General features: G+C 39.8%; 2 protein-coding genes across 3 annotated transcripts; both read left to right on the forward strand.

The window, feature by feature from the left end:
• Nucleotides 1-2,044: 2,044 nt before the first annotated feature.
• On the forward strand, nucleotides 2,045-7,233 carry LOC308144356 (phospholipid scramblase 2). The gene is made up of 6 exons (XM_080515457.1): nucleotides 2,045-2,122; nucleotides 5,247-5,289; nucleotides 5,383-5,603; nucleotides 5,791-5,952; nucleotides 6,474-6,635; nucleotides 7,135-7,233. The coding sequence occupies exons 1-6, from the start codon at nucleotides 2,054-2,056 to the stop codon at nucleotides 7,162-7,164; spliced, it is 687 nt and encodes a 228-aa protein (XP_080371583.1). The 5' UTR covers nucleotides 2,045-2,053; the 3' UTR covers nucleotides 7,165-7,233.
• An 11,110-nt stretch (nucleotides 7,234-18,343) lies between these two features.
• plod2 (procollagen-lysine, 2-oxoglutarate 5-dioxygenase 2) lies at nucleotides 18,344-51,936 on the forward strand. 2 transcript variants are annotated; one of them, XM_080514986.1, is made up of 20 exons: nucleotides 18,344-18,800; nucleotides 29,954-30,045; nucleotides 31,121-31,257; nucleotides 34,480-34,643; nucleotides 38,593-38,705; nucleotides 38,787-38,850; nucleotides 39,113-39,210; nucleotides 40,237-40,338; nucleotides 42,173-42,298; nucleotides 42,392-42,513; nucleotides 43,229-43,333; nucleotides 44,237-44,362; nucleotides 44,775-44,916; nucleotides 45,683-45,745; nucleotides 46,891-47,004; nucleotides 47,336-47,401; nucleotides 47,572-47,676; nucleotides 49,267-49,413; nucleotides 49,635-49,760; nucleotides 50,687-51,936. In XM_080514986.1, the coding sequence occupies exons 1-20, from the start codon at nucleotides 18,698-18,700 to the stop codon at nucleotides 50,840-50,842; spliced, it is 2,271 nt and encodes a 756-aa protein (XP_080371112.1). In that variant the 5' UTR covers nucleotides 18,344-18,697; the 3' UTR covers nucleotides 50,843-51,936. The 2 variants fall into 2 exon arrangements, with proteins under 2 accessions (XP_080371112.1, XP_080371113.1); XM_080514987.1 differs by lacking the exon at nucleotides 45,683-45,745.
• The last annotated feature ends 20,153 nt before the right edge of the window (nucleotides 51,937-72,089 follow it).

Below are 72,089 nucleotides of genomic sequence, written 5' to 3' on the forward strand. Positions count from 1 at the left end.
GAGGCTTAGAGAACCATCTGGTTGGGCAGGGGCAAAATAATCAGACATTTGTAGTGAATGAAATTAGCCAAGCCAATTACTTAAGTAGAATAACCTTGCTTAGTAAGTGTTTTCCAGGCTTGTATTTTTCCAGGTTGAAGTGTGTCTGCTGTAAGGTGAAGTCAATGAAAAGTATTTTGTATCTAAAACTTGATTTCTTTAGATTAGATAACACCACGATATTAAGATCTATGAAGACACAAGTGAACTTCTTGTAGCTTGAAAACTTAACTGCTACAATATAAAGAACTGTTCTTGTGTAAAATGTAGACTAAACAATGACAAGCAGGCATGGGCTACATTGATCACATCCACAATTCTCTCCAGCAGGTGAACACATTGTGACTGAGCACTACTAAGACAAGGACATATGCCAATATTACAACTATAATGAATTAAAGAAACTAACTAGATCCGAACATATCCAGTTTATCATGACCACACGTCATCTGACGTGTGATGATGTGCCGGGCTTTATCAGGTGACAGATCTGTCAGATTCTCTAACAAATATCTGTGAAAATATCAAACTAAAGAGTACAGGGTTCAAGAGCAACACCTTCCAATTCAAGTGTGGACCTCCCTGTTCTCCCTGTGGATATATGAGTTTTCTTAAGTACTCCACCATCACCACCACCACCACCACCACCACCATCCAAGCACAATGGTGACTTTAAATTGCCCAAGGGTGTGTTGTTACATCAGATTTGATTTTTAGGATGAATAATGATGTGCATGGCCAGTGAATGTTTTTCAACTCGGGGTCACAGGTGAGATAATACTAATTGGAGTTTAAAAAATGGATTGCTCTTAGATAGTACAATAGAGAGGAGCTATTACTACTAAAAGGAGACTGTTGTACTTTTTAAGTATATCTTCACCAATTGATTTAATCAAGATAAATCACAAGAATACATAGCCACGACATAACCATGTCTTTAAATATCACAATATAATAAAGATGCTCAGGGAAGGTCTATGGTCTGTGTAGAGTTTGCATGTTCTCCTAATGTATGCACGAGTTTTCTCCCAGTACAAAATCAAGGATTTGTGGTTAATTAGTAGTTTATTAACTAAGGTGTGACTGGGTGTGTGGTTGTATATCCCTCTGTTGTTGTTATGTATTGGATAGGGTTCCCTGCCTTCACCCTTTGTTAGATGGATGGATAAACTTTGAATGTAATATTTGGGAACTTCTATACTTGTTACGATCTATTATACTCAGCTCTATAGTCATTCGCTTCCGTTGTGCTCCAGCCAGCCGTGGTCTGATTGGCTCACGGAGGTGGTACGTGTAATACCGTCGACCAATCGGCGCAGGGGTTTATTCCCTGGGTTTGGTTCCGGAGTGGCCTGTTATTATTTTAAGTGGCAGGTTGAAAATCGGTGAGTATTTCTGATTCTGCTGTATCGTCTGTGTGTCGCGCGGTTCGTAGATGATATGAGGAGAGAAAGATTGCCGCGTCGCTCGTCGCTTCTTTTGTTTTCGCCCACCCCCACCCCCCTCTCCCTTCTCTCCCCCTGGATGTAAAAGTAGGCAGATCAAACCTCGGCGTGCTGAGGAAACATCCACAGGCAGCAAACACACTAAGCGTGATCAGACCCAGCTCTGCACCGATCTGACCTAGTTTCCGTGTCTCCAGTGTGCGGCTGCGGGCCTCGTTGTTTATGTTACAAACAAAGGTGGTAAGAGGATTTCTTCCCCTCGTCGGAGGGTCGTCACTTCCAGAGACCACCAAGAGTATCTATGTCGCCCACCATGAAGATCTGCAGCTCGGCTGTGGAGTACAAACAACATGTCTACTTCACACTTTATAAGCCGATCCAGTCTAATGAAGACACAATGGCGCCCCGTGCTCGTCTATCATCTGTACAGCCAGACTAAATACAACGACCGCTTTCCATCTGCTGCCGTCTGTAACCATTTGTTTATGACAGTGCCATAAAGAACCTGCAGATGGAGCCATTTCACCGTTTAACGCCCTTCTGTTATCAACAGGTCTGTCCATTCAAACATGAACATGTACACTGTGCCCAGCCCGGGAATACCAGGCTGTCCACCGGGATTAGAATACCTCACACAGGTAAACACATTTCATTGTAACACAGTAACTTACTGCATTCATAAAGTATGGATTTGTTACGCAAATGTAAAAAAAAAAAAAAAAAAAAAAAAAGCTTTCTCTCTGATGAGCACAATAATTCAATCACTTGTTATGACTGAATGACTGAAAATAACATAAATTGTGAATTTATTGCATATGTACTGTTATGTATCAAAATATATTAATATAATCTACTTATTGATTATTCCTTAGAAACACAATACAATGATATATATTTGTAAAATGATTTGTGCATAATATGAATTCACTATTGTAGTTTTTCCACATTAATGTTGCATCAAATTAGATTTGTTTTTTCTCCCAAATAAATATTTCAAATATCTTAACAATAAGGGTCGCATAGTGGTGTACCGAAAGCCCATCTGTGCAGACTTTTCCACCCTGTTGGTGCAAGAGGTCTCGCTCACAGTCCTGTGATGAATCATCCCATAATGCTCATAATGAGCTGACAGTAGCGCCAGTCCATTTGATTTTAAGATCAATAAAGTGGTATAGAAGATTGATGGATGGATCTGAGCAATCACATGATGATGATGGAGGTTTCAATTCATTCAAACTAGTGCTAACGCTTTGGGCACATTTTGGCATTAATGCAATTTGTCAAAGTCAAAGGTTTTAGTCAAAGGTTTTAACATTTTTCCAATGAGTTGATCCTCTGTGGGAATGTTTTTACTATGTTTCAATAGTTTGAGTCATCCATAGATCTGTCTTTTATAACTGCTTTATTCAGTGTCGGGTTACAGATAGTTGGGTGTAGATACTAGTTGAGCTTGGGTGAAGAGATATTTGGTACAGGTCATCACAGGACTGGAATTGAACTGGGTGTTTCCCCCATTTCCTACCGTGTGGCTATGCTGTAGATAGTTTGAACTATACAGTTATGGAAATATGTTACAGATATGTATATATGCCATAGATATTAACTACATAATGGCAAAATCGAGATGTCTGAGAAATCAGTTCTGGGGCAATAGAGGCAGAACAGGAGGTTTCTTTCAAGCTGTTTTGTGCATCTACTGGCCGTGGTGGTCCCAATAGAGGAGAAACTGTGTGTGTGTGTGTGTGTGTGTGTGTGTGTGTGTGTGTGTGTGTGTGTGTGTGTGTGTGTGTGTGTGTGTGTGTGTGTGTGTGTGTGTGTGTGTGTGTGTGTGTAAAACGCCAGCATAGAGAAGGGAATCTCCTTACAGTGCTGCTGCCGAGTCTCTGTGTGAAAGCTGCTTTGCTGCTTAAGCATTGAAGATCAAAGGTGAAGTTACTGTTTACTCTGCATGTATCACTTAGCGACTGAAATAGGTTTACTCGACACAGAAATTGTCCTTCTTTTGTGTCTATTGTGTGTGTAAACCTTTACTGCTGACCTGCAAATCAAAATGGTCAAGTCCAATACAGAACACCATTCAACATTTGAATGGTGTTATGTATCTGGAAGATGACAGTGATCTTTCAAACCTTTCCAGGATTAGCTGTTATGATTAAAAAGCAACTTATTGACTGAGACGGACTGAATGCCTGGCCTTCTGGACCCTAGATTGGGAAAAAAGCAATATAGAGGATGGAAAGCTGAGTATTCTAAAGCATCATAGTTCTGACTATAACAAACATTTTGTTTGTTTGTTTGTTTTGTGAGGACTGGTCAAAACACTGACAAACATTTGGTTTTGTCATAATTAACTCAATTTGTGTTTATCATCACCTTTTGCTTGTCCCAATGTTTTATTGGTTTTAATGCCATTAACCAAGTGATGAGAGAACAAGCTGTAAGAAATGTTAGCTCTACCCAAGTCATTCTGAAAATATACCGAACCAATTATGCCAACACTGCCTCTTAATTCCCAGAAGAAAATCTGCTCTATAAATAACTGTACCTTAATTAAAATTATGCCACAATGTATTTAACATCTCATGGTGCATGCACTGTAGTTCACAAACAAGTTGGATATGACAGTAACACATAAATAATGACCAATGAAATATTATTGTTTCTATAATGCAGTCACTTTATATATATATATAGTTATAGTTATAGTTATAGTTATATATATATAGAGTTATATATATATATATAAACTGTCAATATCTGCCAATGCCTCAATATTACACTGTACTTCTACTGTGCATGTTCTAAATGGTGACACTCTAATGAATCTTGCCTGTGATTAGATCATAAAAGTTCTAGGAATGGAGTGAGTCATTGATTCTTCTGAGAGGGCCACATGGAATCCAAGGAGTACTGTGATGAGCCAAGGCATTTTACTGTATTCTAGCCAATGTGAATACACTCCTCATTATGTTGCATGGTTTTGATTAGCTCCTATTTGTACTCTTTAATAGTCAAATTCCCGTATTTCTGTTTTGATCGATGAAGGAAAGTCAAACTATGACCTACCAGTTCAGCGAAACGAACAATAATAATCATAAACGCAGCTGAATAAACCTGTCCTTCATGCATTATGTTGATTAATATATTCCTGGTGTCCGGTTGGCTAATCAGGGACATGCAAAGGACCAAACTTTTGACCCTTAACCTGGTAGATTTTTTTTTATCTTTATCAACTTTAATGCAGTTTGTCAACTGTTATGTAGTTGCTTGCTAAAGTAAAGCATTCATATTTGTCCAATGCACTGGTCTTAAAACACGAAGTACTCTGACATGTCACTGTGGGAAAGGTGTAAAGAAATGAATGAGAGCTTCCTGGATTCCATTTGGTTCACATTGCCACAGAGATATACTTTACCACGGCTCGTGCATCCGATGCTGTGAGAAGTCAAAATGTCTCCTGTGAATAAGACCTAATAAGAACAGCTCAATAGCTGCTGCTCTCGCACGCTTTCATCACAGCTGCATCTTGCACACATTTAGTCTTTCAATTGTGCCTTAATAACTGATAAGGCTTAAAATGTACGCGCATATGCGAACAATATGTTGCTCAACTCACGAAGAAGTAATACTTTGTGCTGAATTCCCTCTTTGGATCACACTGAAGTGTGGTTTTTATAAGCCGAGTGCAAAATATGTGCAGGCTTACGTCAATATTTGCTGACAAAGCATAAATCTGACATAAATCTCTTTGTGGTTTTCTAGGTGGATCAGCTGCTCATCAAACAGAAAGTAGAGCTGGTTGAAGGTATGTAAACTCGCTTTCTGGTAGTTTGTTCACTTGCAAGCACAAACAGTAGCATTTCAGCATGTGCTTTCTCTTCTGTGTGCAATCATGCAGCTCTTGTTGGATTTGAAAGTAACAACAAGTATGAAGTTCGTAACAGCGTGGGTCAGAATGTGTTCTACGCCGTGGAGGAGAACGACTGTCTAAGTCGACAGTGCTGCGGTCCTCTGCGCCCCTTCACCATCCACGTCCTCGACAATTTCGGACAAGAGGTCATCACAGTCACCAGACCGCTGAAATGCATGTCGTGCTTCTTCCCCTGTTGTTTACAAGAGGTGAGCTGAAGAGCTTTCAGATGAGCCATCAGATGAGCCATCTATGTGTGTATGAAATTACAGTGTTCAGGGTCCTTTTTGTTATTGCTTACACTTTGTCTCCTCCAGCTGTACATGCATCTTTAAAAAGAACGAGGTACAGTATGTCTACAAATCACACTCTGTTCTTCTGCAATGCTTGGCCCAGCTGGAGGTGCAGGCTCCCCCTGGGAACACGGTGGGATACGTGACGCAGCAGTGGCACCCATTCTCCCCAAAATTTATTGTTGCAAATGAAAACAACGAGCCTGTGCTGAAGATCCACGGGCCCTTCTGTGGATGGAGCTGCCTTCCAGATGTTGACTTTGAGGTGAGTTTATTTAAACACGGGAATCCACTAAAATTGTGAAAACACAACATTACACGGTCGCATTCTCCCCCTCCGGACATGAGGCTTTCTTCTTGTTTTTTTTTTGTCTTGTGAGGGGATCCTTCTCGCGCTCTGAAGTGAGAAATATGTTTCCAATCAGAGCGGGGCTGCAGTTGGCCGAAGCCGCTGCACAGGCCACGCTCTTGTGTGGTACAGTGTGCCCATTGTTCCATGGCTCAGCTAGTTTTATTAAATTGAGCTGTGAAGGGGATTTGGGTCAGTGGTGCAGACCTTTAACCAGACCCATAGGAGGGGGAAGTGAAGCATGATATTACCATCCCTTGCTTTGAACGGGATACAGAACTCAGATTACTGTCGCAACGGAGGAAGAAAAAAAAAAAAATGGAATCTTGAACTGTTCCATGAACTCCCTTCAGTAAATCTAGACACGTCTGGGAACTGATCTCTATTCTCACGCAGCATATGTCAGCAATTTGTCGTCTCTGTAACTTCATCCACAGATTGTCACGATGGATGAAGTCAGTAAGATTGGCAAAATCAGCAAGCAATGGACGGGGCTTCTTCGGGAAGCTTTCACGGACTCGGACAACTTTGGTATCCAATTTCCAATGGATTTGGATGTGAGAATGAAGGCCGTAATGATCGGTGCCTGTTTCCTCATTGTAAGTGTAACATCAACCATCTGTTTTATACTGATAGATGGTAATCAAAATGCCAAAATAAAGTGTAATATGATATACTCTAGGCTCAATATACTGCATCGGATGTAGTTGAGGGTTTTTCACATTGTAATTTAAAAGTAACTGTCAAGCACAATGTGGCCACTACAGACACTGTGGCCTCATATGACCCAGCTTTCAAGAGGAACTGTATGTTTCTTGTCACTGCGATTCGGAAATTTCATGTACCCACTACTTAATGTAGCACTTGGTTTACATTTTGTGGGAAATGTGACCTTAAACCACCCTAATCATACCAAACGGTTTGGCAGAGGGACTTTCTCGCTCAGCACAGTGCATTCGCAGAAATGTCAAGCTCAGGGCATATTCTCACTGTTCACTTTGACTTACTGATACATTTTGCTCAGAATTAGGCCTTACATCAATGCTCATTTGTGCTTTTTGTCCGACTAACACTTCTTTCTTGCCTTTTTCTATGCAGGACTTCATGTTCTTTGAGACGACAAACTAGGACCCAAACAGGATATAACATGTAACATTCCCGGAAGAACAAGGCCATGATGATCAGTCCCAATCGCCCTCACATAGAACAGCCTTCACAAAGATAGTTTAAAGAAAGTAAAACATTATAATTTTGCATGAACAATGTAAAATAGAGGGTATGTTTTAGTCTTAGCTACTCAGGTTGGCTGTAAAGTCGTGTCGCTGGGTTGTGAGTGCACGATGCAGTGTTTTTAGACAATATTTGTAAGGATTTATTTATTCATTTTTGTATTTGTGTTTACAATATGGTCACCGATCATATCTGGGCTCACAGTCTGGACATAAAGCTATAAACATTTATTTAAAATAATTTTTAAAAAGTACTGCCGTTATTAGGGTTTGCCCGAGAAGTGGGTTAACCTTTATAATTTGTAATCGGGTCATACTATTAGTGGAGATGTGAATTGACCTCATTTACTCTGCTTGCAGCTGTACTATGTGAGAACTTGAGGACCCATGCAATTGTTGTTCTAATAGTTATTGAGTTGTATTTTGTTTTCTGTTTCAACACTTTGTCAACCGAGAACAACATGCGTGAGCCATGCTTTGTTTGAGCGTTTGCTGTGTGTGTGTGTGTGTGTGTGTGTGTGTGTGTGTGTGTGTGTGTGTGTGTGTGTGTGTGTGTGTGTGTGTGTGTGTGTGTGTGTGTGTGTGTGTGTGTGCTTTGACTGCAATGTAAATGATTATACAATAGGATACAAAGTATTTTTATTTTCAGAGCTACAATATTTATGCATTGTTAACATGGAGGAGCTTGTTCTTTGGGGATAAATGATGGGTTATAGCTTAATGTAATGTTGTGATCTGGCCCACAAGAGGGCGCTAGACATCCATCGGAGCTCAACCCAACACATAGTCCAAGAAGACATTCTCAATACCTGCTTATGCTATAGAATTTATTCAAACGTAAGTGTCTGAAGACATTGTATGTTTTTTGGAGAAACTCAGGTTGAAATGCATGCTACTGTATTATAGTGTTAGTGACTGCTCCCTCTCAGAACTACAGACCCGCACCTCATACTATGAACATAAAAATTGTTTTGTACATTAAATCCCTCTCATGTTCATAATTTGCATACATTTGTTGTAATCACCTAGAACATATATCATTTTGCACGTAGCATAGGTGACATTTCACTCAGACAGAAAACCTCAAAAATAAACCTGCACTTATAATGTTGATTGTTATAATATCAAGCTTACATCATCTAGGTGTTTATATCACTGCACCATGTGTAGATATTTTATAAAAATTGTGGGATATACAATATCATAGCAAATGTGTGTGTGTTTGAATCTCAACTTTAAGGCCAGAAATGGTTTTGGGTTTTTTTCCAAACGCAATTTTGCAAGCTTGAAAAAGAAATGCCAGAAGCAATTCTTATTACATACAGTCTTTAAAGTCCAAAGGCTTTTTATTTTGGTCATTTCTAATGTACACTGACAGCCAGAGTCAACTCAAATTCTCTTTGCTCAACTTTCTTTGTTTTTTCTGCCTTCAGTGTCTTTACACTTGTTACCATAAGTGAATGTATGCCATTATTCATGAGCAGCGTTACATTAATATCACTCTTTTAAAATTAGACAACAAGTTTAACTACTTAAGATGCATGATGGTTATCATTTCCAAGATTTCCCATAATTTCAGTTTTAATGGTAATTGAATACAAGTTACTGAGAAATAATGTATGTTGAATACATTCATCTAATGATTTTCCAGGATTAGCCAGGTTAGTTGGCATTTTTTTGTTTGTTGTGAATACAGTGATAGTACAAGATGCTGGTGATACATCCTGTGAAGGCCCTTCGATTGTGTTCAAATGCCAAAAATTGTATTCAGAATGTGGTACAAAGGGATTTAGCTTTTCCCAAATAGTCACACAACGATGAACAACTAATGTCCTTAATCTTCTACTTCTGCACTAATACTGTGAACTACCAAAATGCTTAGTCATGCAATGAATTAAACTGAGCTAAGATTAATTTGTGCAAATAGCCCATGAAAACACTTCAATAAAAAAAAAAAAAGAAGAAGAAGCTTGATGTGTGTAGTTCTTGTTCAGATACTTGATTCATAAGAAAATCAATGAAGCAGCACAGAAATGTTTCATTACATGCTATTAGGGACCTTTTTGGCTTGAGTCTCCTCAAAACATACTCAAACTAAATACTTACAATGATCAGACCTTGTATGGGATTATGTTAGACTACTAAACTGTGCTTGGTAGTTAGTTGAATTCAGCAACCACCATGACAAATACCTTCACCTTTACCTCTCAGATTTTTTGATGTCTTTATTAAATCTGGGGGAAATGTTTGTTTAATTTGCAAGAATGAACTTCTTGGCCAATCGATAATAAAGATTATATCAACCATTCAAATATAGATATCACAAGGAGAGAAGGATTTCATTGTGTTCCTCTTCAAATACTGTGGGCAATTAACCAGAAACTGCTAACCTTCAGGTCTACCTGAAAAATATGCTTTGTTTAAAGCATCCTTTTTATCTTTTTAATTTCAAAAATCATGCACAAGTTAAAAGAGATGGGAGACTGAGATTAGAAGGTTATACTTCTACTGCTTTTGGTTGTGCAGAACAGGTCTAAGATCCAGATAGTGTCTCTGTTTGGGGAGCCAAGGCATCTTTTCATCAGGACGTTTAATTGAATTCACCGTCATACAAAAAAATAAATATCTTATAATTTCACTGAGATTGTATGTGCACTCACACTGACATTATTAATCATGCTCCCTGTCCATCTTATATACCTTTTCTATCCACATTAAGTGGGTGATCAGTCTTTTCGTACACATTTCTCAAGCTTGTTATAGACTGCACTGTCCCTGACTTCGTCTGTGAGTCACTGCAAATATGACTCGTGATTAGCATCATGCGACAGTGATGCTTTTAACATAACTAGTTAACATAACTTAACATAACTACTTGGGAAGGCTCCGTGGAATATATATTGTGGTGGGTCTTTGAGTGCAATAGTTAATTAAGCTGCTGTCGGAAAACTGTGGAAGTCGGAGGAAATGAGGGAGGATGATATTTTAGCTGATTTGCTTGTGATCAAGAGGGGATTTTTTGCTTCATATACCATGCTAATGGCATGGCTCTGGGGATGGCTGTGCTGATGCTTGTGGTAATCAGGCTGATGGCTGCTCAGTCCGCTGCTTTGATCCAGAATTAAAGAGGCCGATGGCAAATTGGCGGCGTTGTGCACATTTTAATACTCCACTACCTACAAACACTGCAGAGCTTCCATTTAGCCACTATTGTTCAATTTAACGCCCTTTGTGCTTCCACAAAGTGCTACTACTATTTCGGTGCTCTGTCACAACCAAATGTTAAACGCCCACCTTCGAACTTTGCCTGACCCCACATTTCAATTAGCTTCACTAACTTCCCCCCCAAAACTGAAATCCGGGGCAGAAACAGCTGCGGCTAGCGGACATTGCTTTTTTCCAAATTCTCCTACGCTTCAGAGCCTTCTCAGAAAACAACCTTCTCCTGGGGTGCACTGCAAGACAGAGCACATTTTCTGGATTTGCTGGAACTGCGCGGTAATATGATGCGTTAGCGAGAAAAGCTCAACATTTGGTAGGAATTAAATACCCAGACCACACAGAGGTGATGTCACAGACATCGGCACAGCAGCGATTTGCTGGCTGACATGCCCCAGACTGGGATAAACACTGATTACTTTTCCAGCTCTTACAGTATGTGGGATAGTGTCATTGTGCAATGCATCATTAAATAGACTTCCCTTCTAGTTAAACAAACATCAGATTTTTGCATCCAATAAAGTGTGAGATCTGCTTGTGATGTGTGCATTTGTAAGCTGCAGTAGTAGCCACAGAGTCAGGCTGTACCAGGCCATGTAGGCACATGTCAACACCGGTTATTATAATTACTCTCACTGGCAAAACCCAAATTCTGGTTTAGGTCTGGGGAGATGTAAACAAAAAACAATACAAATAACTTTAACATACTTTTGCATCCTGACTGGATCTGCCAAGTATGATATTAAATTTCTCTGCAGACAGATTCACGAGCTGTGAACTGATGTTGTCCTCTTGGAAAATGAACTGCTTGAACTCAAGTATTGCACATATACTGGATGATGTTCCAGAAAAAAGATTCCAGAATGAATTCTGACTGAATTGGACTGAGTCCCTTTGTATAAACTGTTTTTGTCTGAAGTGAGGGAGGAAATATACGCTTTAACATTTGGAGCTCAGGTAGCACTGAGACACAACAGGAATACAGCCAAATCTTTTGGGGGATAACAGCTGGATCCCAACAGCATACAGTAACTGGAATTTCAGGTATTTGTGTTTCGAGCTCACTGTGATAAACAACTCGCTGAAGCAACATCTGTCCAAATGGAGAAACACTGTTTACTCACACAGTGTGTGGAAGGGGGCGCATGTCTCGAGTAAATCGGAGCGGGGTAAATTCACTTTTTCATTTGTATTCATAAAACAAAATCTCAGACCTTTCTTGGTCGTGGAGAACTGCTTTAATAATTTTTGCATACTTTGTTGGTTCTATGACATTACATAGTTGATGTATTTTCAGTCAACCCACTGTAAGGACAGCACATTTCATTTCAAGTGTTTTGCTTATTTTCACTTCAATGCGAGTTCATTGCAAACTCAATCATGAATGATTGATGTTTTCATGGGTATGTTAAGGCGTCCATGGAAACAGTTTTTTTCATCACAGTTAAGTTATAAACTATTGAAAAAACACATTTAACTCAGGCCCAATACTTTTCTTGATTTTGAATGATTTTTGTGAAGGTTTCCACAACTTCTGCACAATTTGTGTGGAAAAAAAGATTTAAAAAAGAAATGATTGTGACTCTTTGCCAGTCTTTACCACTATAAGACTCTTTCCTCCCACTTTTGTTGCTGACCTGTTTGTCAATGAACCTACCGCGTGGTAAAATGCTCACCAGCTGTTTAATTTATAAACATTGACTTGCAAGTTGTTTTTTTTACAGTTTGGTAAACCTATGTGCACATTAACTTCTTACAGATTCTGCCACTCTTAAATGTTCTTTTCATACCCGGTTATGTTACTGACTCATCCATCTTTTATACTGCTTTATTCAACTTCGAGGCACAAAGGCAATGGAGCTGACCTCAGAGGATTCTGGGTCCACCAATTCACCGCAAATGCATGTCTTTGGACCTTGGGAGGAAATCAGATTTCCCCACACACCCATACATCACATATAAGTACATTCTGATGAATACCCACATACAATAAATCGTGAGGAAATGGTCAAAACAATAGAGGATACTTGAAAGAATTCTAAGACAAAATAGTAAAGGTTTAAGCTGCCTTTTTAAAACACCTGATAAACATTGATCGCTAAAGAAGTTTTTGTGTTTTATGTTTCATCACAGAATACAACCAAACAGCAATGCTCATATTAGTAATATCAAAATTAAAAATATAATTTTTCATGAAAATAAAATTTCTTACGCACAACCTTACAGTAGATATGTTGTTTGAACTCTGTTGTGAGTATGTGTAAAATATAACACGGTTAATTCCTTTATAGAATCTAGAGTATGGTGTATTTAATGAGAATGTGACAAAACCCAATTTTTTTTTGGGAGTCTTTAAGTTTATGGTCTCGACAACACATGTGGCATACAACACACAAATCATAGTTCACACTGTCGAAGTTGTGAAATTTTTGTGTCTTGCCACACACTTAACATCACGACCGCAGGGACGTATAAAGATGTCACATGTCAGATAAACTGGAATAATTGTTGTTTGTGAAATGAGTCTAGGCAACACTTTAGGTTTTCTTCAAGCTGAATTTGGAAAGGCAAATTAGTGGTGTATTTTAAAACTGTGAGGTGGCAGCAGGAGGACCGTTTTAACCGGAGGTTGCCCTGTCTTTTCCTAAACCTACTTCTGGAAGGTTTTGTGAGGCTCTGTGGTTTTTCATGGCCACCTAATGATGACATTGAAATGAAAGGTCGGCAAAAAGGCTCATTATGTGTAATTTTCAAAAGAATGTGGCTGAAAAGAACTATCTCGTAGAAATGCAAATTTACTGGAAGTCAGTCCGATTTGCAAATTCCTTACATTTTCCACTCGGCACTTAAATTAATTTGCTCCTGAGTCTTCACACTTTTCTGAGACAACAGAAAATAAAATAAAAAATAAAGACCGCCCATGATCAAAGCAAATTAAGCCATATCTAACCTCTCTCCTCTTGTGTGGCCCTCCTTGGTGGCAACATTAAAAATATACATGCTGTGCTTGTTTATGTGCTTTTAGATTAAACACAGTGTTAATGAAACCTCTTTGTGCGCCCTCGCTGAGCAACCCCTGGGCCACACCCCAAACCAGTGGATGCCCCGACGTGGCCACAAGTAAACCAGGGCTGACGTAAGGCCACTGCGGAAGATGTACTGAGTCAAGAAGATGAATGTTCCTCTTTTCATTGATCTGGACTAGTAATTAAACTTTCAGTCAGTGATGAAAGCTTTCCAGCTAAAAATAAAAACCATTCTTTGACAATCATGGTGCAATTGTGGGATTTTCAAGAAAGGTTCAAGGGATCTTTTTCTGGGTATGTGATTCACCAGTGCAATTGCAAAACCATCCAATCTCACCAATTGGAAGACAAGTCACTCCAAAATAGAATGGAAAGTAGAATAAAATTCAAGGTGCATCTCTAAAACTGACACATGTATGGTTTTGGATTATGTATTGCCTAATGGAGTGCACTGTCAATAGAAAAGAATCAAGAAGTACAGTTTATTTTTTTTTAAGCTAGCAATTATGGACAGCATCCACAGAAAAAGGCAAAACTCAGTAAATAGATCGAGGAAACATTTCAGCTTTACTTTTCCATGTGGGACTTTCCTCATTGACTTCTTTCTCCTCCAAGTGTTTTTATGTTCAATATTAAGCATCTCTTTAGAGTCTTCCTCCGTAATGAATCGTCTGGCTCTTCTTTGCAGCTTGATTAAATTTAAACGGCGCTTGTAAACCCACCGTCTCCAAAACACTCCCCAAAAATAGAGGACGCTCGGCTGTCGTCAGGAAGCTGCAAACACTGTTTAGTCTTCTGCTCCTGCAAGGACACCGGAGGTTTGAGGTTTGCGTGTTATATTTGGCAGCAAATTGGGCTAAAATGAAAAAGCAGACATCGGAACATGCCACCTGTGCATTAGGACGGTTTCCAACCGTCTCCACTCCCCTTTAAGGTTGATAAACAGCTGTATATCTAGGTCCAATGGCATCCGGCGCCTGCCAGCCTACACTGATACCCGGGCAGATAAAGTGTGGGGATAATTGTGTGCAGGTGTGCCGCGTTGTCCCGATGAGCGCCTGGCTTTCTCCGTGGTCCTTCGCTGAAGCCGTCTGCCACCTTCTGCACTCCGTTTCTGCCAATTTGTGTGTAATTAAATGCAATTTTCTAACCCACACCACATGCATCACGAGTTCAAACTTGTCATTGGTGTCTCAGTTATCACCGTCAGCTCCTTCGACGGAGTATTCCTGCTCGCACTGATATACAAAGTCAAAAGTCATCCGATGGCCCTGTGATTCTTACAAGCCCTGCAGTCTCTTGTATCTTTCGGTTGCAGGTTCAATTCCAATCTCTGCCTGCTTACATACCGAAGTGTCCTTGGGCAAGACACTGAACCCCAAACTGCTCCCATTGGAGTGACAGCACCTGGCATGGGTGCTTTGGGGGTGCTCACAGAGCTATAAAGCGCTATATAAGTGAAATCCATTTAGTACAGAGCTCTGATGGGATATTAAACCACTCATAGAATGTGTAAATGTTCTTTTGGGGTGTAATCAAATCCAGGGAATATTTCACTGACTTTTGCAAATATTTTGTGGGTGTTCTGATTTGAGCCACTGAACTGAGGCAAGACAGTACGCATTATCTGTGTAACACTGCCAAGATACAACGCCGGGTTCTGTTCCACAAACACTCTTCATTTTCCAGCTGGAAGAACTCCCTCCCAACCCCACAGAGCTAAAAATCCCTGCTAGATATTTGTCACCGAGCTGTAAAATCTTTCATTATTCAAAGCTCCTTTTGAATGCAGATGAAACAGGATTTATGATGTAAATTTACAAAGAAAAACAAACAAAAAAAAAACCACACTTGAGCCAAAGGTCAGTAAGCTTTTAAAGTTGATCAGAGTTTTAGAAGATTACCTTTTTTGGCTGCAAGTCTTCCTAGATGAGAGACAGACAACAGCGCTCTCAGAGTGGCAATTTTCTCATGACTCACTAATTTCCATACAGTCGCCTGCCCAATGCTCACTTGAACATTGGATTACAGTAAAAGTGAAAAGCTGAAGTCCAACTTGAAAATTCTGTAATAAGATTTTTGGCAATGCTCTACATGTCTGCTGCGGTTTATCAGGGCCTTACTGGAGCAAATCATTTAATGTATGTAAAAAGTTTGACTTATCCTAACATCACATTGAATAGACTCAACGCAGTGATGTCATTAAGCAAAACAATCTGCTGGCAGTCGTCATAACTGCCGTGTAAAGTGTTTGCCAGGAAGGGTTTAGGCCGTAGGGCTCGTCTGCTACTCTTTATAAGGAATACGAGACACAAATGAAACAAAGCATCGGTTTCAAGGCCAGCAGAGACGAGAGGAAGACACTGATATATGGTGACGGTATAAAGGCTGAATTTGATGTTGTGGGCCTCTGCTTTTCTCTTCAGTGCTTGTCATGTGTGCACATGGCTGTACAAATGAAGCAGCATGAGGCTCCAACATCTGTAACTTCAGAAAAGCCGTCTTCCAGTGAATTCAGGAAAGTTTTCTGGCCATTTTAAGAGAACCATATTCCATGTTTCAGACTGTTCTGAGAACTGATCCTGGTCATGTTTTCCACTCATAAATCTTCAAGGCAGAAGACTTCAATATGACAAAGCCAACACAAGTTGTTGGATTGTTTTGTGCGTCATTAAAAATCGAAGACTGTACGGGAGTATTCACACTCTTCATTTATTAATTCACTGAAGCTATTTTGGCAGCAATGTCAGCCTCAAGTCTCCTTGGAAATGATCCAACAAGCTTGGCACGTCTATCGTTTGGAGGCAGCTTCCATTTTGCTGGCAGAACTGTTCGACATCAGTCAGATTGGAAGGAGATGACTGATGCATGGCCATTTTCAGATTCCCGATGTCAGGTAAATCTCCTGAGAGTGGCTGAGCCACACTCGGACTGCCACAACATCTTCTCAAAGCCAACCTTGAGATTTGTCAGTAGTTATTACCTTTTTTGAAATGTGACATCATAAACATTTTCATGAGAGAGCATTCAGAATTTTCCAAATCAAGCTCATTTTGTAGTTTTGTGGACATGCCAAGACCAACTGGAAAAAAGCAAATCAGCCTCTCTTCAAAGCTTGTCAGCAGATACGAGCACAAAGTATCTCCTGGTGATTGCTGTGTTGACTTTGGACTTAATAGAACACTAGTAGACTACACAGCGCCACAAATCATTAAAGACTATGAACACTTCACACATTACCTCACGCAACTTCACTTTTCAACCAGATATGGAACTTTGATTTCCAAATAAAATACATACTTTTATTTCATATTATGAAAAAAACTAAAAACTTTTAACCATTGAGCATTCAAACAATTGTTCTTTCGGTAACATATTGAAGCTGCTTTTAATGTTGACTCAGGCTGACTGAAAAGTCTGCCAGGTCGTTGTGTTTATAGTTTTGGAATATCGACTCCAGCATCAATACTCTCCTTCCTATATACATCCAAGTTTCTGCCTTGCTTGGCAATCCTTCCACGGCTCTAATCGTCTTTTTGCAGATATTTTTACCACAGTTTCCCCTGACAGTCAACATTCAACTAAATATGCATTGATAAAGCCCTAGAAAAATCTTCCATCGATTTTCTACTGTGGTAAAGTCCATTCGTCAACAGTATCTTCTGACAATGTTTAATCAGCATTCCTCTTTGTGATTCCACAAGTTTGTTTTAAAATGATCAAGAGATTTATCCAACACGTGTAACATCAATTGTCATTTACTCAAACTTGAGTGCCAAAGCTGGAGGCTGTAAATACTAATCAAAGTGAATATATTACTGAAACATGTTGGTGTACATGTAAAGAGCAGGGGTGTCAAACTAATTTTCATTGAGACGGCACATACAGACTCACTTGATCTCAATTGGACCAGCCCTGTATGATAACACCCATAAAACCTACACATACCACATGCACGTTTGACTTTATTTTAAGTGTTTTGCTCATTAAAAATATGTGCAATTTGCCTTTACCATGCACCTTTTTACAAAGTCACCCTCATGGTATGACAATGCTGCAAATACTATTCCACTGCTACAGCATTGAGGTTTAAGTAGTTTGCTTTTACTGCTCCATTACTGAGCAATGTTGGAAATTGGTGTTCAGTTCTGGGTCTCAGTGTTGAATTCATACCTCTACTCTTAATGCAACAGTTTGATTTCCAACGGACAAAGTAGGTCTTTCAGTGTCAACCCTGGGGGTTGGTTTGGACACCTTTTATGTGCTGGTTTTGGCTCTAGTTGTTTAACTATAGTCTTAATTTTACACAGGATATACTTTCTGAAATCTCTCTCCCTCTCCTTTGCACAGACACACCACACATAACACATTTTTTCCATGTTATTCTCGTGAATAAATCTACAATAATTCAGTCTCCAAGTGCACACAAATATAAACAAACAACATACAGCATGAAAAGGGTCATTCTGCTGGCAGTTTCATTTGCACAAACTTGTTTATCATTTCAATGTGTTTCAAGAGAGTATTTCACTCTATGACAGGGAGACATTTGAACACTTTATAATCCCATTTAGTGCACTTTTAACAGGGACACGTGATAGCAAGTTTGTATGGACTGGAGAGGAAAAGAAAAATACAAAATAAAACGGAACCTAAGAAGAAAAAAACTTTGAAAACAGACCCATACTGTACTTTTAGGTAAAAGTAGGGTGCATAGGAAAGGAGGGAGGCAGCCAGGCGCAGGGTGTCCAGGGGGAGGGGACGAGAGGAGGGCTTCACAAAGGGTGTGGGGGGGTTCAAATACAGCTGTGCCTGCTCACACTTTCGCGCAGGACGTCCCTGTGTCAGGGGTGAATAAATACCGTTATCCTCCCTCCTCCGCCGCCTCTCTCCACGGGATTAACGCACAAAACACCCCGGCTGCAATTAAGGAACCCCGCCTGATGATTTTTAATTTCACCCAATCACCCTTACTTATGCAGCTCCAATCTGAGGTAACGGGAGTTTTTCGGCACGACTTGATCATTGAACAGTGACGCTATTTCTCCCGGTTATTATTTTATTATCGCGAGAGCCCACAGGCCCACATCTCCGGGGCTGATTCTGACCAACACCGTGGGGCTGGGAGTTATTAAACCCCGTCGGTCACTCAGATCTTAAAACCCAGGAACACGTTGTATACCAGCGATGGAGTACTTCAAGTTTTGTTTGGTGTTTTCATGCTGGATAAAGTTTGCAAACTCCGTCTACTCTGCTGATGCCCCTCAAGCTCCTGCGCCCATTCCCACAGGTAAGTAAGCGAAACTTTTTTTTTTTTTCTCTCCCTCTCCTCTTATTGTCTTCGGACAAACTCACACACCCACGCGAATATCGTTATTATACAACCCGAAGCCACGTCCCATTTCTTTTATTGTGACTACATGTGTGATCGAGCTGCCGAGACGCGCAACCACAAGCTGTCAAGCCGGTTGCGCCAATGATGAATGACGCGTTTTTATTTTTTTTTGGGAGCAGTAATTTGCGCGTAGTGTTTACTGCGAGTGAGGAGCGCAGGTTGCGCGCCCGTGGCTTCCTGCGTCGAGCGCGACAAATGTCGACGCGTGAAATGACAGCATTGCTGACTGGCACTAGAATAACTGTCTGCGGTTTCTCACAATCCTGCTTTTCTTTTTTATTTGATGTTGTTTGGCTGCGCACAGCACCAGCAGATGTCAGGCTGTAAACATTTTCAAGAGCGAGAAGTAGCTCACCAAGTGGAGGCGGGTGACGCTTTCACTTACTTTCCCTTGGTGTGCAATGCTGGGGGGGTGATCAGGGTGGGGTGGCCCGCTCCATTGTGTATTTGTACGCTGCAAGGCTATTTGGAAGTGTCTTTGTGTGTGATCTAATATTACCATGATACTTTGTTGATCCTCTGGAAAAGTTAAGTCCTCTGCATTCATCCCATTCCGTCATTTGATAATCAAAAGTAAACTATACATACAGTGGTGGTCTGCAGGAGTTAATAAGCCTTACTCTATTCTCTTACAACTTTTACACCCACAAACATTGTTATTTATTGATATAGAACCTTTGTTCTAGTCACGTTTTGCCAGAACCAAATAGTTGATATACAACAATAACAAATTTGAATAGGAAGGACCCTAAATTGTGGGCCTGTTGTACAGGTTGGTAGTTTGAGCCCGCATCTCGCCCTCTTCATATATCATTGTGTCTTTGGGCAAGGCACAGAAGCCAGTATTGTCCCCAACCGAGGTTAAGCTTCTATAGTAGCCATCACCATTGGTGTGTACGTGTAGATAAAAGAGTGGATGTGGTGAGCAGGAGAGAATTGCTGAAATATGCATTGATATTCAACAGTTAAAGGACCAAAGACATGACATTGATAAGCAAACCTTAAAAAGAGCAAAAGAGATCTATTTGATTTAAAAGCACACAATTATGTGATTGAGAGACACAGAGAAGCACTTGTAAAGTTGTCATAATTGAAGGTTCCCAAATTTCAGCTGAGCACACCCTGCTTAGTGGTTGAGACAATATAAAACCCGCTAAACGTGCATAGGTTTACGCTCCCGAAAGCAAACCCTACGTGCTACAATTTTATAGACTTGTTTGAGAATGCTTCTCCTATTAACATGTTGCTGACGTTAAATTGCTCCAAATTACCCTAAAATCATCTCACAACTCTTTCCACAGGCACAGGGTACCTTGTAAAACGTGTCGGCAACAGGATAAGTAGACACATGTGTTTAGTTGCATTTTTTTCTCAATGCTACTGCTGATGTCATGAAAACAGAGTCTTTCCTTTTAAATACAACTCTAAAAAGCACAGTTTTTTGATGGTCGGCAGTGCTGGGAGCGTTCATGGCAGCCGTCTTCACTCTCTACAGACTTTGTTTTGTCATTAGGTTCAAGTGGATGTCGTCCACACAGTTGCCACATTTCATTTTACAAGGTTTCAAAGTGTTTGCTTGTGAAGACCTTTCAGCACCTTGGAATTAACACCAGGTCACTAAGACATAACTTGCATTGATATTGTTTAAAATGTAACCCAGATAGAAATCGCCATAACTTTGTATTTTACTCAGGCTTTGTTGAGTGTTTTGTTTATTCGAGCTGGCCTTATTTTACCTCAGGATGTAATGAGGTTTTATACAGTGAAATTGGGATGATACACTTTTATAAGGTGCCACACTGTGGGTATATGAAATGTCTCTGTAAAATGTTCCTCTCACTAAATATGTTTTGATTCCATAAATAAGAAATCAGTCATTGTCTCTGCTCCATGAGGAGTTGATCAAAATACGCTTTACTACTTTTTTGAAGCACAGGCCAACTAGACAAACCCCAAATATCCCTCTTATGCCACAAAGCAATTAAACACAACAGGCCAAAGTTATTAGTGCACTGCAGAAGGTCTTCTGCTTTTATTGTAACTCTAATCGAGTTATACGCACTATTTATTTTCAGTAAACAAATATTAAGAATGAAACATTCCTATCCTGCAGCTCAGAGGCAATTCTGAGTCTGGCATTGTAATAGCAGACCTTCACAATCACACGTTTCATGAAAGTTGATAATAGTGATAGAAAGAAGCTTGATGAGTGGGTTTTTCTGCAATGCCTTCTTAGTGACACAGTACTCATCATCATTTCCAGAGAAAGTAGGAGGGATACTTATTCAAGAGAACATAGAGATCGTTAGGACTGTCTTGGGGGATTTGCTGGCTGGACAATATCCCAGATATGTTTCTTTGGAACGGGATCAAATAAAATCATCCTGCAGGTCAAATGGAGCAAAAAGAACAGGCTTTGAGAAATATTCCGATGATCGGACATAGTCAAAGTGATTTTGTTGGGAGTGAAACAGTATCAGATTGAGGAAAGTCGAATAAAACTTTCAAATCATGTATTTTTTACTATTCAAAGTTCTGATTACATTTCCTAAGAACAAGTTAAACAGTCATCAACCTCTTGGTCAAAAAGAACAAAGTGTTAATGCTTTTAGAGTGTATACATGTGAAGGAGAAGAGCCAAATGAACGGCGGTGGGTTTTTCAGCGGCTCAGACTTCCTTTATATTCTGACACTTCTCCCCCAACTCGTCTCTGAAAGCACAATTGCACTGGTTGTAGCCGAGATGCGAGCAGCGTGATTCAGCTGTGAAAAGGGCCAGAGGCAGGAATGCAGTCCTCTCCCTGTTCCTCACCAGAGTGCACCTGGCTGGTCACTGTGAACAAGGCGGCTGTTGGCCTGTCAAGTTTGGAAAGTTACAAAAATTGGGCTGCGTAGACCCCCACTGTCCAGACGTCTGAAAGGAGCTCTTTCACTTATTCCTGACCGGCTTTGTGAACTCCTCACAGAGTTTTTGGCTTTAACATGCAGGTCTTGTGTTGTGAGTCGAAGAGAGTGCATGCATCTCTTTATTTCATCCAACTCAAGGAGGAAGTGTTTTCTGAAGCGCATAAAAAGCTGCCTTTGGAGGTAATTTACGTGATTATTTTCAGTTGGCAGTATGAACCCATCTCAGAAAATCAGTCAGTGATTAAAGTCAGTCATGCATTTTATCGAAAACAGTTTTGCCCCCACAGTGTCCTTAACCCAACTTCTGGGTGAGATATGGTGCATCTACATGAAGAAGCCATTAGAAATTATAAAACTGTGTGCGATTTAACATGGATCCACCTTTTCTTTTATATATAAGCAACATTTTACAGAGTGATGCTGAAGGGATTTACATCAAAATAACTTTGATTTACAGTTACACAAACATATTTTGTCTGTTAATGTTTGTGCAATGCCGCAATGAATGTCATCATTTAGGCTCTGGAGGGCCGATTCACTTCCCCGTGCATGGGCGTTTCTAGATTAGACTGTTCCCAGACATCATTGACGTGTCAACAAACAGAGTTTTATAGAGAAGAAAAGGAAACCCCACCTAAGGTTAACCCATGACCATGCTGCATAATAGTGCTTTCCACTGCCTGTAATTTCAGTCCAACAAACTAACAAACCTTCTTGGCAGGCTAAAGTGGCAATCATGTCTTAGAGCATTGTCACTATATCACCACAAGGTGGTTCATTGCTTCTTTTCCAGCAAATATGTGTTGTGTTGTGTTGTGTTCTTTCCTAATTATGAAGCAGGGTATTGAGATCCTATGATGTGATGGCCTCTTGACAGAAGCAGACGACATTTCAGTAATGCTAACAGGACATTCTTTTTAGGGACAAGTTTTCCATTATGTCACCTAATGAGTTAAAATGCTGTCTGTCTGAACAAGGGATTTGAGCCGCTGTTAATCTGTTCCGGAATCTATTTTGGCGGGATGTTGTGTTGATACAGCTGAACAGATTGTACTTTTCAAAAAGCATCACATTTAGAAATCTGCCTTTAATCAGTAATTGGCATATGTACACATATTGAAGATGTTACGCCTGGGAAAGGGGAACACCTAGAGGAAGGAAGATCGTCACACTTAAAAGTTAACAACGGACACTTTTTAACTTTGTAGCTGATCAGAAAAGCAATTAAGATAGCACAAATTCAGAAATACAGCTTTTGTTCTGTTTCTATTGAGCACAGCATGCAGATGCCTCTGGGAGAAGCTCAAAGCTTCACGTTGCAGGTAGAAGAACACAAATTGCTTCATGTTTAACAGCATGTGGTCGTTTACTGTGAGGCCAGGCTTTTTTTCCCAGTTGTAGAAAGCATTGCCAAAAATGTAATAGTTAATATTGTAAAGTTGTGTTCTGCTACGCCCTTGCAGTAATTCAATGTGAAAATAGATAGGAGGAGAAGTCCGTTCACTTTATAGATATAAATGATTAACCCTTCTGTAAATTATGTGTAATTGAACTGCATGTTTCTCTCAGCAATGAAAGATTTAAAGCTCCAAAATGAAACCAGACTGTGGGGAAATGACTGTCCTGATAGTAAGAGCTGCACGACAAGAGCTAAATGAGAGATTATTGCTTTCTATATTCTAGCTGCTCTCAGTAGGCTGAAATAAATGAGCTATATTCTTCATTCACAATGACGTGTGACGAGAGTAAGGATTCGTTTCCCGTCTGGTGACATCACGCCACATCCTAAGGCTGGAGTGCCTGTGGTTTGACATGTGTAATTGAAAACACAGTCGTTCTGTGTGGGTGCCGTACATGGCTGTATTATGGAAGCGGTGTGTTTTATCAATTAAGGTGTCGCTGAAACATCGCAAGCTTATTTTAACTGCAGCAAAGGTCTGCGTCTGTGAGTTTTCTCAGTCCCTTGTGCAATCGCCCCTTAAATACATTTTCTGAGGCTAATCACTAACAAACGGTTTTGTCACCGAGGTAGCTCCAACGGTATTTGGTACTTTAGGTTAGAAGGAACGTCTGTATGTCTCGGGGCTTCAAATTTTCAGATTTCACTGAAAGTTGTGGTTATATTAGTATTCAAATGCTTTCTAAAGCTGGGAAACCTTCAGAAAGTGACTGCAGGTTAGGTAGTGTGCTTCTATGTTTAGTTGAAAGCTGAGAGATGAAGGGATGGCAGCAATGCATAAATGGTGAAAGAGATATATTTTCTAAAAACAGAAAATTAATCACTTTACATGCACATTTATTCTCATGCTGTATAAATTGAATAAAGACAGTCTAATGATATGTTGATAAAATGTTTTGTCCCATTTTGGAGTTCAATATCTGTATCTTTGGTGCCATAATGATCTCTGGAATATTTGACTCAGCACACAGCATCGGCAACCCCTTCCCCCAACAACAACTTTCCAAGAGAAAATTTGGTGAAGCAACTCTTTGGAATCATTTTTTTTAACCTTAAAAGCTCAGCAATCCCCACTTTATTACCCAGCAGTCAAGAAATGAGAAAATAAGCGAGGACTGAGTTCTCATTTAATGTCCTTGTCTTGTTTCCACATGTTGAACTCAACCAAATACATTGAGAGCTCCTTCCATGAGAGAATGTGTACCATAATCCCTATATTTTAATAATGTGGAAGGATTAAGTGACCACATGTTATTTCTGATGGTGAATTAATCATTTTCCTCTTCCCATTTTTAACCACATATCCTAATAGCAGTACTGCTCGAACGTAATTATTACCATTTATAGAGGAAACAGTAAATTCAAGTATTGAAGTATTAAAGTGTAAGATGCCAGGTCTAGCAACTTCCTCAGCACAAAGGAGCAACCCGCCCTCTTACTTTTCCCCTCCAAAAACATCGACCTGACTGACACTGAGGAATGTCATGCAGGTGATAGGAGTCAGAGATAAGCTCCTGAGTGTGGTGCCAGGCTATCGTTTCCAGCGTGTCTTGTTAGCACCACAGAAACATGGCAGAAAACCTGTTTCATCCACCCCTGCATTGCCCAGCAAAACAATGTGGGATTTTCATGCACATTTCTTTTGCTGTAAATAGGCTCTGACTCTTTCTGCATTATTACAGTTTAAAGGAAACTCCCAGCAAGATTAGATTTTTTTTGTGTGAGTTTTAGTAAGCAAGGAAGAATAGTAGCTGTCAAATGACTGTTTTGGTACACTCATCTCATTCATGAAAAATAAAAGCCTAGTGTCAGTTAAACTCAACCTCTAACCTATATTTACCCCCAAATTATTGTTTCCTTTCATTATTTCTGATGGCAGGAAAGAACCCAAAACATTTCAGCTTTTTTTCAGTTGGTTGGTGTGTCAATCATCTGACTCATAGGAATGGTGCTTTTGCTTTAAGTTTGAAATAAAGGACTTTAATTTGAAGTTGTCGCAGGCTGCATTGGATAATTTCGATATTCGTCCAAGGTTATTACTGTTACTGTTAAGCTTAAATGGCCAAAAGAGTTGCAATTTGTAGTCATTAAATGAATTAACATGAGAACTAATGAGGACAGAAGAAAGTCCTTTTCATCTTTCAGTCCTTTATCCCTTGCTGAAAGTGCAGTCAAGCTGAGTCAAAGTATTTTAGATTATTAACTAAATGACCTGCACTTTTCTTAACCTACAATTTTGGAGTGCCTTCAGGCAAACAGTCTTTATTTACCCAGATGACCAGAATAGAATCGGGGTTTTATGCACTGGCCAGGATTGTCTCGTTGGAGAGTATTGTGTTATCCTTATGCTCAAGGCCGGGGCATTTTCCCATGATACTTCTTTCCTTTCTGCAAGAAATGCTTACTTAAGCTTAGGCCCTGCCTATGAGTCAGAACATTCGCTCACTGAAGTGTGAAAGTTTACCTAGACGGCCGAGGCCCATGTGGCACACTGGAAGAGTGTGAAGGAAGAACACTTGGCGTCAATGCCTTTCTTGGAGGCATTTCAGCGGCGCTGTACGGATAACATTCCTCTCTGCCTGTGGGCTGTTCATACAGCAATGACAAGGGAAGCTGCTGTGTTTACCCTCACCAGACACTCATCCTCGAAAATCACAGCTGTATAAAACCTCTCTCTTTTGAGTACTGCCATATTTCCCTCAGCTATGCTTCATTATCAATATGTTCATAACGTTCAATAAAACCAGTTATCTCGCACTTCCATTAAAGGTTTGTAGTAAACTATGTCCTTAGAAAGTTTTGTGTTTCTTTTCTAATAATGAGCAAAAGTCCTCTTTTACTACCTTATTTCACACAAAGGAGATTACTTTCACCAAGACCTTATAACTGCAGAATGCACGATCTGAGTGTTGCGCACACAAGAAATGATGATGGATGTTTGATTGGCTGCAAGTAATTGGAACGGAATTGACAATAGCCTCTTAAAGATTACATAAATCACTGACTTATTCACTTAAGCTATAGAAATGGTTGCGTTTTCATGAGGAATGGTATTTTATTCATTTTGATTGAAGGTGAGCCTGTATGCCAAAGGCACTGTATCTTCTAAGAGGAGCCTACACTTCATTATCTATGACTTCACAGAGATACATATGCTTGTAGGGAATATTTATATATATATATACTGATGTGTGGAAGGAATACCGACATGCCAAGTGTGTACCAAATCCTTGACGTGATATCATTTTTAAATACACATTTGGCCATCCATTGATTTTCTCTACTAACACTATCCAGCTAAAGGAGATTAGGGAAGAGGCCAATGGTGGTCTGGAGAGGTAGACATCACACACACCTACACACTCACTTCTACAGTCAATTTATGGTGCATTTAAGAAAGCTTTTTGATTGTAAGAGAGAGTACTTGGACAAGACTCACTTTGGGAGAATGTGCAAATTCATTCAGCGATTGAGTTGTAGGTTTGAACCAGCAACCTCAGACCTGCGAGGAAAGAAAGTAATCACTTCCAATCATTCTTCTTCCATCGTGTGGCCTGTCTCTACCTGTTAGCTGATCTTTACGTTGCTGTGCCTTGCAGGCGGCTTTCCACTTAAATTGAACTCGGAAGACTGTGTGGGACACGAGTGTCGAACAAAAGAGTAGGACTCACATGACTGCCTTGCAATTATTTTTGCCTGTCTCAGAACCAGAAAAATATGCAATATGCATGTGATTTCTGTTAATATCTTGAAATCTCAGATGTAAAAAGTCTGTGACAAAAGTAATTGCAGGTTGTTCACTTCACATGGAATTCATATATATTTCAATGCTGGCTGCAGATTATCCCTCTATGCTGACCGTCATCCTTCTCCATTTTCTGAGGTAGTACAGCACATTTAGCTGCATGAGCACTGTGGGGGAAAGTAGTTTCAAAAACTGGCACTTTAAAATGGTATAAAGAATAGATGAATAGTTTTGGGTTTGGCATTGAAAGAGCAGATCATAATTCTTCCCTTGGTACAGCGTGTTGTGTTTGGAGGCGACATCAGGATATCCAACCAAGGTTTCCACTCACAGTTCACATGAAGCAACTCTAAATCTAAAGGAATTTATTTTCCGCAAGTGGTCATATATGGAAAAATATCAACAACAACAAAAACAACAACAAAATATCAGTGCTTCAGTGTTAATTGTAGTGTCGGAAATAAAGTTATTAAATGGCATCTATTTTAAATCAAATGTATTTTGCATCCCCAGGCTGCACTTAACTGGGAGTGAGCTTGTTTGGATGCACTCGTGGCATGCTGTTTATGACAAGCGGAAAGTGTTCGCTTCTATAAGGTCAGCGCAAAGGGTAAATGTTGCTGGTTGTCAGTGTATTTTTTTCCTGACATAATGTTCAGAGCCTGCTACGTGGCTCTCTGCAGGCTCTGTCAGTGAATTCACATTTTATGCCGACAGAGAAATGATTCGACTACAATCGTAATGATAAACATGTGTTTTGGCTACACTCTGAAAGTCTCCATGGAAGTTTTCAAAGTTTTACAAATAGTTCCTGCAGCAGAACAAATCGCTTGGGAAAACTAACCTCCACCTACACCTTAAAACTTTCTTACCATCCATCGTTTTCTTTTGTTTCACGTGTATTCAGGTGTCAGACTTCATCACTGGGTTTTCGAGAGGGACTTGCTATATGTGTGCAGCTTCATCCCCATGCTTCAACAACATAAGTGCCATTAAACAAACACTAGTTTGAGTTCACACATTGTTTTTTTCCTCAAAGCTTTAGGTTTGCATGCCCTCCATTTCAACTTTGCCTTTGTAATAATTCTGATGTAGGGTAATAGCAAACAAGCAAACCTCTCCTGTAACTATTAAAATCACCTGTTTTATAGAGCAGTTAGGAAAATGTGTTTGCCAGACGAGGGAAACATCATCCCCTGGCGGTAATGTGTTCCAGCATCTTCTGCCTGTAAGCCAAGAACAAGGCCGGCGGGCACCTGTGGCCATGAAAAAAAGTGTCCTTTCCTCCGTGAAGTTTTTAATGTGAGACTTTTATTCATCTAAATCTGCCTAGTTTTTCCCTGTCGCTCAATAGTGTTCGAAGCCAGTCGGGGAACTATTTCCAAACTGTAGCAGAACTTTTGTGTCAGACGAGTGCTGGTAAGGCTATTAGAGTGATGACAGGTCTACAGGCGAGACAGAGATGAGAGAATGGGTAAGTCACACTGACAGGAAAGAGATGGAGGATCGTGACGGATACTGCTTCAGATCAGTAACTAGGCTTTGGTATATCCTCAGGCTTTGTTTAGTTCACTCAATCAGACTTGAAATAGGACTAAACTAAAATCGCAAGCTGGACAAATCATTGAGCTTATGTCCAGCCACAAACTTTCTGGTGTGCTGTATGAATTCTGATTCAAGTGGTCTTTACTTTTTCAGTCTAGCTGTTTTCCTTCCCCGGCAGCCATTATTGGTTTTATTTGGCTTATGGGCCTGGGGGAGGTTATACCACATGGAAATGTGATGTATTCTTTTTTTTTTTTTTTAAACAGTTGAACTTTTTAATGTGGATTTTGGGGTTTTCTATGCAGTCAACAAAATAAAAAAAGATCAATAAAAGTCCAGCTGATTGCAAGTTGCTGATGCCCCAAATAATGCTATCCCTTTGAGTTTGTTATAGGCTGGGGTACAATTTTGAATAGGGTCTTCTCAAAGCCTTTATATAACTGTGATATGTGCTCTTCCAGAGTCTCAATTCCTGCCAATGTCCAATAAATAATTTACAAGGTTTTAGTGAAACACAGTGTGATACAGTAAACAGAGAGCATATTGGCTCCCAAAACATGAAAAGCAGACTCGGTGTTAAAAGTAGTCCAATAAAGCCATTTTAAAAGTGTCAATAACATTTTGTTAGCTTTGCTGCGTGGTAGCACAGAGCAACATTTTGCAGTTTAAAGCAGCCACTAGAAATGAATCGCTGCTCGCCTTTCATGCAATGTCTGATGGGATAAGAACCGGATAAGCAGCACACTTCCTTTCTCGACTCACACTAACAGATGGAACGGCTCTCATTAAAGCCACCAGCAGCGTTTTAGAACGCAGGAGTTTTAGAAAGACACAACAAAACAAGTGAAAACTCGCCGAGCAATTTTAAACTTCCTCTTTCTAGTTTTATACGAGACTTTGGTGTAAATTTGTATTTGGTTAACCCTTCCTCAAACCTCAGATTTCAGCACTCATGGTCACTGGAAATGTCCTAGAGGTTTGTGGCAGTTCGTCTATACCACAAAGTAAGAAAAGATCGAGTCTGTCTTTGAAATTTTGCGTCTGCTTTTGCATCAAGTTAAACCTACAGCAGTCCTTCCTCATTTCAGATGACGCTTTAGCCTGCTAACCCAGACAGCTACCAGCGTGTTTATATAGGTTTGAGGTTCATCGAAATGGTTCATCGAAAAGGAGCATCTCAATACTTATATTTAAGCTTAGAAAAACATTCACATTTCTGTGGATATCCGTCGAGTGAAACCCAACATTTTTGCACCTTAAAGAGTCTCAGTTTTCATGTGCAAGGGTATATCCCCACATACATATAATTAGGTGGACAAAAAAATACACAATGACTTAAGTTGGGGAAAAATTCAACCCTCCTTATTTTATTCCTCATTCTATTTTTTTCAGAGAAACTGCTCGTCTTAACTGTGGCAACTGAGAAAACAGATGGCTTCCTCCGCTTCATGCAATCTGCAGACTATTTCAACTACACTGTGAAGGTAAGACCCTCCTGCACTGCAAATCTACAAATCTGCAGTTCATTTCACCTGATGAGATTGCACACACCAACACACACGCGGCAGTGAAATGCTTTAAACACACACCTCCCAGGATTGATGAGGCCTGTTACAGGAAACAATGAAGTGCAGCAAGCTGCAAAAACATCCATCTTCAAGGGATACTCCTCTGTGCGGGCCCAGAAATCCCCTCTGTGGCCCAACCAAGTGGTACTTTCTTTTCCAAAGCTCAGTTTATTCCCAAACCGTGTGTGTGTGTGTGTGTGTGTGTGTGTGTGTGTGTGTGTGTGTGTGTGTGTGTGCACTCCTGTGCTTCTCTGTGTAATCTCCGCAGCAGGAGTTTGTATTTTGTATTCTCAACACAGACATTGGAAAACCACTTTCTTTTGTTGCCCCTTCCCCGAGAAGATTCTTGTGTTTAACTCCTGTCAAGCATATTTATTGTTGTCAAACGGCTGTTCCTCTATTTGTGTTTTTTGTTACTCCATATTCAATGCGCTACCGTTGTCACAGAGATATATCTAAAAGTTGATTGTCATGAACAAAGAAAAAAAAAAGGAATCTGCAATTTGAATGCAACTGAAGCGTTACCTCAGGGCCGCAGTTAACTTCGTCCATGTGGATGATAACATTCCTTCAATTCTCGGGCTCATACTGTTTACATCTTTCTTCATGGATGGGTCTTACTTTCATTCACAGTCACATTTTCAAATCGTGAGACGGTGTGAAAATTGAAAATTCGATGGACAGTATTTGCACAAAGGAGATGATTTAAGAGAAAACTGTACTGTACAGCACTGTGCTTTAAAACTACTTCAACTATGATTCGTTGGACTGAACCATCTCACTGTGCCTTCTTTAATGAAATTCTGGCACATTTAAAGACAGATTGTATTCACTCCTCTGGCAGGAGTCTGAAAGGTTTGCATGAGAAATGAATGAAGCACTTGTGACGGACGGATATTTTTACCGTTGCTATAAGGTGGCCATCTGGCCATTTTTGTAGAGGTTCTGGTTTGTGGGCTTTACAGTCTCTCCAAAATGTGTTCTGCCTCAGGTGTTGGGGATGGGAGAGGCGTGGAAAGGTGGAGATGTGGGACGCTCTATTGGTGGAGGCCAAAAAGTCAAACTACTGAAGGAGGCCATGGAGGCGCTGGCTGACCAGGAGGATCTTGTTATTCTCACCGTGGATAGGTACGTGGACACCCACCACATTTATGTGCCATTTCCATCATACCAGCATACCATACTTTTTCTTCTCAAAATATGTTGTCTGAAAATATATCTTAAATGTCCAATGAATAAATCTTTTCTATCAGTGTGAATTCCCAAGAGACATCATGGTTTGAAATTCAAACAAGTATCATGAAGAACAAACGATCATTTTTTAATTTTTCTATTTGATTGATCATTTTTTTTTGTTTGTTGCTTTTCTCTAAGACATTCAGCTTCTACCTAAACATCGCTTTGATTGAGCTTTGGTTCCATTCAGCTTCAAATTCCACATTGAGAGAGGGATGCAAAAACACCTTTAATTGCAGTGCACAGCTATGAATTAGAAATTCTGACTAATTTTTACAATCACACACTGTAATGATTGCTTCGAAAGCCATATCTCCGGAGTGAGGGGGGTTTGTGCATATTTATGTAGAGCTAAAACACCCTCTGTTCATTCATGCAAAGGCGTTATTACAGAGCATCGCCAAATATACGAGTGGAGTAATTCTCACATGCAGGTAGGTGAATTATGAGTTTTCCACCCCAATGGAAACTTTCAAAGAGGTAATGTGAGTGGTTGAGAATAATAAGAGCTTTGAGAGCCATATTCCCCTAAATAGAACTGAAGATGATGATAGATACTGTACCATGTCATATGAATAATGTATCCATAATTACTATGTAAAGTCGACACACCCCTGAAGCAGGTAATTGGAATGCAATTTTTTCTCCTTTCAGAGGAAATGATTGTATGTGCAATAAACTGCCTTGGCACATCAGACAATTGCAAGTCATTGAAATGTATTTTAACATCCATAAACCTGCAGGACCAGCTTGAGTGTTTGACTGCATCTGAGACAGTTATAAGCCATACAATTGGTCTAATCGTGAATTTAGACATTCAACAGAAAGAGTCACTCTGTTGCTGTTTAAATCTGTCAAGAATGAAAATGATTTTCAAGCAATTCAAAAGCTTCAGAGACCCACAATATCATTCAGAGCCAGAGCATTAGCAGCAAGTTAGCTATGCATCTGTGCGTATTTGGCAGACATTAGTGACATATAGTTACCACGTTTGAGTTTCTCAATGGGAAATATGACTTGTCAGACATCTTTTCAAAATCTTAAATGCCACACCCTTGAAATGCAAGAAGGAAATTAAAGAGAAGGTAGGCTTCCACTTCTAAGAGACAGATGAATGGTTTTCTCTCACTGCCTCACCTTACTTTGAAATGAGTTTAGTCCTGTTTGGTGGGTGTGACTTGGGTGAGAGCCATGCTGTTGGCTGTGAAATCTCTACAGTGCACTGAAACGCAGTATAAAAATACATTACACTATGCATTACATCGTGTATAATCATATGCCATACATGCTTGTAACACACACTTGACTGGCTGCACTGATGCTTGTGGTGGATACTGTCAGATGAATCAAAGCAAAAAAAAAAAAAACAGTTTTGGCATTTACATTGCAACAAATGTAAACAGCCATAACAACTATAAAGAGAGAAAAAAAAGTATTGACATGAACATGAAGGCTTCCAAAAATCTAACACACTGTTTTATTTAACAATACAATGAACCTCCTTCATTTACTTATGAAAAAGATTCACCTATATACTTTTTTTTTTTTACATGCAAATACATACTTTCAGGAACATTAGAGTTACCATCTGTTAGGGAGCATAAAGACAAAAAATAAAAATAAACTACTGGTAATGGATTCTTCTCTATAGTTTACTTGCATAAGGAATGCTATTAGATGGCTATGTTGTAAATGCACACTATGAATTAAACTAAATAGATTTTTATTGAACATAAACTTTTGAACCTTTTGAAATTCACCCAGTGGTGACTTTTAGCAGCTGATCTGTTTGTACATGCTTGCAGAGAAGATTCATTTTGGTAGACGTAAATCAAAGTTCCAAACGTGTTTTGCTTTTAATGCTTCCATTGATCCACAGGAAAGTCAGAAAGTCAGAATGAGGATCTTTTTTTCCAAGTTTTTTTTTTTTTTACTGTGTGTGGATATAACTAGGCTTTCACTTTTTTATGAGCTTAAAATTATATATATCCTTCAAATGATTTATTGGGAAGAAGGGGCCTTCAATGGTTTCTCCATGAAACGGGGGTCGAGACCTTATAGCCGTCACACCCTGTCTCAAATTGGTTTGGATTTCTTTGGTGTGTACTTCAGACATAACCAACCAGTTGCAGTAGAGCTCAATCAAACCGACTGCCACAGACTTGAACACGCCCTCAGTGTCTGAACATCCGGCTCAGTCATGGATATGGATCTCCTCAAGGTCGTTCAAATAAATGGGTTACAAGTACAGAGAAGTAAATTCACTGGGCATATATTTATGCACATATGCTTTAAATCTTTCTATGTGATTACAGTAACAGTCAAACATCTTTGATGAGAGGGGAGACGTATACCTATGAGCAAAATGTAAAACAGCAATTAGTCCTCGTTTCACACTGGCCTTAGATTTATTTTTACATAACAAACCTTCTAAACATTGTCGTGAATGTTTTGGCCGGGCCGGGTATTTTACAGAGAGAAGTGACTATGATGGATGAGATAACCAAGTACTGGGACTACGCGTATGAACAAGTGTCTGCCAGATGTGGACTGAACATCCAGGCTTCCTCACTCACAATACTTCAGTTTTTGGTACACTATACAGACAAACCGATGAAATTAGGCCGCTCCTGTCTGAATGACTTTATGGAAATGGTGTCATCATAATGAGTCAGCTTTTGGTGTCATAACATGTCTCTTAAAAAATACCAAAAAACACCAGTAATATTATGAATGACCACATCCTAAAATATATACCCTTTTTTACTAAAACCACCATGGGGAAACAAATGATCATGACATCTTCATAAAGCTGCTTAGCGTTTGGCCCAGTTTCTGTTCGAACGAAAGCCAACCCACCTTGACCCGGCGTGTGTGCTTTGCCCGTTGAAATTTGTCAAAACGGAGCTCTTCAGAAAACACCTTCTCACATCATCACACAAGGCTTGCACATACGATCACCCGTCAGGAATGTACCAATGTTTACGCTAAGATTTATATCTCTCTCAGGCAAGTAGAAGCAGAGGTTGCCAGTCAGCTGTAAGACAAATCATGCATGATTAAAAAAAAAAAAAAAAAAAACTGATGAATTTTATACTCATTCTGCCCTTTTAGCTTTGATCTCATCTTTGCTGGAGGACCAGAGGAGATTCTCAAGAAGTTTCAACAAGTCAATCACAAAGTGCTTTTTGCAGCAGAAGGACTGATATGGCCTGACAAGAGACTAGCCGACAAGTACCCTTCAGTGCGCAGCGGCAAGCGCTACCTCAACTCTGGAGGTGAGACCCAGAACTTCACAATAGGTTTGGTAATTTCTCACAATGAGATGTTTAAAGCAGAGGTTATGCTAGATTATTGTCACCTGTCAATAATTTTTCATGGGAAAAGTTGTTTTTTGTATGTTGCAAGAACAACATCCTTAAAATTGGATGGAGCAGTGGAACATATTTATTGTAGATAAACAGACACAACAAAACATTTTATCACACCGTAAAGTGAAAAGCTTCACAAGAGTAATCATCACATTATTACTTTGACGATAAATTACCACATTTTAATGGACAGAACAAAGTTTGAGTCTGGCTTTGGGGCTTTCCTGAGTGGAGTTTGCATGTCCCCCATCTGTTAGATCTTGCTACTGTGGTTCCCTCTCACAGCCCAAATACATATGTTGTAAGGTAACTATATTGCCCATAGGTGTGATTGTGAGTATGTCTGTCTGTGTTTATCTTGTCTTTACTCTGTATTCTCTGGACTACAAGTCACATTTTATTTTAACAATGCATCAAAGAGAAGGAAAAACATATAAAACATATATAAGATGCAATGGTGTATAAAAGACACTAATTTTGCCATGCCTAGACATAATTGCACTATTTCACTCGTCCCTCACAAGTGGGTCAGGCAATCTTAACTCTTTCCACCGCTATATTTAGATTTTCTGCTGCATATAGTCAATATTGTATGTTAAACTCTGCTGTGTTGCCTTTTCTTTCTGATGACATTTGACTTGTAGTCTTGTACTGTCAATTACAGTAGTAATGGAGTATTTTTCTGTGGTACTGTCGCAGCATTCTGTTGTCATACAATGTCACCTAGTAGTCCCAGATGGTATGTACCAGTATATTTTGATATACAGGATAAATTATTTTATAATACAATTTTCAAGTGAAAAAAGTGTGACTTATAGCCTGGAAATTACGGTAATAAATATCAATGGCAACAAACAATTACTTAATGCTATAAAGCAATGAGGACCACATTATACTGAAAAACACATTATTTAATGAAATAATAAATGATCATATATAACATGAAATCATGTGATAACTTGATAAAAAGTTACTGCTTAGAAACTATTTTTACATCATTTTAGTTGTGTAATGTGGATTTATACAAATGTTGAAATGTGCTTGGGCAACGATACTTAACCTCAAGCTGTCTCCATGTAGATGGAGATGTATTTTTGGTCATTGCCAAGAAATTTGATGCTCAGGTGGAGTAGGGCTTGAGTTGCAAATTCTTTCGAACCCACCCCACTCTGAAGAGCACTCAGGGTGTCAAACATTCCACCATCAACTGCTGACGGCTGAAGACTTGCAGGCTTTGTTTGAATTCAGCCGTCTGAGTTGCAGCAGGCCCCAGTCTTATTAACGTAAAGTGTGGCACAGAAGGTTCGAGGAAGGGCGGCAGACTGGTGTGAGTTTTAAAATCCAATACCACTGGGTCTTTACTATTATCACTTGCTGTATATTTTCCCTGTAAACTTGCCCTGTGAGGTATTTCCGGTGCACAGGGCTCAGGAGGTGGAAGAAAAGAAACCCATTCTCATTTCCTTTTTTTTTTTTTTTTCCATCAACCTACTCTGACAGATATCCATATTCCATGTAAATGAAGCAACTTAAAGGTGTTGAACAAAAGGAAAAAGCTCAGAATGCCTGCATATATTGTGTAGGAAGAAAGTAGTTTGCTCCCATTCAGATGACATGGCCAACTGCATCCTGTCATTTCTACAAGACACTGAATTACTGCTTTCTCTCTTTGTGGTCATCAGCCTGGTCTGACCTCCCATCTTGGAGCCAAGCTGTCTCAGACTGATCAGAGACTGTTTTTAGCCTTCATTGTCATCTACATGACATGTGGATTTGTCCCGGGGCCTGTGAATGTGCCACAGTTTGTATAAAATTGCAGGCTGTGTTTGTGTTCCAAAAGCTACCGCCCAAGTGACCAGTGGGAATTTTTCATAGCATCTGGACACACACTACCAAGTCACAGAGAGCTCACTGTCTTAACGATTAAATCAAGATAGCAGGGTGGCGTTTGTGTGTGGCTGCATATGTTTATATAAGCGGAGTAACAGGAAGGTCACTCGGTAACCAAGCTAATAATGACGTGACCTTATACACAAGTCATCACCCCCCCCCCCCAAAAAAAAAAACAGGCACAGTTGTTTCATTCTGGAAGCTGTGTTTATTGTAACACTGAGAATATTGGGTTAGTCTCGGAGCTGACAGAAAAAACACTGACGTTTTTCCAGAATGTTCTGTGCTTACAGCACAAGGGAAATGAAAACATACAACAATTATTTATAATGGACATAAAAGTATTTCTCGAGCAACGGAAGGTAGACAACATATTAGATGTTGAAAATGACACTCATTTCATATGGAATAATGGCTCAGACTGCCACATCTCAGGTAATTGAGATGTGGCAAGGGAAGGGCAGAACAAGGGAAGGGCCAGGTTTACCATGATGTGGCTTTCTTGATGCTTAATAATGTCTTGGGAATTTGTAAATCAAGTCTGATGCTAAACCCTCATCCCTCAAGTTTTTGTCTTTGGATGGGCCAAAATGTTCTTTCCATTGGTGAACTGCCTGGACTTCAGGCAAGCCATTTTAGCTCTCAGTCTCTTCTGCTGTGCAGCCATCCTCTTGTGGTGGATGCAGTATGTGGACTTCAGAAAGAATGCAAGGCCCTCCCTGAAGAGAGACCATATCTGGGTGTGAGCAACTGTGGAACCTCATACATTTTCCTATTTCATATTCACTTATGCAATCCTGTAATATTGCAGGTGAGAGCTTGATAGCAAGCCATATGGTTTGTCTGCTCTTTAATTTGAAATAAGAATTTAATATTTTGATTTATCAGACCAGAGAGAAGTTGTGGAGTTAACCTCCGTCTATTTCAGAGACGCTTTGGCCCAAAGATGATGGTTATATTTCTGAATCCTCCTGGCATGGTGCAGCTGTAATTTGTAACTGTGAAATCCAACATAAACTAAAGAATGTGTTGCAAGACATCGAATTCTGTAAATGTCCCTGAGCTCCCATTGGTGAATCATATCTGTTCATAGGTTAAACCCACTTGGGTCATCTAACCTGAATGTTGCTGAAAACTCCTTCGGTTGACTTTTGTTGGAATGACTTTGATTTACATAGCTGTGTCATGCTATGAAATTTTAAAATGAGCTAATTTCATTCATTGGATGATAGATGCCTCACTTCAAAAAGACTTTATGTTGTCGATGTTTTATTGTGAATACAATTTGAGTTAATGAGCCTTGCAAATCATCTCATCCAGTTTATGCTAACATTGGTTCAACTTGATGTTGCAATTGCGATATCGTCTGCATACAGCATCGTGATTTGTTTTGAACGTCTTCTCATTACTGCCAGTCGGATTATGTCATGTCTATCCATTGACCTGTTTACAGTGTCTGAGGCTTTTTCCAAATGATGGGATATAAAATCTTGCACACCAGCAACACAGCCTAACCCTGCAATCTGGCCCTGCGGTCAGTGTTCTTAAGAAGCGAAAAGAGAAAGACGAGGCATGGGGGGTAAACTTGAGTGAAGACTGACATGAAAATGTACACTTAAGAGTGTGTGAGACACACAAGCAAACACAATCCCAAAAGGCCTGCTTGCAGCAAGTTGCGAGATGGTCACAACATTTAAATTATAGCTTTTTCTCTAACCGTTATTCTGCTCCTTTTTATATACAGACTGTGGGAAGAAAAGGTCCTTGCACATTTCCCTTGTGTTTAGAATTGAGGCCTAACGTCACACTTTGTGCACAAAAGCGTGGTTGAATAATGTCTTTAGACCATGTACACAGCACATATAGTGTCATTGGCACAACAGTCTGCCACTTGTGAATAACCTTGTAGAAATCTTTTACCCTATACTTTGCAGCAATGTGTTTAACACTATTTGTTTACTTTCAGGTATAATAGGCTACGCTCCATACATCAATAGAATAGTTTCGCAGTGGAACCTCCATGACAATGATGATGACCAGCTCTTCTACACTAAAATATACCTGGATCCATTACAGAGAGTAAGTATTTTTGTGTCTCCATTTCCCCCTGAAGTATATCTTGAATAACTGAACAAATATCCATGCATCTAACTTTTACAGCAATCTCTCAACATGACTTTGGACCACAGATGTCAGATTTTCCAAAATCTGAACGGAGCTGTCGGTGAGAAATCAAAGAACATTTCCATAACTTAATTTCTAGTTATTCTTTATATTGGAAAAAAACTCAGTGACCTTGAGAAAAAAATGTAGAATTCTGCTTGATATTTTTTTTTAATTCCCTGCCACATTCAGTGAGTTATTTTCAGAGAACTCGTAGGCTTGGCCATTCATATGTTTTGAACCACCACAGCTCTTACCCATGTGGCTGCACAGCTTTTATAACCTGACCTGAAATTTCTTGTATTACCCCCTTTTTTTGGCAGATGAAGTGCTTCTCAAGTTTGGAACAGGCCGAGTAAGAGTCAGAAACACCATGTACGATTCTCTGCCAGTGGTTGTTCATGGCAACGGAAACACCAAAGTGAGTAATAAATTATGCAAAATAAATGTACTCTACTTCTGCTGTGGCACAGCACAGATACTCTAAAGGGAATTATCCTCACCTTGGGCTTCAGCTTGGGATTTAATTATTGAACTGCTCCTAAGTATTGCCAGGTGTTAGCACATGCCTCCGTTTTTTAATTTTTCATAAAGGAATACATTTGAATGCATTCATTCCTACATATTCTTGTCAGTGGATGCTTGCCAGTTACCCTAGCCATTAGTATCAGACCATTATTCAGAAACATATCTGTCCAAAGCAAGGCTGTAATTATAGTGTTCATGTTCTCCCTATTTGCAATTTATCCTTGTATGCTTGTGCCAATGACTCAGTAAGCTGAAAAGCAGGATGTCCCCATGATACTACTATCACTCCATAGAGCGGTTCTCTCTGTCTTTTCCTTCCCCTAATTTTGCACAAATTCCTTCCCACCGCCAGTCGCCTGTGTCTGTTCGTCCTTGGTATTGGACCAAGCCCACCGAACTATTGAGTCATTTGTCCCACAGGCCTCAACAGCTGGCAGAGAAGCTATAAATGGTAGATCACAAAATCCATGTCTGAGCAGTGATTTTTACTCAGTAAAGTGGCCTGATTTGGCCATTAGTCCATTACTAATTTCGAGATTTCATGCCAGGTTCTGTGTGGTGATAAGTGCATGATCACAGGGTTAACACATGTTTAACAAAAGCACCCAGGAAATTCTATGTTCCTGCAAAATGTGGAACTCAAATGGAGACTCAATATAGAACAATTCAGGTTGCGACAACAAATATGTCGACACTAAAAGAGAACCGAGGTACAAGAAAGACTGATTGCATTGAATTACCAAAGCCCAGTTGGGGAGACATTTATAACTCTTTTTTGTCTTAACATTCATGCAGTTAATATGAACATTAACTGTGGTATTTCCAGGGAAGGCTATTCGAACTAAATTATATTTTGAAGGACCCCTGCTGAAACATAAAATAAAGTAATTGACTTGGCCCTGAATGCTTTCTTTTACAGATGTATCTGAATTACTTGGGCAACTATGTTCCCAATGCTTGGAACTACGAAAATGGCTGCAGCCACTGTGATGAGGAAGTTGTGGACTTGTCTCTGCTCAAGGTAAGAGACTCCAATGAAAACATTTTTCCCCCTCTGTTTGCTGTCTATTTTCAAATTGCTGCTGCGGAAAGTTTGTTTTAGCCTTCGTTCCTGTGGACTCAGGAAAGGATTTAAAAACAATAAATAACAGGCTGGTATTTCCAGCATGAACCATCCGCCTATCACGGACTGTCTAGAGTCTAGACAGAAGGAATCGACCTGATCTCGCCTCATTTCAACAGATAAGCAAGACTGTCGACGCTCTCCTTCCAACAATAATAGATGCCCGTTTGTCCTTTTGGACCTTTATGAAAGAGTCTTGATGCGAGGGGAGCCACTTGGGAAAGAGGAAACACTGGCACGACTGTGGTGCAGGATATGGCTTCTGAGGTTTTCAGAAGGGCTCATTTAAAGGGGTGTCGCTGTCGGCCAGCTGCTCTTTTAGCGGGCTCCTCAGCATGGGTTTTATCCACAAGAGTAAGTTACAGTGGTTGCGCAGAAAACTTGTCAGAGTTCAGCCAAGGCTGGCAACGTATAGGCATGAGAATGACAGGCACTACGAAATTGTTTTGACAGTGTGGTTGCATCTGTCAAGAATGTCACCCTTTTCTTTGAGGACAGAACTCTGAATTTCAGACAAAATCTCAGTCACTATGTGTTTTTTATCAACACCACAGCAGGTCAACCTGCAAACAAACGTGTCCTTCTACATTCAAGGTTTCACTGAACATAACACAATGTCACCAAATGGAATATTGAGACATAAATCCCCTAAAACGTCCTATAATCCCTAAGGCTCCAAAGTAAATGTGCTTCAATAGTTGAACTGGAGCCGATTCAGTCCAAACTTGGCCAAATGAAAGGCAGCACTGTGAAAGCTGCTCTCAGTGACCCTCTATAATGAATGCAGAAAACACTGCCTCTCAATAATGGGCAATTTAGTGGAGGCATTACATTCCACTGTACCTCTCTGTTTGTCTGAGTCGTCTGGAAGATCAGGTCATGTGGAAACCAGTCAGACTAACTCCAGCTTTTTCTGGTGGAGTTGTTCACAGACAGTCCTGAGTGGTTACTTGTGTATTTGGGGAACTTATGCCCTTCAAAGACAGAGAGGGAGTATCATACCACTAATGCTTTCCCAGCAAGGCCACGTCATTGCCTAATGTATTTTTGTGTCTTGTACCTAATTAAAGTTGAGTTGCTGCTTCTCCTTAACATAATGAGCTTAACATCTTAGCTCCTCCTTGTCCTTTTGCCACCTCTTTCTCTCTGTCTACTGCCTTCCAGTCACAAATCAAGCCCATAGTGCCTTGATGCATTGCCTCCCCTGCCCACTTTCAATGCAGAACTTGAAAATCAGGTGGTTCTGCTCAGATCGCTTTTCATGCCTTGGCAAAATCTTTGCTGTGAACTGGTCAAGAGGAGTCCAAACTGGGCTGTGTGGGCTGGAACACTGTGTCATAGGAAAGACTTTATTTCTGATTGTCTTTTGCTCAGTTCTTCAGAATATCTTACTCATAATGATGCAAGCACCCTTTGGGTGCCTGGGCTATTATAGTGGAAATTGGAATCTATTATACCAGTAACATCAGGTGATTTTATCTTTTGAAATGTGAATAGTATTCCCAGAACTAATGAATCATAAAAGACATTGTTTAACATATTGAGCACACAGCAAAGTGTAAATTTACAACTTTTGATTAAGAAAAAATAAGTGACGTAGAGACAGCTTTCACAGTCACTTATGGGATAGGTAAAAAGTCAAAACCATCCATAATCTATGTTAAACAGTGCTACATCACTGAGACGAACTGTTTGAAATAACACTAACTTGTCTTTCCTGTAATCCAAACAGGAGTATCCAAATGTGTTGATCGGAGTATTCATTGAGCAGCCAACTCCATTTCTCCCCGAGTTTTTCCATCGCCTCTTGACCCTTGACTACCCCAAGGATAAACTCAAACTTTTTGTTCATAACAACGTGAGTGTGTGCAGCTGCTCTGACATTTCCTTCCAGATTGCTACGGCTCTTTCTATGTGGCCTCTAATCCATTAATGTTGGCTCCCTGCTCAGGAGGTTTACCACGAGAAGCACATCCAGAGGTTCTGGGAAGACAACAAGAATGTTTTCAGCAGCTTCAAGGTTGTGGGTCCTGAGGAAAACCTGAGCCAAGGAGAGGCCAGAAACATGGGCATGTATGTGAGGCTACACCATCTCTCAGAATTTCTGGTTTTGGAGAGCAATGTTGACAAAAGTGGGTTTTTGTGCTATTGGCCCTGATTAGCTATAAATTACTCCTAAAACAGTGAATTGTAATTTCATGGCTTTGATTTAACAAAACAGTCATGTCGGTGGCTGAATGAAACATAAATATTTAACAATGTTATTGCGTTGTTCCCAAGGTAACATATGGTTCACGGAGTTGGACCTTTCTGATATCCAGGAGTCCATTTATTCAATATATTTATTTAAACATGTTTCAGTATTTTGTTGCATATTTTCATGAGGAATCTCTCTTTCGTGAACCTTAGAAAAGAGTCTATATGATAAATTACAAGTCCCACAGGTGGGATCTTTCTCTTTTGTATGAGACTTAGCTTTTGTTTATCTGTTTTGAACAACAGCCTGCTGTTACTAAGATACGAAGAACCTATCACATTACAAATTCCTTGGTCAGGACCATTGGGTGTATGATCACGATAACTCTATAATGAGGAACTGAAAGGTTTATTAGCAGTCTGTAATCTTCCCAGAATCTCAGTCTCCAGTGAAGGTTAAAAGATATTCGGTGCGAGTCAGGCTCTGCAATTCAAAATAACACCTTATACTTAAAAGCTGACTATTTTCTCTTCTGACAGTGATTCCTTTTTAAGTGTTTGATGGATTGTGCTCACTTGTCTGTTTCATTAGGGATCTGTGCCGTAAAGATACCACATGTGACTACTACTTCAGCATCGATTCAGACGTCATGCTCACCAACAGACAGACTGTCAAGCTTCTCATTGAGCAAAACAGGTAATCGCACAGCGGCTGGAATAGAAACTTCTTTGAAGCCCATCCAGTGAACCTCCTTGGAAGCTGTTGTCATCAGTGAACCACTGAATTCATCCCTCAAGTGGTGGAACCACAAGAACATTATAGTCAAGGGGGAAAAAAAGATAAAAATAAGCTCCTCCTGGCTTCCTGTTTTTTGGCTGGCCACATGGAAATGGGGAAAAGACTTGATCGCACTAAACCCTGAAATGCCAATTTGCATTATCCAAAAAACAAACAGTCAAACTCACGAGTGAGAAGAAAACTTCCCATAAACTAGATTTCAATGTGGCTCCGACATTGTGTTGTGAGCTACTGGATGCATGCAATGCCTTCTAGAGTATTTAAAGGCAGCATGAGAATCCTACACTGGCACTGGAGTTGTGGGAGGGGCAGGCCAGTCTGTTCAAACCAAGAAGATTTATCACAAACACTACAGTTCATACATGTACATCCACAGCAACCAAGACTATGAATTATGCTTCAATCATTATAGTCTGCACTCTTTATTTATTATAAAGAAAAGGCTTCATTGTGGTTTGGGTTTGTTGGATAAAAAGAACAGCAGTGGAAAAAACTTGTATTTCAGGCAAATTCAAATGCATCAACCAAGTTCAATTTTTAACAAAAACCTGCTGCAGCAAACCGTTATATTTACTTGAATGCAGCCCAACATGCAGCTCTGCTTTGCATTACACATTTCTTCTTCAATCTCTCTCTGACTTGGCAGTGATCATATCTTTCCTACTACAGTTGGAACTTTCGGATGAACCACACTGGTTTTAAATCCAGGAGTTCCAGTGTATTAGTTGGCTGGTTGTCTGTGAGTTTTATCTGCTCTGACAGAATTACCATCTCTCCACTCTGTTTCCCGCTTCCCTACAGAAAAATAATTGGTCCCCTTGTCACTCGACACAGCAAGCTGTGGTCCAACTTCTGGGGAGCCTTGAGTCTGGATGGGTATTATGCTCGATCTGAGGATTATGTAGACATCGTACAGAGAAAACGTGTGTAAGTATCAAGAGCAACGCTATGGCTTTAGACTATTGCAGATCTCCTACCTGCATGAGAATATTTGATCTCCATAACTTGTCAATACCTGTGGGCTCCAGAATGATTCTTATTCACGTTTAACCATAAAACACTGAGCTGTGATCAAAGACTAAGGTGTGAAAAGTGTTTCTGTGAAGTTCAAAATTTCAATCTGACCACCGATAAAAATAGGTTCAAATGTCATCCAGATGGTGCGGCGAAAGAAACGCTCACAGAAAATACTGTCTTTTATGTAATTTAAAGCAAACAGACCGAACTTAAACAATAGATCTTCAGGATGATAACATTTTAAAATAATCTCCATCTGCATTCCAGAAATGCAAATTTTCTGCAAAATAAGCACTTCTTTTCTGTGTCTTGTTGTTTCTAGGGGTGTGTGGAACATTCCTTACATGGCACATGTATACCTTGTCAAGGGAAGTGTTTTGAGGACTGACCTGAAAGAAAGGAACTTCTTTGTTCTGGAGAAACTGGACCCAGATATGGCTTTGTGTAGAAATGCCAGAGAAATGGTAAGAGGGCATGACACTATTTTCAGGGATTGCTGTCTCAGGATTGCAAAAGTCTTTAGAACAATTGGTTTTTTTTTAAGTTTAACTCGAAGACACAGTTATTTCAAGGGATATTCCTTGTAGAAAACACAAACATTAAGCAATGCTAGTATCAAAATGCAATGAGACCTACTCCTGAAAAAAGGAATCAGCGGAAACTAAAGACGGGCAAGTATGAGTGTTTCGAAATGTCTTTGTCTGTCATTGAGGCATGACCCTCTTATGTTTACAGCTGCTCCACAATGCATTAAGGTTCTCTGCTCCACTTCTATCACTCGTATCCCATCATCCTTCACTTTCCTTTGCCCTCACTGTCATGATTACAGTCGGTGCAGACGGTTGCAATGCATGACTGGATAGGTGATGAAAGCTATCTCCGTCTTTTCCGTGGTTCCCTATTTCATGCGTAAACTCTTCACTCATCTGTGTGTCACTTCGCTGTCACCTGAGCCTGAACACTAAAAAAAAAAAAAAGCTACCACGCCTGATCCAAAGTCTCTGTGCTTTTGGATTGCTTGGCCCCTCTCCCAGCATGCACGCCTCCCATGTTAACCCAAAAAAACATCAGCTTCAGAGGGAATCTTGCTTCTTTTTCATGCAGGCCCATTTCCTCGCCTCCTCAGTTCGTCTACATGTGACATACATATATTTACTGTCACCTTGTCTCTCATTCTGAAATAATAATTCATGTTATTTCAATTTACATGATGCTTCTCCTTTATTTTAGACCAGTCACAGAGAAAAAGACTCCCCTTCTCCGGAATCATTCCATATGCTCAGGCCCCCAAAGGTTTCCACTTGTTTTGATTATTCTACTTGCTGAAACATCCATTTCCAATGGGTTAGCACTCAAGCTAATCTGAGCGATGCTCCATTTTATACAAAGACTGATTTGACTCATGATTTCTATTTTTGTTAAATTCCACATCCTCTTAACAATCCTTTTTTTCTGAATATATAATTTACCGTCTGAGATTGAGAATCTACATTCATGTTTGCTGAGTTGCTGTCCACATCGCCTCCTATATCCTTGGATGAGAAAAAAGGACGACTGGCAGCTCTTTGGAAATTGATGTTGACTATTTGCTTGTGATGAGTTTAGGTTAACCCTAGGTTCAGCTAGGAAGAGAAAGTTTTGTGCCCTGTTTTAATAATCGTTTCCACGAGGAGATCACAGTGGAGACAAAAAGGTTGGAGAGTCAATCCTCATGCAAGTCCCCTCTCCTGATGCTTTACCCCAAACAGCCAAACACATATAACCATCTGCTCCCTTCAAACACACTGACTGATTTCAGACTAGGCTCCAGTGGTATTCCTCTTTCACTCATGCGAAACATCTGTTTGTTTTCTCAATTTGAAATTTTACATTCACTATTTGGAAGCCATCCTTGATTGATCGTTTTTGACATATTAAAGCCTAGTCTGATAGTGAGTCCAAGCCTTTCCTTATAGTATCCAGCGCCCTGCCCATGCTTCACTGTAGAAGGAATATCATTCCTTGACATGCTGCCCAGCACCCCTCTCTTCCTCTCTCCCACCCCTCTCTCCTCCTTGCCCTGTTCCCAGCCCACCAACACCCTTGCAGCCCCTACTCCCAACAACCATAAATAATCTGAGATTATTTATATGGCATCTTTGTGTGTTTTGCATTAGAAAAACACAATTGACCTCACTTTGATTAAATGCACTAAAATCAAGCTTTATTCCAACTTTATTGTGCAACCGAAACTTTCCAGTCGTTTGTCACATGCAACAGTTTGACAGTATTTAGGCCAATATTAGCTAGAGATGAGTTTGTATGTTCCTTAAAGCTGCATGTGTTATGTTGACATGGAAACAGGTTTGTTAAAATTCCTGATCATATTGCATTTAAGATGTTGCTCTTCCGCTCAAACAATTTTTGGAACTGACTGAACTTTCTTTGCTTTTCCACAGGGAGTCTTCATGTACCTTACTAACCGTCACGAGTTTGGGAGGCTCATTTCCACAGCCAATTATAACATTTCTCATTACAACAGTGACTTGTGGCAGATATTTGAAAACCCAGTGGTAAGTCATTAGAATCTCTCATTATTCCTCAACTACAAAAAAGCCATTTGTCTGTATAGCTGAGATAAACAGCAGCCACCTGTAATAGTTATGAGCTACAATAGCAGGATTACAGATGTGGGGAGATTTTGGAATAATGGCTGTGGCGTGATAAGGCTGCAGAGTGATAAGACTTTGTGATTTACTACTGTGTCCTGGCATGCTGGGATCTTCCTTGCGGGGGAGAAGATTAGCTCTGTGTGGTATGCAGGTCAGCACAGTCCAAAAAAATAAGAAGAAAAAAAAAAAAGAAAAGAAAAGGCCACTAATCTGGAATTCTTTCTACTCACAGGACTGGAAAGAAAAGTACATCCACCAAAACTACAGTCGAATTTTCACAGAGAACTACATGGAGGAGGTTTGTACTCCGTCTGCATGTCTTCAAGATACAGACTAATACAACGATGTAACGACAGGAATCCCACCATCTGCTTTTTTCATATCGATGTATAACATTACAGTCGCTGCACGGTCCAGGTAAATGTCTCTTATAAATCTATTCTCAGTAGACTTGTTTTGTCTTTGCAGCCATGTCCAGATGTGTTCTGGTTCCCAGTCTTTACACAGAGAGCTTGTGACGAGCTAGTGGAGGAGATGGAGCACTATGGCACGTGGTCTGGAGGGAGACATGAGGTCAGTGCTGTTAACCCAGAGTCCCTGAACGCAGAGGTGCAGTCAATACTCTGCAGGCATAGCAGTGCATTCCTTTTTTTTCTGTAGTTTTGTTTGCACATTTCTGTGATGTTCTGTGTTTTCAGTATATTGGTGCTACATAGATGCATATTTTTTATCCTCAATATTTTACCTTTTATTCTCAGATTCTCTCTACTTATTGTAAACCTTTAGATTTTATTATGGCATCTTTTTTTTTGACATTGTTAGAATTGTATGTTTACATAGTATGTTTTTTCAACTGCAAGGTAATACAGTAATTAAACAAAATCCAGCTTGATTACATGTCACTGTCACTATCCTGCATAGTGTACAGTCAGCATAAGCATGGATTACACCATCGTGAGGCAGATGGTATGAAATCTTTACTTTACAAAAAACTAATACCATAAATCATGACTTTTTTTCAATGTTTGAAACAAGTACATTTCTAAAACTATCTTTTGGGCAGTGATTCAGACCTTCCTGGATTCCTGCTTATATATGTCTACATGTGTGATTAGCAGACTTCACGAGTATAAACTTTACATACATAACCAATTTAACACATGGGGTTCAGTGTTTTCCTCGAGCACACTTCGATCCACGGACAGAGTGAGACGGAAAATCAAACTTCCAACCTTGGATTATAATCCAACATGGACAAATGCTCCACCACATACAGCCAGAGGTGACTCATTTAAAGAATGTATGCAAGTGGGTGATTTGAATCTCTGCTTACAAAGTCGGCAGACACCAAAACCACCAAAGTTTGTGTTGTGATCATCAAAACAAGCTATTCACTGTAATTCATTCACTGAATATGAGAACCTTTCACGAATTCTTACCTTCCTGAGTTATTAGTTAATTATCACAGAATAGATGACACCTCAGATATTTAACTGCAGTAAGGTGTTTTATTGCTTGTGTGTTGTAATTAATCAGACACCAAACCAAAGCGGCAGAAGTAAGGAAGTAGCACACCACGCCGCCTTGTAAACACGACTCAAGCTGCCATGTCTTTGTTGTCTGAGACAGTTGGGTCAACTGCTGCTGTTGCTTTGAAGGTTGCTGTCACACCGGTTTGTGGGATTAAATGTGAGCCAGATGTAGTGAGGAAGTAAGTTTTCTATTCTTGTTTAGCTACTTTTTGAATTTCCTGGATTGTATTTTCAATTACAACGCATACATTCTGCCACATGGACCCAAGCTCAATGTACCTCATTTGAATTCAGCAAAATACAGTTTTGTTATGTTGTGTTTTCATTTTATGGTGTCTGGTTTCAAGCAAGTTTGAAATTGGTCAGTTTGTGTATCTCAAAGTTTGGCTGAGAGACTAAATATGTACATATACTCTGACTCACTTTGGGAGAAGGCTGCGCTGGCCGGGTCATTAAGCCTCATACTGGGAACAGTTCAGCCTGCGGTTTCAAAGACACACACATTCACACACATCATCATCATTACCAACCCTTTGAAAGCTGCGGTCAGGCACCTCGAGGATGGCAGTAGGTCATTTGTTCCATTGTTAATCACACTGCACTGTGCTTTCTTTTCTTCCCTTTTGCTCAGGACAAGCGGATCGCCGGCGGCTATGAGACGGTGCCGACAGACGACATTCACATGAAGCAAATCGGGTTTGATAAAGAGTGGCTACACTTCATCCGAGAGTTCATATCGCCTGTCACATTGAAGGTTTTCGCTGGGTACTACACAAAGGTGAGAAAAATAAACAAAGACCAGGAGTGATCTTCTCTGTTTGCCCAAGAAGCAAAGTCAGCAGAAAAATGCTGTTCTTTTGATCGGGCCTGTTTTTACTCGTATTTGACATTCCTTGGTGAGATGTAGCTGATAGATTTTCCACTGCGTAATCTTTCAAAAGATAGACCAACTGTCAAATCATGTAAAGACTTATATCTTCTTTCTTTTTCCCATGGCAGGGCTATGCTCTGATGAACTTTGTCGTAAAGTATACACCTGGAAGGCAATCGTACCTGAGGCCTCACCACGATTCTTCCACCTTCACCATCAACATCGCCCTCAATAGCAAAGATACTGACTTTCAGGTAAATAGTGGTCAAATCTTTATTTACTCTGTTTATATCTCAGGAAAGTTGTATTATAAACAAGTGATATAAAGCACCATATTGAGCGAGAAGCTATTTTATATCTGCACTCGCTTCATTTAACAATACCATATACACAGGAAGCAAAAGACTTAACCATAACATTTACGAATGTATAGCTCACAATAAAGTAAACACATTACCATTAAAGTGACACGTCTAAGCCAAAATGAGTCACACTGATGTTATGAAAAGGATTTCATCTGCACTTCATCAAATCAGCCTTTATCTTAACGTTTCCACTGACTAACTTTTCCGTTGTACTCCTCCACTTGACTTTAACCTCTTGATTTATTGCATATTTATGACCATATTGGTCCAAATATGTGACAACATCTCCCTTGAAAATATGGCCAAATACTGTTTCGATAAAGCCATTGATATAGCGACTTAATGATGATGAAAAAAAACCAGCTGTTGCCTTTCTTAAATACCAGTCACAGCAATTCGATAGCGGCACTGGCACAGAGGCTTTGCCAGTCTTCTCAGATATGTACTGGTTACCAACCGTTTCCTCACAGAGATATTCTTCCTTCATGGTTTTGCTCCAGCTGTTATCACTCTCGTGTTCCTTCTACAGTCATCCTCAGTCCCATCCAAAGCATTTTCAATGCATCATTTTAAAACCAACAACAAAAACATCCAGCACCTGGAGCTGGCACATCTTCCTCTGCTATAATCACATAGTCACTGTTCATTCCCTGACTCTTGACCGGTAACACCTGGAGGTGAATATTACTCTGATTATAAGATGACCGTACTTTTTCAGTCCTATTTCCTCGGAAAACAAAAGTAATATTCCCACTGTGTTACTACTGTCCTTTTCTTTGTTTTCTTCAATGAGTTTTTTTCTATCTCCTGTGCAGGGAGGAGGTTGCCGTTTTCACAGGTATAACTGCTCCCTAGACTCACCAAGGAAAGGGTGGACCTTCATGCACCCTGGACGGCTGACTCACCTCCACGAAGGTCTCCCCACCACCAACGGCACCCGCTACATTGCAGTGTCATTCATTGACCCTTAACCATGCTGAACATGACGCAAATTAGTCTGTTGATGGTGCTTTTATTTTTTTAATTTTTTTTTGGTTATTACATGTTTTTCCCACTGATGTTTTAGTAATTTTTTTTTTTTTTTTTTTTTAACTATTGCTTCAAAAGATTTTATAAATTTGTGGAATGAAGCTCAGTCAAACAGAGTGGAGAATGGAAAAAAAAAGTGAAAAATGCATCAGATACACAAAAATTTTAAAAAAATCAGAGATCATGAATGATTGGAAAATTCCCCTATTTCTTAAGTGTTGTATGGCTATTTAATGAAATAAACTATGACAGAAGCAAAGCTGAAAAAACCTAAGCCTCCCCCAAAAAATGTCTAGACGGTAAGAAAAACAAAGAAATTAAGGAAGAAACTGGTGACGATGAGGCTGTGACACATTTCAATATGGAACAGAATCAGATTGTGCTTTAATTGGTCTTTACTGCCATTATGTCATTGATACAAATTTAAAAGTCCTCTGTGGGGTTTAATGAGGGTTTATTGCCAGAATTGGCTCATGTCATTTTTCCAGGTGCTCTTTCACATTTGAAGAAGGTGAGTGAAGAGAAAAGACAGTCTGCGACTTCATCAATAGAATCCCCTTTTCTGAACCCATCCAACTCTCAAACATCATTGAATGCATTGACACAATGCCTCAAAACTACTGGTGCTAATAAACTTTCCATGTTTCTGCATTCAAGATTGTTGTCATTTGCAGGGAGTAAGGTATGTTTTTCTATCCTAAATCCATTATTGTTTAATTTGTATAAAAAGGAAAATAATGTATGTTTGTACCCAGCGAATAACAAATCTATTTTTGTAATTTTGCACACCAAAAAAAAATAAAAAAATCAACTAAACAGCAGAGTTCAATATGAATTCTGTTTGAATGAAGTCTAATATTCTGTTTTACTTGAAATTGTTTTCTTCTTTCTTCATTGGAAGTTTGCAACTTTCATTTGCTTTGGGGAAAATACTTTTTTTTTTCTGAAAGATGTGTGTGACTGGATTTTGCAACTCCCAAATAAAGTTGTTTTTAACTTATTGTAAAAATTTAATAAATTGCTCTATTAAAAATGGCAGATTTCTGTGGTTGATGTCCTTATAATGTAGCATGTTTCAAAGGTAAATAACATACAGGAGTAATGTCCCCAAGTTAACACTGTTATAGCAGATACTATTGAACGTTAAGACATTAGAAGATCTATTTAGCTTCATCTGGCAGAAACTGAACAATGTCTGGATGTGATCAGCACTGCCGACAGACCTCCATTGTGAATCACCCAGGCCTGTTGTGGGCTGAAGCGATCCAAACTGAAGTGTTTGGGGTGTGGCGTGATGATATATATCAGTGCAAATGTAGTTCAGTTTACCTTCCGGGCTTAATGTAAACTTGTACTTGTCACCTTTTGAAAGTCAGACAGATGGAAGGCTGTAAGACTGATGATGAAAGAACTGAGTTGGAAAATAGGGTGTAGCTCACAGAAAAAGAGAAAAAAGTCATATTTTTGAAATTGGTGCCTCTGCTTGGTTATTTGTATCTGTTTAGCATTTTAATCAGCCAGTTGGATTCTGAAAACTGATGAAAAAGTGCTGCTGAATACAGAGGGGAGATAAGCACAAGAGCCATGATTTGTTTCTCAGCATTTAAAATCCTCTAAATGTGTGCATTATCTGGGGAGACTAAACACAATATCCGCCTTATTTCAATAATGAAACATTATCTAAGATCTCATGTTTCTATCAAATCTCATTACTTTTTAGCACCTTCAGTCTCTGGAGACGTACCTCCCCCACTGAGGGGCTATGTTGTTACCCTGCAGGGTTGACTCCCTGATCAGGCGCACGTTTCTGCTCCCTGTGAAGCCAGGATGAAGGCTGAATGTCTGAGTAGCTGCTACGAGGCAGAGACGACTGAAGGAGAGGGGGGGGGGGGATTTGAGTCAGACTGAGGGAAAGCTGGCTCACTGAAAGAACCCTTTGTGGCCTTCGTTTCCCCTGAACTGCTCCGTGTCCAGACCCTCTGAAAGGTGACATTGATCCCAGCTAGGCATGCAGGAAAACCTCCATACCTACTAAATGAGCAGACCCTCACAGGAACGGCTTTATCAAAAGGCTGAAGCCGGGGAAAATGTTTCAGGTCTGATTTAGTTTGAAAGTCAGAAAGAGGACAAAAATCAACTTGGTATGTGAAATGCAAAGGCAGGTTGTTTTAGGTCACCTCCTCTTTCTGATTAATGAGACTCAGCTTTGCAGTGCATGGTTTAAAATTGCACACTCCAGGTTTAACCCAGTGAACACCCGTGATTAGGGGAAAAGGCTCTTGAGATGGGAAATGATATCTTATACCAAAGTAAATTCAAGTGGGCCACTAACTGCGGGGTGCCGACTGGCAGATAGTGATTTAGCCATTACCACAGCATACACACGCCGGTGCCGACTAAACAAAGGATTTAAATCAAGTGCTTACAATCATGTAAGAATTCGAGGACCTGAGGTCAGTCTATGTGTGGTCCTCTTTGGCCCGTGGCTTTGGAGGCGATTGCTTTATGTGGCACTTATGAGTGGCTTTTTGTTTCCTGCTACAGCTCTGTTTCCTCATATATATACCTCATCGCCTATTTTTCACTCAGTGAACTGAATTAATGCATTGATTCATATGTAGTAGCAGCATGAAATGACTTTTATGCAAATGTATCATTTGATCTTAAAAATAATGTTCCTTGACTTGTTTCTCACATTTTTTCTCCATTTTGTAAAAAACAACAACAAAAAAAACAAAATAGGTACTGACAAAGTAAAATGGCTCCGGGTATACGTTAGATTGGTATTTATTAGTGAAAGTAGCTGATAAAGTTTTATAAACTGCAGGCTTCGTGGCCTCCCCAGGTCCTCGTTCCCAATTGTAATGCATCATTAAAGAGCATTGATCTTTTAATACATTTATTCTATCAATCACACATTGGAAGCCTCACTAACTCACCATACAAGTTTGCATGTGATCGGTGTGTTTTGCGTCCTATGACCTCCTGTTGTTGAGATGGTTGGAGCTTTCTCAAATGGTGTGTTATCCTGCTGGAAGGAGCCATCAGCTCTTTAAATCATGCTCATTGATACTTCAAGACATTTTGTCCAGACATATGCCATTCACTGGAGACGTTCTCTTTATATGGACTATTCTCTGTAAATGATGGTTGTACGTAAATAACCTGGTAGATCAGCAGTTTCTGAAGGACTCAGACCAGCCCGTCTGGCACCAACAACAATGCCACGTTTGAAGTCACTTCAATTAACTTTTTCCCTCATTCTGTGCTCAGTTTGAACTTCAGCAGTTCATTTCCACAACGTCTACATGGCTGAATACATCAGACTGCCGCCTTGTGATTAGCTGTTTAGCTATTTGCATTAATGAGAATTTGAATGGGGATACCTAATGAAAAACTGTGTTACATAAAAACTATTTTTATAGAAGTGTGCCTAAGAATCTATATTTCCTCCTGAGAAACAAATCCATCTGTGAAAAATGTTGCACAACTGTTTCCATGAAATGTAACGGGGTGCGTGTGCATGTGTGTGTGTGTCTGTGTGAGTGTGTGTGTGTGTGTGTGCACGTGTGCGTGTTATGATATGTGCAATGTATCGCATGGTTAACTCACCATAAGTTTGTCAAATTATGTTTATAAAAGGGGGCGGAGGGGTAAGGGGGTTCAGGCACTGTGCCATTGTGAGCAAGACATTTGCGGAAAAGTACTGGGATGGAACACAGATACAGTGAGGAAAGCTTCAATGCAGCTGTGCACAGATACATTTCAGGCCATGTATGCTCTGTGCCAGTAGGCGGATGCGTTCCTTATGTGCATTTCAAACACTTCATGCAAAGAAGACTTCAGGGAACAAAGAGTTCAAGGAAACCTTAGAAACATTTCACAAAATAATGTTGGAAAGTTTTAAGTATGACTTGGGAGGAGTAATTTTTTAACTAGCAGCAAGACACTTTTGTAATAGGGCCACATTTTTTTTAACATTGTTTCAAAAAGTGTGGCTGCTGAAGTATGAGGCCTCCTGCCATTCAGTTCACTAGGGTCGTTTGCATCAAACCAAACGATTAATTCATATGGAGTCTTCTGTTCATTCTTCTCATTTATAATTTTTTACCTTTGCAATTGCAATTGGGTCATAAATGTATATATTTCCATTATCATGCAGCAAGATTAAGTAGTCTACCAGATTAAGAGAAGAAGTTTTCACTATTCTCATTGAAGCACGTTAAAAGCCCACATCCTGGCAAAAGCAGCCCATCTAACACACTGTAAAATTTTTACTGGGCTCTAGAAACGAGTAAGACCATGGGACTATACAGTATATGAGACCTCTTACAAGTTGATGTCTGGAATCTTTTCTATTGAGTTAAGATCAATGTCTTTCATGTGGCACAAAAACAAACTCAAACATACAACGTAAAACAACATCGGTGAAAGCGATCCATATAACAGATTTGAATCAAAATAGTACTTATTATTACAAACCTGTCATCAGGCCTATCTGGCAGGTAGGTAAACAACAACGTTGGGAATTCACAATACCAATTATAGCTGATTGTATGCTTTGAGACTATCAGCACCCTCCCTTTTTACCAGGTAGACTGTTTACCATCTCAGAGTAAACTGGGTGCAAGTGCCATTTAGCCAAATTACACAGCAATGTTCTGCAAAAACAATCAGTATCCCCACCCTCCCCAGAAAGATATTGATTTCTGGGGAAGACAAAAGTGCAGTGGAAGATGGGTGGAGGATGGGGAGTTGTCAAAAGCCACACAAGCTCCGTTTATAGTAAGCAGGCAAAAAAAAAAAATGGCACAATGTGTCTCGAGCTATTTTGGAGTCTTCTGAATGATCTTGCAGTATGTTTAGTCTGGTTTTGCTCCTGGAATCGGTACTTTGAGAGTGGAAGTGCACATGAAAGAATGGCAGTGTAGTTTATTCTGGTCTCAGGGTGTGTGTGCTCTACGTGGAGGCTACGTGTCATGGGTCAATAAGGGTATGGAGGCTGGTGCTCAGAGCCTCGGAGCCCCCCTGTGGGTGCAGGCAGTCTTTGCCATTTCTAATGTGGATGTCAAGCTTTTTGCCAATGTGAGGTGAAGAGAGGAGGCTGCATTGTACAGGGAAGAGGGTTTTATCGCAACATAACATCAAATTAGCCTAAAATGTATCTCTGAAGCACAAACAGTTGCTCAGCAAATAACATGAGCTTTGATGAGTCTGTTAGCTTCAATATACTGATACGAATCATCCTTTTTTTCTTTTACAATACTTATGTGGGCAATTCTGCAAAGAAGCAATGTAAAATTATGTAAGCACTTTCAGAATACTCCATGAGACAAATCTCCTAGTGTCCTGCATGACATGGTCAAAAGGTGTAAATGGACTTCACTTACAGTGTATGGCACACTTTTACTGTATTTCCAGCCATTCAACACATAACACTGTTACATAATCTGTATATGCTGCACAATTATGCTACCAACATGAATTAAAATCATCATTGAAAATTCTAGAATTTTTGTTTTCTGTTTGTTTCCAAAAATTATAACAAACCAGGAGAGAGGGTAAGGGGCAAATATAATCAGACCTCGAGCCATAAATAGATTGGACTTTGGCGTGGCTTAACCAAAGTCAGTTGTATAATGTAATTTTCTTCATTGAATACTCACAGTGCTGCTGCACGAATTAAGAAAGGCCTGGATTTGTTTGGCTTATAGAAGTCCTAGTTTTGTCTTTGACAGGAATTACATCAATGTGAAGGTTTTCTCGAGATTTTCTTGAACAGTAAATATCAACGGATGGCACCTCTGACATTACCCTGATAAACACATCAATGACCTTGGTCATTTGTTTTCTCCTCCTTCATAGCAAGATTTACAAATCCCCCCTTATGTCGATGACATTCTCATGTTTGTATGAGGTGTTCTTTTACATGATATGTTGTACATTTTATCAGTTCCAGTAGTGTTGTACAGTGTCAAGGTTGTGGCACAATATTTGCTTTCTCTGTTCTGTGTTCCATTGACATAACGTTGGATTAATGTGCAGCATTTTGTGGACTCATGAATAGAGGCATTAGCTTGTCTCAATGATTCCTTCAACATCTATCTTTTGCTTTGGGCTTCTGCATTACATCACTGAGCATTCGGTCTTCCAACTCAGGCATCATCTGGGCACCACAATCCTAAATGGTTCCCATTTGTGGACAATTTGTCTAAATGTGAAGTAGTGATTATGTGCACTCTCTGAGATTTCTTTATAGCTTCCTCCAGTTTTATCTAGCGCTAAAAAAGTTGCTTGTGTGAGCCAAGTTTCACTCAAGCAGATGCTTTTAGTGATTGGAGAATTCAACTTGTGAATATTTAAAAATGTCAAAGTAATTTTGATTCAACTCTAGTTTCACTGACTGGGAATCAGGTTCTCCAACTCATGATTTCAGTAATATCCCTTTGGAGCAAACAGTGCAGGGTGTCTTTTTTATTTTCCCAGTAACAGTTCAAACATTTAATGGCATTGAGTGAGGAGATGTAACATCATAATTGTTTGTGCTATTAGTTAAGCACATTGTTTAACTGCTGGGGCAAATTATTAATAGAAGATGATTAAATCACATTGTTTGAACAATTACACAAAAAGCTGGAACATTTAATTGGATTTCACAAGCTGTTTTTTTCACTTTGTTGTGTGAAACTGTGTGCCTTTGTTGAAATTCATGATGAGAAAAGTAATTAAATGTCTGAATGTTACTTTTAAATTGACAGAAGAAGAGCTGAAATACTAGATGATGCTACTTACTGCAATGTTTATTTAAACTGTAAACAAGATGTCTCAGTTTTGTTTAAATGACAGTTTCCTTGGTACTCTCATCAGAGTTTGTGATTGTTGGCTAACGGACATGACCACCCACACACAAGATGACCATAATTCCTATAATTCACTTAGATAACCTAGTTTACCAGGGCAAGAAAAAATAAGGTCTTAATATGTCAATTCTTGATGTCAAGACAAAATTATGTGGAAAATCAATCAAGTTTTTCATGGAATTAAGCAATAAAAGAAAGATAATGCAATTTGGTGGATTTGGGCTTCGACTAAAGTCTTCAAGGCAATCAGTATTTATTAAAGTGTCTGATTTCAGATTAGTGAGGTGTCCAGTACTCTCCCATCATGTTGATAAGCTCTCGTGTTTGTTTCTGTGCCGACTTGGCCCATTCTCCCAGCGCAAGGATGGATTTTATCCACATACTTGGCTTTCGTCCTACAACTCAAAGACTTACATATTTTTTTCTGAATTCAACCCGTCCAATTCATTATTAGCATTAACCACAAATACGAGGCGGAGAGGACTGCCAAGCGAGGAGCAGCCAAGGTCAAGGACCTTGATGAATAACATGTGAATGAATCCAACCTGAAAACCATCAATCACAAGATTACTTCTCTAACCTGTAGTTCACCAAAGTCCCCAAAAAAGTCTTGTGATGGGAACAAATTTAAATGAGTGGGATCTATCTATAACACCAACACGTGCTTCCTGAAAAATATTTACTATAAAATGATGATCTGAGATAAAGAAGGAGGCAAACATTTCACTAATATTAAAGTGTCCAATCTCATCCATTAACCACACTGACTTCCTGATGTTAAAGACTAGATATATCGGTTTTATATTTGTGGCACAGTAAAGGCAAAGAGCCTTCATTCATCACAGTTACATTCATAACATGGGATCATTCTCATATACAAGCTATCAACCACATTCATTTGTAAGATTTCTCTCACCGGCTGTCTATTTGTTGGTATGATAGGATTGTACTGTATGTCGTCTTTTGTAGTGAGCCCTTTGCCTTCAAGTGCATCCAGTTTCTTTGGACAAAGAATCTCTCAGTGTGGGTGTGTTTGTTTTGAGCCATCCATGTGAACCTACTGCCCTTCAAGCAGCCAGAAGCAATATAACATCAGACTGGCAATCTGGTGACCACAGCACATCAAGACAAGCCCAGTGGTGATCCACCCTAATCCTTCAAATTGGCTCGTTGGCTCGGACTTGAAAGAGCAACCACAAGTGAATGACTTGTTTTTTTTCCCCCCTAGATACCTCTGTCGCACGTACAAAGAAAGTCCTCCACACTGGACATTGTGGTCTTTAGCTCTGTGCTGTGGAGTTATGCCTCTCTCTGGGCAACCGCGCCTTGACCATTATTTTGTTTCTGACTTTCACAAGTTCACATTGTCCCAGATCATTGATGATCTGGGACAAGATCAATGAGCCGTGCATTTCACAAGGTTACAATTGTAGCATATTTTTGTTCACCTCACAATCCAGACCAATTGAGCTCCAACAAAACATAAAACCTCAAGGCATCTACTGTATTTTCCAGAATCTAATTCACATCTGACAAAAATGTGTCAAAAGCAACAAAATGCACTGGTGTATGATTCAAATGTATTTAGAAATGTTCAATTACCAGACAAAACTGCACCAATAATCCTTGGATAGCAGCTGCTGTTTTAGAACCAATCTGTTATTTTATTCTAACAGCTTTTAGCCGAGGATTAACCTTGCGGGTTTCTTTTTGAACACAGCAACAGTTTCTTGCCTTTTTAAACTTTACTTGCCCAGTCCCTCAACCTACCTCTGTAAATCTGAACTCTCTTTTTGCTGCGATTCCAATATTCGGTTAAAATAACTCCTTTTGTTGTGTGTGTTTGATTTTTTTTTCTTTTTGGCCATATTGTACTTGCTATGCAAGTCAGATTTATTTGGTGGTGCTGATGTAGCATTCTGTCATCACATAGTGCCATCTGTTGGTCCTTGACTTTGTATGACAAGTATAATTCGAGGACCCCACACCAACCCTGTGAGTAAACAAAAAAATCCCAAAGAGTATACTAGAGATTCAGCTTTTTCTGTTTCGATCCCGATCTTGAGGTATTGACTATCAGCTGATACCTGATTCCGATCCAATACCGTGGTTGACCTAAAAAGCTTTATACCTGTACATGGAGAAAATAAAGTTGGTACTACCACAAACATTCACTCTGCAGACATTACAAATTGTCGTTGGGTGAGTTGAAGTGTTCCATGTAAAAAATACTTCCACATCGCTCCAGGATGTATGACTTGACCAGTGATTTGTGTCTTAATAGATTTAAAGGAAAAAGATCACCTCGGGTATAGGTTGTATTTTCCGATACCTGAACCAACTATTTTGATGGTATTGGGCCGATACTCGCTCCAGATATTGGATTGGTGTATCCCTGTTGTATATTTGAGTATCCAATGTCAAAGTAACGTGATACATTTCATTCACTTACATTTGGAGTGCAAGGGACACTTTTCTTCATCTGGTGCGTGACACAACCCAGCAGAACAGCTCTGCCATGAATTATGCATTCACAGCAGTTATAATGTTTAGTTGGGGATAAGATTGTCAGAGTGGTTTTAATGTGAAATTTGCAGAAGCACTGAACAGGATCCTTTAAATTAAAATGTGTAACTATATTTATCCAGCTTATTAACATAGCATAGCTGTTGTACTGAATCACATTAGATTTCCCAAGTGAATCTAAGAAATGTTCCAATAAGAGTATGCAAATGGAGAATCACATATACCAAAACTGTTTGGGAAATATTTTTGTCTCGCAGAGACAGAGAGATTTGATTACAGTGTTGTCTGAGGTCAACTCATTTGTTTTTCTGTTGGTCTCTTTCCTATTCTTTTCTCTCTTATTATCTCCTAACCCCCTACAGCACAAAGCCGCAACATCTGAATTCTGCAGAGGTTTTGTCCAAGACTCTTTCCTCCTCACTATCACTCATGCTTGTTCATGTGGAATTGTTGTTTTTCTTAAATTTGGGGGATTATTGAATTTAACGAGACTGATGATCTGTCATTATGATGCGGTAAGGATCCCTTGCTATATTGCATATATTCCATATGGGCGCAACACAGTACAGGACAACAAAATGTTTACTTCAACATTTTTATCTTTCTAGTTTTGGTAAACAAAATAGAAGGCAAGCCACGAAAGTCCTAGAGTGGTTTGACTGATCATAAAATGACTTCATACTGTTGGTAGGAAATAAACTGCATGGCTGCCATGTGCAGCGCCACGTAATTTTGGGGTTGGTTTGATAGAATTACAGAGTAACCCGGACTTTAGCAGCAGGTCTTCCGTGTCAGATGGCAGGGTAAATTTAGTCTTTGAAGGTTGGGGTCTGATTGAGAAAACAAGTGCAGAATAGCACAATGCCAAAGTCAAGTGAAGGTCAAAATACCACACATGTGGGAGCCCCAGCCCCACCCACATCCTCACCCTCACCGTCACCAACACTCTCAGCCCTCCTTCCCCCGGCACACATAAACACAGGCGTTAGAAAACCATGAAGAGTTGAGGAAGCTAGAAATCAGACAGTTCTCTCGAGCAACACAACCTCCCAGGAATGCAGCGCTTCAGACAGACTCAGAGGGTCAAAAGTTCCCTGCCTCTCTCTCTGTATCCTTCTTAGCCCTCATTCCCCCATTCAGCTGAGGGGCTATAAAAGCAATCGAGACTACTGCTCGATTGCTACTACTAAGATAGCATATTCTTTGATATTCTCTGTCATCTGGCTCTTATTTAGGAGTCACCAATGAGCATGTCTCGTTTGGAGAAACGCCGCCATTTCTACATCTCTCTTCTTACAGGAAACACGTTGACAAAAACAAAAAAATACGTTTTCAGTTTTAAATTTAATCAACTGGGGTGATTCCAAACTTGTGTTTGCATAGACTGTAGCTCTCGACAAGCTTGATTACAGAGGATTTGTAACAATTATCTCAATGTATCCTGGAACGAGGCTGCAGTGAGCTAACCATCATTGTTCTGATCCTCTTACAGGCTGCAAATAGGCACAAGGTCTATGAGGCATACAAAGGGGTCCCTGGTATGGACTGCCAATAATTCTGCACAAGCAAAACCTTCACACAAAAATTGTCACTAATATGCTAAATTGATGACAGTGACAATTTCTGCAAAGGAGCCTAAAAAGTGAAATTTGTTAAGAAAAGAGCTAGTTTTTGGATTTGTTAACATGTTTATGAAATCCTAAGCTTTTATAAAGAACATCTGTTGAATGTCTCCACCACTTACGTAAGACATACAGAAACAAAAACATATGGAGACACTTAAGAATGCATCATGATTTACAGTTTGTCTGTGCTGGCGTGTGTATGGACACCCATAAAACAATTGGAACAGTGTGCTTTGAATATGGGAATCTCTTCTCTTCTTAAAGAGCCGTGTTTCATCAGCCAGAGTTGAACTTGCAGAGGAATTGCATACATTCATCATCTGATGACAAATTTGAATTTACATACGGGCCATCTTGACCTCGATATGAAAAGAAAAAATATTCCAATGAAATGATCTGGGAGTCAGTGCTGCTCTCTCTTTGTCGGACAACGTACACTTAATGGGGATATATAGGTACTTTTCAATTTTGAATACCCTTGAAGTTGCAACAACCACCACACAGTTATTTCTGGACAGCACATTTCAAAAATACCAAGAAAATGAAACGCAGAACTCCTGGAAGGAGGAGAAAAACAAAGAGCAAACACATATTGTATTAACCACACCCAAATTTCTGATCATTCCCACAATAGTTCTCAAACATCATGTGTGGAAAACAGTTATGTCAAGATGATATGTTGAGAGTGAGCAGAAAGAAAGGCGTCATTCTCTTCTCAAAGTCCTGTTAGAGAGAAATATCTCTGTTCATGCATTATGTATTGACCTTTACTCCAACTGGATCATGGCTCTGCCTATTGACGATCAAGTCGAGTGTGTGAGGCTTATCAGGATTTAAAACTTTCAAGGAAAGAAAAGATATAAGCACAAATACAAATTGAAGAAAATATCCTCTACAATAAAAAATGTATTAAAATCTCCAAGAAAGCCAAATACCAAACTAAACAGATCAAAATAGAATATGCAACAGAGACAGTAGCGACACCAGAAAGATTGCATTTGGTTTTCAATACAAACTGAAAAGGCCTAAACAGGAAACCAAACCAGAGAAACCAAAATTAAACAGAAAGACAACCAAGTACAAGATGATAGACTAATATAATATACATGAGCTGCAGTTGTTCTTTTCAAATATAGGGACAAATCCAAACAATCCAAAATCAACATGTGGATAACAAACATGAAATGAGGAAAAATTTATTATTTTTTATTTATTTAAATCAAATAAAGATTTCCCAAAATCAGGTTTTAAGCTGTAATTAAAGCTAAAGATATTTGCTTTTTATGCTATTCTAATTGTGAATGTAATATTCTGTGATATAAAAGACAGATTGCAGAGAAGTTTGCTGTTTTGTGCAAATGAAAACACACCATATTTTCTTAGAAAAGACAAAGATTGGAAGAAAAAGTGCTACATTACAAAAACTGAGCTCACATGTACAGGCAGAAGCACAGAGGCTAGGTATTCTACAAGAATATACTGCACACAGGCAATGGTTGCATTACGCCCACTCACATACAGACTCAAAGCACTCATTTGATTTAGTCAGTAGGCTGAAATAACTGGGGTCAATCAGTGGCTGGCATATGTTTACCTACGTGCACATTCACACACAATTTCCTATAATTTTCACTTGTACAGGAAGCCACCTAAATGTATACATATGGCCTCACATCTAGGCACAGTTGTATGCTCAGTGCTGTGTGTGTTGCTTGCCTTCTGTCCCTCCCACAATTTGCTGATTCTGATGAGATCTCCCATTATGTCCCAACACTTGAAGACATTCACTAGCCCATGAACATATGCTGTGTAGGTTCAGGGTCTGCCGCTTTATCTGATCCCATTAACCACTGAGCAGAATAAAAATGACCTGCATAGAAAAGTACAGATAAGGAGTCAAGTGTTAATTATAATTTTACGCGGCTATTTATTCCTGGAATGTGTTTGTACATGTGTGCTTGAGCTCAGTATAGATATAAAATTATATAATTACATTTCTCACAATGCAAATACCCAGAGATTGGGTCAGTAAATCTAATATACATGAGCAGTAATTATTAAACTCGAGCGCGATATGATAGATTAAAAACATTTGGCCTGTATGACTACTTCCTGTGTCAAACAAGCAAAAAGCTCTAATAATGTCCCACACTTGACCGTTGAAGATAAAATGGATTAAAACTGTTTTTATTGTTGGATTATTTTGCATATTCAAGTAACATTTAACAATACTCATCAAAAGAGCAATGGCTGTTGGACTGTTGCTGTACTTTGGGATCTCTATTAGATGATTGCACATTGTCTGAATATTAGCTAAATACTTCTATAGCGTACAACGGAAAATAAGACAATTAAAGTCTGACTGAAAATCTCAAGTAAAATTAAAAAATGCTTCATTTTTGGCCACTTATTGGATTTGGATTACAAACGATACACACATGTTGGCTTTGCGCCTCTAGTTTGGAGTTGGACCAGAAAGAAACCAGTTTGAGTTTATTCTAGTTTTATGGGTTGTTGTCCAGTGGATAGATCCATACTTTCATGCTTTACCAAGTTGTGGCCCTGCCATTTGTAATGCTGCAGAAGAGTTTGAGCCTCAGCAAACCAAGCCATGTCTTCCCAGTCTAAGTGAACCCATTTAAGTAGTAGTCACAGCTTTCGGTTTACAGCTGAGGGGAGTCACACCAGGTGTGTTATACATTGAGAGTTGTTGTTCTGGTCACATTGGTTGAAATAAATGGGTAATGCAGTAATTATTGTATTTTTGTCATTTCTAACCAATCTCCTCTTTGTCTTTTGATATCAACAAGGCATCTCTGGTCTGAGAACTAATTCTTATGATACACTGCTCACATTCTGTAAAGCCACAAAAGCCAGAGGCGAAAAATAGTAAATGGACCTCACTTATGTAGCATATTTTTATGGCTCCAGCAATCTCTGGTTTGACACTGTAAGTCACATTCCCCCTTTCAAGCACACACTCACAGACCAATGGTGATGGCTGGTATGAAAGGTGCTCCATCTCCATTCGAAGCACTTTAGGCTTTATTGTCTTACACAACAACACTTTGACATGTGGACAAGGCAATATGAGGTTTCCAAACCACCAACTTTGTGATTGGAAGACTACCTGCTTACTGATTCAGCAATAAGCCGTCGTAAATCTCAGGTTATCTGGATGTGGTTGTTTTTGCCAGTCATTTAAATCCTCCCTTTTTGTTGCCATGTGACAGACTGCAAAGCTATTCTAAATCCACTTCAGAACAAGTTTACCTCACATTGTGAATGCTTCACCACCAACAGACTCTTCGAAATTGACAAACAAGCATGGGACAAAGTGTTCAGAAAGAAATGTAATGGCCTAGGTGTGTTTTTTTTTTTCTTCTCCTGTTATGGTTCCTGTGGCACTGCAAAAACAGTTGTCGGTGCCAGGGCGTCAAATGTAGGGCAACATTAAAAGCCCCGTTTGAAACTAATGAGTCATGGTAGTCTGGGAGACGGTGACATCATTTCCCTTTAGCCTCAGTGGGTCTGGTATGCGACCCCCACCACCACCAGCACCACCCCCGCCTCCATCCTCCCCCTCCCTCGAGCTCTTATAAGAGAAAACTGTGAAATTCATCTGCAGCGGAGACAAGTCAGGGTTCATTGACTGAACCCTTTGAGTCAAAGTCAAACTCACAGCTCACAGGAATTCACAGATAAGCAGGCGCTACAATTGTATAATAGTACTTGGGGCACTAAAAGAGGCATAAAGAAAATAATAAGAGCCCTAAAAGGACGCTATGATTTTGGTATTTTCCCCGACTGCTATTTACAGAGATGCGCCGTAATCCAGCCTTCAAATTGCAGGGTTGGTAGATGAAAAAAAAAAAAAAATGCATTAAGTAAGGTTTCCTTCATTGTGTTCCAGTCATGGATGGAACATTAAGCTAAACTCTAAATTGAATGTTTTTATGGCTGTGATCTGATGAAATACTGTGGCATTTTAGCAGGACCACGCGGCTGATGCAGCACAGTGAATGAATGAATACTGAGTGAAATACATGATTTGCAATGGGCAGAACAGAAGCCAACATGGTTCCTGAGAACTTTCTTTCTTTCTTTTTTTCCTAGAAGAGTTACATCCTCTGCACTGATATTGTGACTCAGTGCTGATAAAGACAGATAAATTCTCTGGTGGTTTGGAGTGATATGAGCGGGGGAGCTCTGTGAACAGTCATACATTACAGCTGCAAGACTCTATAGTGCCTCTGCTGCGTGGGACAGACAGCTGGCTGGTGAAGTATGGGAGTGGAATGCAGCCAATCGTGCAACACTGTAAGACTAAACCTTCCCTCCCAGGAGTTTTGGTGATTCTGGAACCTGGACTAGATGCATATAATGATGGTAATTACGCTTTTATTTCAGTTCGTGGCTCAAAAACCTTTTATTTTCTTGCAATACCGACTATGCTAAGTTGCCAAAAGGAAGAGCTTGTGTGTCCTTCATGGACACACAGGCCTCTTTATGATCTATAAAATTAGTTAACGTTACTGCTGTTTGTCTTGCCTCAAGGGAGATGCATGCAAAAAGGGTCAAGTTGCACAAGAAAGAGGAAAGTGACTCATAAAACCTCAGCTCACGGCTACTGCTGCGGCTTTGAATCCGAATCAATCGAGACCTCGTTTTGACGCAGTTGATCTGGATCACCGGTCACAAAGTATTTCTTCTTGGATGTGCACCGAAAAGCTTTCAATATGGTGGTTTGTGTACACAGGGCTGCAGTTCCTCCATGCAGGCTACAAAGCTGGTTAAGTGGGCTTTCAACAAAGTCAGGGGGTGATATTTGCATTCCTTTCCCTCCTCGTTTACCTCTCAATCCCCAAAATGTCCTGAGTTTGTTTTAGGTCCCTTCACATCATTCAAGAGCTCAGTGTCAACACAGCTGTCCAAGCTAGAGGGCGAGAAAGTGGCAAAAGAAGTTCAGTGGTGTGTGTCTCCTAAACATTGTCAACTGCAGCTGGTACTGAAGGCGCTTGGTTCAAATTAAAGACTGAAAGTTGGAAAAAAAAAAAAATTTTAATTCCGAAAATATTGTAATCTCTGAGTTCATGTACGTATTTCAAATTACCATTACAGTTTAAAAAAAAATCATTAAATTAAAAATGCCTGATGTGATAACAGAAATTAACTGAAAGGGAATAAAATGCGTTCAAATGGCATAAATGTAACCATGTTTTCTAATACCGAGTGCATGCACATAAATATTTAGTTGTCGCCCTCCACAAGGTGTCACTATGAGAGTGACCCTGAAGCACATGATGCACCAGTTCTCCTGCAACATGCACAACACATTATGTGGGGACATATCTAAAAAAAAAAAAAAAAAAAAAAAAAGTGCTTCTGAAAACCACTCAGATCAAAAAACTAATTAACATTTGCTCATTTGCATTTGTCAAACACTCACCCATCAGATTTATCAAAAGCTGACTGAAGTTGTTGTCAACATCATTAACAACAAAGCAGAATTTCAAATGAAAAGGAAATATTTGATCATTGAGATGAGAAGCTCTGCGTTTGCATCTGTTCCACTCTTCTTCCCCCTGGTGGCAAAAGATGGGACAGGAAATAAGTCCTAATGAAGGAACCGCTGACAGTTTTGAAAACACATATTTCAAATGTCCTGAACTTTTTCTTCAGATGCTTCGGCCAAGAAAAATATATCCACATGGAATTAGATTTCTGTGAGAATAAAGGGATTCATCTATGTTTATACACAAACCTGGTTGGTTATTCGTTAAAATACAGAGACACATTTGGAAAAAGATTTAAAAAAAAATTGAAACAAACTAAGACTAACATTTAGTGCTTTTGTTCAAAGAAAGAGCGGGTCACTGCTGAGGAAAAGCAGAGATGTTTGTTTTCATTCCACAAGGCAGCGCCAGTGAGCCATGGAAGTCCTTTTCTTAACTTCAAGCTGCATCCAAAAAGCAGTTTGACTCTACAGAGGACTACAGTGAAGTCCTCACTGTGGTTGGAACCGTCTTCTAATTGATGATGTGGGTTTTGGGTTTCTGCACCACTCATCGGGAGTAAACTGGGTCATAATATACAAACATCATTTAATAATAATGCCAATTCATTAGTGCAAGACCCAAGCAATCGCTTTCATCACTTGAACAGAAGAATGCCACTGGGGCTTGAAAGCAGGTCGCTGTGGGAGGGGAGGGGGGGGAGCCGGGGTAAACAGCAGTGCACGTTCTCCCGGTTAATGTGGCTGCCAGGCGCATTTCTCTGCCTTCAGTGAGTTTGTGATCAGAAATGAGATTAATCTGCAAAGCATAAGTAAATGTTTTCATGATGCACGGCGACAATTTGGGAATCAGCAGCCTGTTGTACAAAAACCTCCTCTCACAAAGAAACTGAATGACTCCATATCTCTGTTAATGAACACAAATGAGACACCCATTTCCCCTTGAAGTTTCCGACACATTGGTGTCAGCTGTCTCGGATGAAGACAACGTCTGGGATCATTGTAAACAAGAATTGTTATTCAGCGCGTCCTGCTTCGTAGACAATCAGAAGAGACCTCACAAGTGGAGGAGGAGAGGAATGGTCATGGGAAGAAGCTTGGTTTATCTTCTCTGCTCGTGTCCAGGGGATGTGACGAATGTCCACAGTAACTATGACACTGTCTGTTCTCTGGATGGCAAAGGGATAATACAATGTGAGGGATTTTTCTCCATGTGGCGGTCTCGCCTGAGGATAAGGACACTTATCTATCAAAAATCACAGCCCTGAGAGACAACATCAGGTGGCAAAGGAACAGGAATCAGGGCTCATCCTGCTCTTTGTGTTTGATAAATGACGGCACCACAACCACTTTGCTCACAGATTATTGAAGTGGCTTGCAGATTCCAGAGGGAGACTCTCAGCAGAGGCACGGACGATAGGAAAAAAACAAACACAAGCTGTATGGTTGGCAAGACACAATGACTAACAGGGTAAACATTATTGGTTATTGAATTGTTACGTCAACTTACAGAACATGTGTCAATAACATTAATGCTCCATTAGTTATTAAAAAAAGAAATGAAGCAATTCAAATGTTTTTTTTTTGTGTTTGTGTATTGTTAAGCATCTCTCATTTAGTTTAACTGCTGATCTTAATGGATAACCAGACAAAACAAGACATTTCAGAGTGTACAAGAACAAAAATAAATGTTTCATTCATATTTCTACGGAAAAAAATTCTTAATATTGATTAATGGTTTTCACCATAGACAGTGCACTTTCAGACGTAACGAACGTTTAAGATAATGACTTGAATCATTTATGTTTATCAACTATGTTATTGTCAGTCAGACAAAAGATAAAATATTTGACAGAAAATGCCACAAATAGGCTCAATGACTGATCCAGTGGACTGGAAAGTTTGTCGATGTCTGTTTTGCCGACAGCCACAGAGAGGTCACTGAGTTCAGATCCCTGTCTATTAAGTCATCTGTTAATGTACTGTTCAATACAGAGAGCGAAGATATTACGCTAGTACCTCAGGGTTGAATAACATTGAATTCTGATTTTTAGCGTGTTCATCCCCTGAGCCTCTCCAGGTCCGCACAGCAGGACAATGCACACAGAGAATTAATTCAGCTGAGAATACAATCTATTCAGGCCTGAACAGACCTCTCAGTGTCTCTGACAGAGTCGTGAAAAGTGAAAAAAAGATTATTAAGAGTCGGTCTAGCATTCACTTTGTGTTTATATAGAGAAAATCTGATCCCACCGACCCAAAAGAAGAAAAGGTCTGCGTCATAGACATTACAATCCCGGATGTTTTCAAGACCTTTGAGCTCCTATTGAAATTTCATCGGCTGCAAAGTGAAAACATTTTGTTTTACTGTTAAAAATGTTTGCTGAAACCAGCAGTTTACCTTAACTTTTAAACTCCTTCCTAAGAACGCTGCAATTACAGTGTCTCACTGGTTCTCGGGAGCTTTACACTGCGTGTACTTGCGTGGGTGACAAAGGCATCGATAGTGGCAGCAGGGCAGCAGGTGGCTTCTGGGTGATGAATTCACAAAAAATGTGGGAGGTGGATCATAAATTGAGACATTGCCTTTCCTCCAGCCCTGCGAGCTGTTGTCGGCGGTTTCACATCTACCATATTCCCATTCCCCTTTTGTGCATTTTTTTCGATGCTGAATCACTGGAAAGTGGTAAATAAGAGGGACTGTGGGAGAGGAATGAAAAAGAGAAGGAAAGCAGGGAGAGGAACTGAAATACAGGCACCCCATATCCATGGCCCTCCCTCAATAAATGCTGTTGTCAGTACTGGATGCAAGCACAATTAATCTCAGCCAGAGGAGGCAAAAAGGAGAGATGCACCGGTAGCTATCGTGATGACAACACTCCGGAGTGCAAATTACTATATTTCTATCTCCGTCAAGGACATAAATAGCATGTCAGACATGGTATTGTGTGTTCGGGACATATCGACGTGAGTGGTGCGTAGTAATTGAGATTTTCAACAACATCTGTTCCACTGCTGATATAGAATTTGTAGTGCACAATCTGCGATCGCACACACGTTTGGACTGTCTGGTGAAATTAGTGGATGGTGTCCTAAATCTCTACATATGCTACAATAACATGTGTAGTCTTCACTGCAGTAAATGTTTTAGTGAGCCATCAACTGTGCAAGGCCAAGCGAAGTGACGACGCAAAGACAAGTGAGACGAGACTTCAAGTGTGTGGCCCTCACATACACAATACTATTGTAATGACCAGAGGAGAAGCAGCTTTGATGTAGAGTGCCTTCCTCATTTTACAACCACACCGCTGCAGACAATGACATAAACTTAAAGGCCACTAATTATAGACTTTGAACACATCCAGAAGCAAATGCGTGCGGATGAATAAGCACCGACTGTCATCTTCAGGATATATGTACTTCTCTCAATTTTTTACGACGTAAATACTTAACTGTGCATCACCATTTGATAAAGTGGCGGAAGTATATATCTTCGCTGAAAGGTGTCTAGTCTCCTGGCATAATTATGTTGGATTGAATTAGGTATAGCTTTATTGATCTCTTTGAGGCAAAGCCTTCTAGGAAATTGAAGGAAAACAGAGGTAGAAGGACAAGAGATAGCTCACAGAATTAATAACTTAAAGGTAACAGATTCATAATACATAGAAATAAAACAAACTAATTAATATACATAAATAATAAACTATAAGTATTATTGCACAATGTCCATTTGTGGATAAGCTGTGGGGCAAAGGAGTGTCTCACACTATTGGTCCTGTACTTGAGGAAAAAGTGTGTTTTTCTCCATTGATAGCTGCATGGTGTGAGAAGGTGACCAACATCTTCCATAATGTCCTTTTCTCTGTATCGCTCCCGAGAGAGTCCAACTTTAGATGATCCGCAGAGATGGACTTTTGGTCTGGAAGTCCACGACCAGCTCTTTGGTCACTGAGGTGCAGGTTTTATTAACTATTCCTCTCAGCGGTCCAGGACACCATCCACCATGGCTTTGTTATCATGGAGCAGAAGTCTAAAGTGTGCAAGGTATAAAGAGAAGGGGCGTGAGCACTGTGCCCCATGGGCCTCTGGTGATGCTGATGATAAAGTAAGACGTGGTGACGCTGGATGTACTGAAGGAACTCAAAAAGTCCAGGAAGAGCGTAATATAACAGGTGCTCATATTGCATGAGTTACCAAAGTCTACAAATCTATCCCTGATACATATTCAGTTTGTGATCAAACCATGACTAATTGCTGATTATCACTACTTTTCGAGCTTCCTAAATCAACTCATTTTCTTTTATACTCAATAGTCAAGCTGCCTTACTAACGGGCTGATTGTGATTTTCTTACAGAAAAAAAAAAAACCCCAGGATGATCCCTGTCATATAGTCTAGCAGGACTTGGTGGGGATTTTAGGATCTAACAAACTGGAGCACGGTATTAGATATGTACATTAGTTCTGTAACAGATGGTAGGAGTCCTGTCACTGATATTTCAAAGAAAGTACAACTCCTGCGCTGAAAATGCGGAGTGCGAACTCACGTCGATGTCATTGTGTGACAGCTTGGGTATGTTTTCTTTCAAACTTTAGGAAGCCGCTGATGACTGACATTGAGTGACTAATTTCACAGGACATCAAACAGGCCTTGAGTTTGTTAAG

The sequence above is a fragment of the Blennius ocellaris genome, assembly GCF_963422515.1.
Source record: "Blennius ocellaris genome assembly, chromosome: 19".
NCBI lineage: Eukaryota > Metazoa > Chordata > Actinopteri > Blenniiformes > Blenniidae > Blennius > Blennius ocellaris.

What these genes read in the sequence shown, in the direction of transcription:
- LOC308144356 (XM_080515457.1), top strand. Translation starts at nt 2,054, where the DNA reads ATGAACATGTACACTGTGCCCAGCCCGGGAATACCAGGCTGTCCACCG. An exon ending in TCCCCTGTTGTTTACAAGAG is followed by an intron (nt 5,604 to 5,790) that starts GTGAGCTGAAGA and finishes TGCTTGGCCCAG; the next exon opens with CTGGAGGTGCAGGCTCCCCC. An exon ending in TTCCAGATGTTGACTTTGAG is followed by an intron (nt 5,953 to 6,473) that starts GTGAGTTTATTT and finishes CTTCATCCACAG; the next exon opens with ATTGTCACGATGGATGAAGT.
- plod2 (XM_080514986.1), top strand. Translation starts at nt 18,698, where the DNA reads ATGGAGTACTTCAAGTTTTGTTTGGTGTTTTCATGCTGGATAAAGTTT. An exon ending in ATTTCAACTACACTGTGAAG is followed by an intron (nt 30,046 to 31,120) that starts GTAAGACCCTCC and finishes GTTCTGCCTCAG; the next exon opens with GTGTTGGGGATGGGAGAGGC. An exon ending in GTTATTCTCACCGTGGATAG is followed by an intron (nt 31,258 to 34,479) that starts GTACGTGGACAC and finishes CTGCCCTTTTAG; the next exon opens with CTTTGATCTCATCTTTGCTG.